This window comes from Mus caroli, chromosome 7 (assembly GCF_900094665.2).
Source record: "Mus caroli chromosome 7, CAROLI_EIJ_v1.1, whole genome shotgun sequence".
Lineage (NCBI taxonomy): Eukaryota > Metazoa > Chordata > Mammalia > Rodentia > Muridae > Mus > Mus caroli.
Genome location: NC_034576.1, coordinates 145,061,989 through 145,133,347, shown reverse-complemented (window position 1 = coordinate 145,133,347; position 71,359 = coordinate 145,061,989). Strand labels below are relative to the sequence as shown.

At 47.9% G+C, this 71,359-nt stretch overlaps 1 protein-coding gene across 2 annotated transcripts; it reads left to right on the top strand.

Annotated features, from left to right (window-relative positions):
* Window positions 1-11,029: 11,029 nt before the first annotated feature.
* Window positions 11,030-47,581, top strand: Th (tyrosine hydroxylase). 2 transcript variants are annotated; one of them, XM_021168274.2, is made up of 13 exons: window positions 40,348-40,465; window positions 42,169-42,393; window positions 43,264-43,438; window positions 43,697-43,785; window positions 43,901-43,968; window positions 44,294-44,344; window positions 44,707-44,852; window positions 44,923-45,058; window positions 45,217-45,286; window positions 45,677-45,733; window positions 45,873-45,968; window positions 46,217-46,350; window positions 47,169-47,581. In XM_021168274.2, the coding sequence occupies exons 1-13, from the start codon at window positions 40,376-40,378 to the stop codon at window positions 47,326-47,328; spliced, it is 1,497 nt and encodes a 498-aa protein (XP_021023933.1). In that variant the 5' UTR covers window positions 40,348-40,375; the 3' UTR covers window positions 47,329-47,581. The 2 variants fall into 2 exon arrangements, with proteins under 2 accessions (XP_021023934.1, XP_021023933.1); XM_021168275.2 differs by lacking the exons at window positions 40,348-40,465; window positions 42,169-42,393 and adding an exon at window positions 11,030-11,565 and having other exon boundaries at window positions 47,169-47,566.
* The last annotated feature ends 23,778 nt before the right edge of the window (window positions 47,582-71,359 follow it).

Below are 71,359 nucleotides of genomic sequence, written 5' to 3'. Positions count from 1 at the left end.
GACTTTTCCAGACATCCTTATTGTTATTTTACTTGTATTCCTTCTTTGTATTTGCCTCCCTCTGCCTTCCCTAGGGAGCCCCCCTTTCCCCATTTCCCCATCAAACCACTTGTACCCTGTTATTCACGTTTACTCTCCTCTTCTGTATTTGTCCTCTTCATCCTCCCTGAAGAGTCCCCTCTTTCCCATTTCTCTGATAAAATCACTTGTATCCTGCTATTCCCCTCTCTATTGCACGCCAAACCTTCTATTCTGACCACGCGTCCATTTTACTTTCCTGGTTTCTGTGGTTACTTCAGGCTATGTATGTACCTATATCTGAAGATTTGGAGCTAGAAGAGAGCATGCAGCATTTCTCTTTCTTTACCAGTCTGGGGTTACCTTACTCAATATGATCTGCTATAGTTTCATTCATTTACTATAAAATGCATGATCTCATTTCTCTTTACAGTAAATATCTTAGTGTGATCGATCAGTCAGAGTTTATAGTGGGCACTGAGATTAACTCTTAAAAATATTTCTTTTTATTATTTTTCAATTATCTATATGTGTGTCTATGTGTGGGTATATGCATATGAGTTCAAGTGTCCAGGAGTCCAGAAAGGGTGTTGAAACCTTTGGAATTGAATTTAGGGATAGTTGTGAGCTGCTATGTGGGTGCTGGGAACTGAACCCTGTCCCTGCAAGAGTAGTCACTGCTCTTAACTGCTGAGCCTTCTCTCTAGCTCCATGGATTCATTCTCATTTCATTTGGAATAGCAGGAGCTTTTAATATTTATAAGGTTTAATTAACTTATTATTATTATTATTATTTACAAATTGTGCTCTTTCTGTAATTTCTTTTGGCTCTTGATCAAAAGATTTTTTTCTCTCACATCTTCTGTGTCTGTTCTTTTTAGTTCTTTGTTAAGATTGCGAAGGACTAAATACTGGTGCTTCTTTGCTGTATTTGAGCCAGTGTTTTATATTGTTCTGCACATGTCTGTATCAGTTAGCAGTCTCTAGAGAAACAGAACTGAAAAGAGGTAGACTGATAAATAAGAGGATAAGAAACGTATAAATGGATGGAAGATGGATAGATGATAGATAGTCAGATGGACAATGATAAAGGATGGCTGAATAGTTAGATGATAGATAGATAAATCATAGAGAGATAGACAGAGGATAGATGATAGAAAATGATAGATGGCGGGGCATGATGGTGCACGCCTTTTATCCCAGCACTTGGGAGGCAGAGGCAGGCAGATTTCTGAGTTCGAGGCCAGCCTGGTCTACAGAGTGAGTTCCAGGACAGCCAGGGCTACACAGAAACCCTGTCTCAAAAAAACGAAAGAAAGAAAGAAAGAAAGAAAGAAAGAAAGAAAGAAAGAAAGAAAGAAAGAAGAAAGAAAGGAAGGAAGGAAAGAAAGAAAAGAAAATGATACATGGATAGATAAATGGTAGATGACAGATGATAGGTAGGCAGGTAGATAGATAGATAGATAGATAGATAGATAGATAGATAGATAGATAGATAGATGAAGATAGATGATGGATAGGTAGATAGGTGATAGGCAGACAGACAGACAGATAGACAGACAGACAACACACAGATGGTTAGAAGATAGAGACAGGTAGACCAAATATTTGTTTATAGCTTTGTTTAGAATCCATACAGCCCTCCAGTGGACTCAGGACTGTCCCTTTTTGAAATGCTATATGGATTGATGAGCAGTGGGGATGGCTGAAGGATGATCTCTTCTACCACGAAGATTAAAAATCAATTTCTCAGCAATTGTGTACTGGGTTTCTTTCTATTTTTCTTTCTTATATGTTATAAGCCTTTCTTATCCAAATTCCCTCACGTGAATTTCCAGCTCGTCCTTTACAGCTAGGGCCCAAATGCTAGGAAAGAGTCACTGGAGTCACCCTGGGAGGATGCTTTTGAGTGCTGTTGATTCCTGAGACAATGGTTCAGATGGCTGAAAGAAGGTGGGCACACTACACCCAGATAGAAAAGGATACCGACAACCAACAACACTGAGGAAATGTGCTGTCTTATCACAACTCAACATAAGCAAGGGTTGGTTATCTTGGAAGAACATTTTCAGTAGCAAATGCTTCCATAAGCTTAGCCAGTAGGCAGGACTCGGGAAGTGTTTCCTTGATTAATGATTAACGTGGGAAGGCACAGCTTCCTGTGGGCAGTGTCACCCCTTAGGCAGGTGGTCCTAGGTGGTATAAGAAAAAGGCCACCACTTTGGAAATTAATATGGCAATTTCTTAGAAAAGTTGGAATCGATCTACCTTAAGACCCAGCCAAACCATTCCTGGGCGTATACCCAAAGGACACTCCATCCTACCTGAAGGACCCTGCCCAACTATGCTCATAGCAGCTTTATTAATAATAGCCAGAAGCTGGAAACAACCTAGATGTCTCTCAATCAAAGGATGGATGAGAAAATGTGGTTCATTTACACAATGGAGCATTACCCAGATGTTAAAAAAAAATGACATCATGAAATTTGCTGGCAAATGAATGGAACTCCCACAGCCTAATCTGTCAAGGCCAGCTTGGCTTCATAGCAAGTTGCAGGACAGTTAGAGTTACATGAGGAGTTCTGCCCCCATTCTCATCCCCACCCCCCCCAAGAAAGTAAAGAACTTGTTTTTGTCTATTTATTATGAAGACAGACAATGGGAAGCTTAGTAACTGATGTAAATGAAACCATTTCTCCATTAACTGTTCAGTCTGATGTCTGATTACCTGTGAAGAATTTAAAAATTAGAGATGACAGCCGGGCGAGGTGGCGCAAGCCTTTAATCCCAGCACTTGGGAGGCAGAGGCAGGCAAATTTCTGAGTTCAATGCCAGCCTGGTCTACAAAGTGAGTTCCAGGACAGCCAGGACTATACAGAGAAACCCTGTCTCGAAAAAACAAAAACAAAAAAATTAGAGATGAAAAAAAGATCCAATGGCGTAGAAAGTAAAGATTTTAGACAGAGTAGAAGTTGAAACTGAGTGCAGAGAGATGAAAACATGATTGAATGAATCAGATATTCTCCCTGTGCAGTAGCTAAGAGCAATTGTTACACTTGTGTGGCAGGAAGGCCAGCAGTGGGAGTGGGCTCTTCATGGTACTGCAGTGACCCTAGGGATGTGCTTATGTGACCTTCCTCTTCCAGGACAAAATGGCCGTGGTGTAAGTCCTTGTCCCTTCTGTTCCTAGTCACCAAGGATCTAAAGCAAGGATCCTCTGAACTACTTCACTTTTCTCCAGGTCCAGCATTGCTCTCTTCCTGCTGCCTGTCAATTTGAACAGGGAACTCTCAGTTACTTCTCCAGCACCATGTCTGCCTGCATGCCACCATGCTCTCCACTGTGATGATAATGGGCTAAAGTAAGCCAACCCCAATGAAATGCTTGCCTTTATAAGAGTTGCTGTGGCCATGGTGTCTCTTCACAGCAGTATAGCAGTGACTAAGATTATCTCCTAATGGGAAAGATCAGAGAAGGGTTGGAATTTTTGGGAAATGTGTCTGGATGTCAGGTCTGTGTCTTTAAGAAAATTCACTGTTCTAGCCTGAGCATTGCCAGGTCAGGCATCTGCTGTCATTGTGCTGAACCATTCTATGAAACCCATGCCTTGGTCCAGTTGGCCTTCCCTTTCATTACAGCACATTGCCAAGCTATCCCAAGTGGAGCACAATTGTCTCCTATAAAAAGGGAGCTGATGACTCCAGAAGAGTCATGTGGCCTTAACGATTCCATTGGATTCCAAGGATCAGTAGGATTGGAATCAGTGCCACCTTGGTGATTTGTGTGCACTACAACCAACAAAGGTCTGTGAATTACATTAGGGACACTGATCTGTAAATCACACTAGGGACACTACACTAGGGATACTTGTCAAGGGTGAGACAGATCAGCCAATACCACTAACACAATGGGAGCAGAACTGAGCCCTAAGCACAGTGTTAGCAGGAAAAGTGGAGGTTTGTGTGATGACAGGTGGACAGTGTTGAACTTTTATTCCTAATAACACGGCTCCTGATGGCACCATTACAAAAGCTTTTCTGGTGCTATTTAATTGAATGAGCTAGCTAAAAATTCAGGAATAAATGGTTCTCTCCCCTGCCACCCTCCCAATAGGTTAGGAGTAATGGCCTAGGTTCTTTGATCTTAGTTACTTTCCTATTAAGTCACCAGGGGCAAGGCAACTTAGAGAAGTTTATTTGTGCTTATGGTTCCAGAGGGGGAGGAGTCTGTCCTGTGGAATGCTGTGTGGAAGAATGGCACAGTAGGATCAGGAGACACATTCCAACCACAAACACAAAGCAGGGGTTAGTGGTGGAGGCGGGAGACAGAGGAAGAGGGAGGGAGAGGGAGAGGGGAAGGGAGAGGGAGAGAACTGGAAGGAGTGGGAGACAGAGGGAGAGGGAGGGAGAGGGGGAGACAGAGGGAGAAGGAGGGGGAGGGGGAGGCAGAGGGAGAGGGAGGGAGAGGGGGAGGGGAAGGGAGAGGGAGAGAACTGGAAGGAGGGCATGGCTGAACACTCAAAGTCTCCCCAGGGATAGACTTCCTTCAGCAGGGCTGTACAGCCTCCCCAAAGAGCACCACCAACTCTCTGAGCCTGTAGGGGACCACAGGAGCAGCAATAATGGACACAAATGTCTGACATCTTATCATATATGTTACTGAAGAGGTCCTGAGGATAAGAAAGTCAGGCAGCGTGAATTGAGTTTGAAGAGGATAATAAATATCATAAAAGAGGGGAGACATGAAGGAATGTCAATGAATTGTACTGTCTCTTCTATCAAAGGGTTAAACAAACAAAAGAAAGACCATCCTTAAAGCAATCTGAAAAATCTCCCCCAAATCCTCTCCCAGTCAGCATTTTTTTCAAAGATCAAAGTGTGTGTTCAAGTGGCACCAGAGTGAGGTACAGGACCCCTTTGTTTTAGCCATCAAAACCCGGTGGGTGGGGTGGACTGGAGAGATGTCCCACCAGTTCAGAGCATTTGCTGTTCTTGCTGTAAGAAACTGAGTTTAGTTCTCAGCACCCACAGCAGGTAGCTCACAACCATCTGTAATGCCAGCTGCAGAAGATCTGGTGCTCTCTCTCTTTTGGCCTCCATGGATATTGCATATATGTGACATACATACCTTCTCATACACATTTCCAAAGGTTTACAAAACTTTCCCCCTTTGAGGGCTGGGGAGGGGCATAAGGCTCCTGAGTGCTAAGGTTGAGAAACTGAGCCACCATGCCTAGCCCAAGTGTGATTTTTCAATCCTATATTTCTATTGCATCTTCTTCCTGTGGGTCCCCAGCTACTCTCAGCATGTATGGCCTACCCCAAGCCCCTCTGCCCTTGCTCTCCAGTGTAGGGACAGGCATGTGCTGACCCCCACTCCCATCAGTATAAGGCAGAACAGCAACTGCAAGGTGTCACCTGCAGAGGTCCCCAAGTCACCCATCCGGAGCCCTAGCCACCCACCTCCAAAGTAGGGCCTGAAATGGAGATTCTAGCTATGGGTTTTTTGGTAGGGACCAGTGACCTCAGGGGAGAGGAGGGTCCTATAAGGGAAGGAGGATGTGTCAGGTGGACAAGACATACAGACTAGGACATACACTATCCCACACGTGGTTCCACTTGCAGGTGAGGGGCTGGCCATTGTGCCCTGGCCAGCAGGGCCTCTTATTTGCCTAGAACAAGTTGCCACAGAGGGCAGTGTGAGAAGTTAGCAGCCAACCTCAGAGCTGGTGGCTGGACCCCTGGCATGGCTAGGGTGCCAGTGGTGCCACCAAGACAGCTCTGGAGACTCCCAGCACCACATATCCCTGAGTGTGAGTTTTCTTGAGGAGTATGCATACCCTAGGAGGAGCACCTGAGGCCCTTGGCTATACTAGGCAGCCCTTCTGTCTCTTTCCTCCTAAGCTGTGAAGTGGGACAGTGGCTCAGCAAGGCTCCACCTCCCTGAACATGGCAGGTAGGTTCAGGTGGGGCATCCTCACACCCACAGTCTCCTAGTCTGGCAGGCTCTAGGCACACTTGCTGCCTGGGGTGGTGTCTGTCTGAACCTGCAGGCCTGGGTGGACACGGCTGAGGACGTACGCCTCGGCGGCTGTGGGGTTGTCACTGCCTGAGGGTACCCACTGCGGGAGTGGCTAGGTGTTGCTGGATCTGTGGGCGTGGCTGTGGGTCTGAGAGCCTGCGTGTGGCGAGGAGGGCTGGGCACGTGTCTCCATGCCTGTACATGCCTGCGTGTGGCCGCATGAGGCAGTGCATACTTGTGTGTGACTATATTTGTCTCTGTGTGGTCATGTGTACCTATGCGTGGCTGTATGCGACTGGCACTGAGTTCCTGTCTCCAGGTTAGGCAATGTCTACCTCTGTCTCCATGTGGTCACAGTGAGTGACAAGCTATGCTAAGCACTTAGAAGTCGGTGTCCCAGTCCCTGCTTGTTAGCAAGTGGCAGAAATTTGTAGCAAAGAGAGGGGAAGGAGACACAGCTCGAGAACCCCGGGAATCTTGCTGTCCACACTGGACACTTCACCAGACCCCCACCTGCTTTGGACTGCCCACTCAAAGGGCTATGAAAAGGGGTCACGGTAGCCTGTGCTGTTTTCTGGCCCAGAATGGCATCTGTGGCTTCCTCCCTTCTCTGCCTGGCTCAGGGTTTTACCTGTGAGTAGGGTACCAGCAGGCTACAACCCTGAACATTTCCTAAACTCAGCATGTTCCCCTTCAGAAGCCATTCAGATAGTTGGTTGTCTGTTGCCACCCTCCACTGATACTCACTGGGTACCTGGTCTGTAGCTGGGACACAGATGTGGGCCAGGGGTGAGTATGGTCCATAGGTGGTTTGTGACCCAAGAAGGCATCAGATACAGGTTTGATATAACCTCAAACTAACCTAAGGCCCCAGCCCCTTTCTGCCTGCTGCAAAGCAGTGTGTGGCATGTGACTGCGGAGGACTGGTGGGAAGTGCAGATTCAGAGTCTGGCTGGGACATCTGAAGAGGGCTTTCCTAAGGGGTGGTGAGGGAGGAGCTACATTGGACATTAGCAAGGGTCCAATAGTTACTCAAGGGTCAGTTAGTCACCCAGGCTGTGGTGTAAAGTCCTGTGGGCTCATCAGTGCTGGGCTCTTCAGAGACAGGGGATGGACTTGCCCTTCGTATCTAGAAGATAGGCCTAGCCAGGAGATGTTTCTGTCTTTATTCAAGGCTGGTAGGGTCTCTAAGTATGGAGGAGGTGTACATGGACATGAATGTTTGCTGCAGTCACTTGAACTTGAACTTCCAGGAAGATGGAAAAGCCCAAAGCTCACATTCATGGCTTTCCTCATGGTGAACTTGGGCCATATTCCCAGGGAGCAGCTGGCAGCAAGCCTACAGAGGTAGTAGGGGGCACCTGCTGGTGGGTAGTTGGAAAACTACAGTGTCACTCCAAGCTCTAGAATCTCCAGTAAGGGAGGACTAGGTAGGGTCCACAATGGGGGAAGCTAGCCTTTGGGGTCAGGGTCCTGGTAATTCAGAGGGGACACAACTGGGACCACAGTAGGAAGTTGTGGTCAGGAGTTCTGTGCAGTAGGTGAGGCTGCATCTCAGGGACCTGGGGAGGCACAGCTGGAGGTGGGAAGAAAATGGGAGAGGCGGAGATAAATGGTTGCAATGGCTAGGCCAGTCACCAGGGCCATTTTAGAAGTGTTGGAGGGATGGTTGGTTGATTGGCACCATGATGAAGTGACAGGGATGCAGGAGTAATTCTTCATGATCTCAGAATGTTAGGGTGAAGGAGGGTGGCTTGGTACGTGTATGGTACCTAAGGTGTTTGAGTAAAGAAACTGTTGAGCTTCAGAAAGAATAGGGACCCTTGATTCCATTGCTGAACTAGCAAGTGTGTGTGAACCCTCAATGTCATTACTTGAGCTAGGAAGCCGACATGTGGGGACCTTCTATGCCATTCCAGATCTAGGCAGCCAGTATGTGTATGGGGACTTTCAATGCCATTGCTAAGCTAAGCAGCCAGTGTTTGGGAACTCTTGATGTTATTACTGAGCTAGGTAGTCACAGCCAAAGTCACAGCCAGGCACAACTTGGGATCTGTGCCACAGCCTCCACCCACAGCTTCCCCATCTAAGTGGGCCATTGGTGTTTTATATTAAGGGGAATTCTCACCACATAAGATTGTCTCTTTTTAAAAGTGCTCAACCCATTGGCAGGCAGTTAGTGTATACAGGGAGCACAGCCATCTGCTTCTAGAACATTCTCATCCCAAAAGGATCCAGCAGACTATTATCCCTCATTCCTCAACCTGCCCTGCCCTCCAACCTCCTGGTAACTCCTGCTCTTTTTCCTGCCTCTGGGGACTTGCCTCTTTGGCATTAAGTACCATTGATAATGTGTGGCCTTTTGCGTCTGGTGGTTTTCATTGAGCCATGAGTCAGAGGCTCAGCCCCATTGTAGTATATGCCATAGCTTTAGCCTTTCTTTTTTTTAATTTTTGAGTAGTAGCCCAGGATGGCCTCAAAGCTGTGGCAACTCTCCTGATTCAGCCACCACCACCACCACCACCACCACCACCACCACCACCACCACCACCACACTCAGCTCCATCTTTTGCTGAGCAGAGTAATATTTCACTATGTGGTTCTGTCTCTCATTGGTTCATGAACACTTGGGAGCTTTTCTATTCTGTGTAATGCTGTTTTGAGCATTGCAGAAGGTGCAGCAGTCTCTGGCTTTGCTTCTTGTGACTGTACATCCAGAATGGCCCTGTTTTATGGTAACACCATGTTGTCTACCACAGAAGCTTGAATGATCTTGAGTTCTCACTGTGTATGAAATCTTCTTGCTGGTATTTTATTTTACTTTATATATATATATATATATATATATATATATATATATGAGTGTTTTCTCTGCATGTATTTATGCACATCACATGCATGCCTACTGCCCAGGGAGACTGGAAGAGGGTACCAGATATCCTGGAACTGTAGTTACACAGATGTCTGTGAGCTACCATGTAGGTGCAAGAAATGCAGTTCCTCTGGAAGAGCAGCCAGTGCTCTAACCCAGGAAGCCATATCTGTGGCTCTTCACATAACTGCTACTACTGTCTTTTGGGTTAGGGTAGCACAGCAAGTGGCTGGTCTCTAGGGTTAGAGCATCTTTCACTGCCCCAGGCTCATACAGGCTGGCAAACCTGCTTTGGGGATCACGGGTACCAGGTAGGTATCAGTATGCCCTCTTTTTAGAACACAGACACATCCCCATGTTCATGTGACTACCCATGGGGGCCCCAGTGCAAGACAGCAACACCCCGAGAGATGGGGGCTGCTATGCCTATGCCTTTTCTGGCTCCTCATTCTGGTCTCAGAGAGGGCTGTCTTCCTTGGTTTAATGGTTTAACCATTAACAGGCAGGCCTACCACTGGGTTGCAGACAATGGCCTGTTTGTTGGGAGGCCCAAGGACTTGTAGGGCCCTGGCACAGGCATCAAAGCTCCACGATTAAGTCTATTAGAGACAGGATTTGTGCAAACAGAGACAGGTGCAGGGGCCAGGTCAGCTTCTGGGCCACAAACCGCCCTGGCTTAGCTGAGCCTTCCTCTTGAGTGGCCTGCTCGCCAAAGATGGCCAACGTCAGTCTTTCTGAGCACAGAATATATGAGGAGTGGGTGTCCCAAGCTAGGGAACTGCCAACTCACACCCATTCACCTGGCCTGCCTGGAGCATGGCTGGACTGGAGAAGCAGCCCCAGGAGTGGGGCAGGGAACAGGGCACTTGATGGACATCCTCCAGGCCAGCTTTGTTTAGGAGTGGTCCTTGGGGAAAGCAATGGAGCCTCAACTAACAAGGGGTGCCTTCATTAAGCCTCTTGGACATGTATCCTGGTCCTAACCCCCAGGAGGTTTGCAGGTGCCTCATCCTGCAGTCCTGGGAATTTCTGAGCCTTCAGCCCTGCACCAAAGTCAGATGTCAGGTAGAGAAGAATACTGTGTAGCCCTGTGGGTGAGTGGCTACTCTGATAGATACATAGCCTTGTTCAACCCATGTGGAGGCACCTCAGGCAAACTTGGTACCTGGCAGCTCTTGAGGGCCTTGATGTGACAAATTGCTTTTGAGCTATGTGCAAATGCAGAGCAATGGACTTGAGCAGACAGATGGACCAGGAATTCGCTTCCCAGACCAGCCCATGTGGGCAGGGCTGGCCTCAGTGCTGGGCTATGAATGAAAGTAGGGGACATCGACAATCCTTTTATATCCCAAACTCAGAGATGATGTCATCATTTCTACTGCATCCTATTGGCTAGAAGATAGCAATACATTCTGCTGCTTTCAACATCAGAATGTTGGTGGGGTCCTTGGAGCTAGATGGACAGACAGCAAATTCAGAAGGCTCCCACAGCAAGGCGGCCCACCAGCTGATGTGGAAGGCTGTTGCTGGAAGGGAGTGGGCTAGGTGGATCTGGCATGCTTGCAGAAACCAGTGACTAGAAGGTAGCCCCTTATCTTTTGCTCCCCAGCAGAGCTGATGATGTCAGCTGTCCAGGCAGGCCACAAGATGCTAACACTTGTAAAGGCCTACATTTGGGGCCAAGTACAGTACCCCTCCCCCTGCCTGTTTATATTTTTGGTCCTGGAGATGTCTTGTCCCATGGAACCTCATTCCCATCCCATGCCAGATCCAACCTGAGGTCTTAGAGATGAGATAGAATGGAGGCATGGGATCTTCCTTGTCATGTGGGGACACTGGGAAGATGTAGGCTTGGACTCCAATCATAGCCTGACCTGGTCAGTGTGGCCTGGGGAAAGGGTGAATGAAGTGGAAACTTCCAGTTTCTTTGGAAAGTCAATTATGTCAAATGATGTTTTGCTGTGGTGCACAGGTGAAAGGATGGCTTGCTAAAGCAATCACGTGAAAGAATGTTTTCCTGAAGCAGACACAGGTGAAAGGATGGCTTGCTAAAGCAAACACGTGAGAGGACCCGGGAGGAAGGAGTATAAATATGACCCTACAGATGGTGGGGGATGAACACTGAGCATTGGTTTGGTTTGCTCCACCTCGCTCTTCTTTGCTAAAGACATGCATGTATTGAGTGGCCTTACATAGAGTTGTTGAGCTCAACTTGTGATAATGCTGACACTGAGAGAAACTCACCCAAGAGCTGCTCCGGAGGTTCATGTGGTAACTTGCTGCTTCCGTGGCCTTGCCTTAGGCCAGTTGGCGAGCCTGGGGGTTTCTTCAGGATTGAACTACATCTGCCTGGTGTCTGTCTGCTTGCTGGAAAGACTGAACTACAGTTGCTGGTTCATGTCTGATGTCTGCTTGCTGAAAGGACTGGTCTGAAGCAGCTGAATAGTATTTGGTGTTTGCTACGGGACTGAAGTGTTGAGAAAGAAGATCACGCTCAGCCCGGAAGAACAACTGCTGAACAGGTCCACTTCGCATCCTAATAACTTTCCTCTTCTATTGCCTCTGCTGGATGGTGGGCTAGAAAAGAGGTCGAACACTTATTAAAAGTCAGCCGCAAAAAATGTATGCCTACAGGTGAACATCTGGTATCCGAGGTGAGTGGATGCCAATCTGGAGTCTATTTCTGGGATAGGACTGGTGTGACTTGGCTTCCATTCCTGGCATCAGAGGTTGGCCTTTGAGGGGAAGGATGCCCATATGGGGGATACAGAAAAGAACTGGAGTTATAGGGAGAAAGAGTCTGCTACCCAGTGGTCTAGGGCTGAGCAATCTGGAGTACCTTAACTCCAGAGTACACTCTCACTAAGCCATGGCCAGGCCTTAGACCTCACAAGCTACAAGAGCTATATAGTGAAGGGCTTGTGCTTGGGGCCAAAGGGTCCCCCATCACCTTATTTCCTGAATGTGGTCTGGCTCTCACTTCTGTCTTTGCTCTGGCAGGAGAATCTTGGTGCTCCAGCAGCTGCTCCAGGTCTGCTAGGCCTTCTCTGTCCCATAACCATCTGTGCCCCAGCTCAAATGCCCAGCCTTGCCTGCTGTCCTCCCTCTGGAACCCAGTAAGGCTTTGTATTTGGGCCCATCCATGCAACCTCTGCTCCTACCTTGTTTTAGCATACCCTGTCCTCATCCCAGCCACTTCTGTGCCCTGGTAACGCTCTGTTACTTTCTCTCCAGCCTGTCCTCATTCCTTCAGGTCTCTAAGCCCTGCTGTCCCTTCGCCTCTCTGGCTATTCTTCTGGCCTTGACCCTGCCTCAGGCTGCTTGTAACCTCCAGGTGGTCTCCCCATCCTCTTCTCACTACTCTCTGTACTTCTTACTTCTCTGTCTGTGGGCAACTGCTGACCTCCACTGGGAAGAGATGAGATCAGAAGGGGGCCCTGCTGCCACAATCTATGGGCAAGCAGAGACATGCAGCCACTGGCAGCCTTCATGTCACCCACGGGGCATCCCGGGACGGGTTATTTCTGGAGTGTGAGCCAATGCCCTCAGCATCCTTGGTAGGTAGAGGTGGGGTGACCCTAGTTTCTGCTTAGCAACCAGCTTCCTGAAGGGAAGGCCCTGCTGGCAGAACTAGGCCACCACAGGGGTGCTTGGGAAATGGTGGAGCCTCAATGGTGCTTGGGCTTATGGATGCCTGTATGCTCTGGGTTGGACCACCATCTTATTACTTCCAAGCATCTCCTCCCAGAATTCTCATTTGAAGGACTGTTCCCAGACTTTCCTGGGTTCCAGGCCATGGCTCAGTCAGTCTGTCATTCTTGAGGCTGTATAGGCTCCTGGGAGAATTCCGTGTGCCTCCTCAGGCTGGCTGACTGACTGCTAGGCATACTGGGGCCCATAATCTACAGGAGTAGAGGCTGCAAGACTGCTGAGAACAGTTAGTGGGGTCTGAGGCCCTGGTGCCCCCACCTTATTTCCTACGTGGCTGAGACTCGGGCTGGTGCAAGTGTGGGTCTCGTCCCCTGAAGTCCAGAGACTTTCATCACACCTGTTTCTCGGCCTTTCTTCCCACCCCCTCAGCCACGAGCACATCTAACGGCTGCCTCAGGGTCTTTGCACTGCTCCTCCCTGTGCAGGGAGACACCTGGTGCAGTCTGATCCCAAGGAGAGTATCCTTAGGGTGGGGGAGGCTGAGCAGCTGAAAGTCTTGGGGAGCTGGGAGCTTGAGGGGCTTGGGTGTGTGGGTGCTAGGAGAAGAGTCTGAGAGCTGGAGGGGAGGCTAGGAAGTGGAGGCCAGTAGGTAGAGAGGCTGGGATGTTGGATGTTCGGAACTGAGAGGCAGGAGGCAGAGCAGCTAGAAGGGTGTGGGCTTTTCCTTGAGTCACTGGTCCCCGAGGACAGTCGGGTCAGGTGCAGCCCAAGACGCCAATTAGTGATTCCTCGCTCTCTGCCCTGGAAAAACAGAAAGCAGGCAGCCAGAGGGTTCCTGCCGCTGGCTACAACTTCCAACCTGGCCTTGTTCCTGATGCAAGAGGGTAATCTTCTGCTTAGGAAGGCCTCACATCTGGACCCCAGCCCCTTAGGCCTAGCCATTGCATGGAATCATCTGGGAGGCCTGAAGCTAGAATCCATCCTAGTGGCTGGCTATTCCATCAGGTACACTAGGAATGAGGAGCTGGACCTCCTGCACCAAAGTAGACCTGAAGCTGGAGTTTCCACTAGGTAGGTGGGTGTGGACCACCACCTGGGCCTTCTCCGTTTGACCCTGTGGGTATCATTAGCTCCCTGACCTCAAGCTCTAGAGCTAAATCAAAGGACCCTGCCTAGGGCTGTGGAGAGAAGGAACTCCATAATGGGTCAGCCCCTGGTCTGGTCCACAGTAGAGCCCTATCAAGGGGTTTCCCTAAGATGCTTCATATGGAGCCCCTGTGCTGTTGTGGGTAAGGGTACCTGGGCCTCAGACCTTGGGAGCTCTATTTCATGCTAATCAGAGGAGGCCAGTTAAGGCAGCTGATCTTTTGGTGTACTCACCTTAGAGTATATGGCCTTGTACTGGTGGAATTAAAGCTAAGAGGTCCTCTGCAGTTCAGTCTGCTGCTGCTGCTACTGCTGCTGTACCAGGGGCTTGTTGGGGACCCTTGTAGGCGCTGTGAATCCTGGGGAAGAGGCCTATGGAGGATGTGCTGCGTGGCAATAATTTTCTCCAGGGATCCCAGACTGACCCAACCTTAATCCTAACTGGTAGTCTTTTGAAGTAAGGTCGACCTGGCCCTAGGAGGCCCCTACCATACCATGCCTTTAACTCCAGCATTCCCATAGGGAACAAGGCCCTCAACTCAAGAGGCAGGCAGAACCCATCTCGAGGAGTTCCCAAGAACCCCAAGGGTGTAGCCCCAGGCCAGAGACTCAGGCATTGTGGGGGCCTCTACTGGCCTCATGGGTGGGGTTGGCCCTATGTGGGGGGGTCTATGGGCCTCATGGGTGGGATTAGTCCTATGGGGGGCCTCTGCTGGCCTCATGGGTGGGGTTGGCCCCCTGGGCCCACCCTGGCCACTCCCTCTGGGTCAGAGTTCTGGGCATCCCCTTGCTTGTCTGGGCTAGCCGCCACTTGGGGTGGGGCCCTTTAATGTCCCCGACACTTCAGGTGTGGCCCTGCGGCTTTTTCGGTCCTTTGAAGCCGGTACTAGCCTTTGGTTCATTCACAGCCGAAAAGAGCTGACGTCCACCCTAGAATATACTAGGTAGTTTGGGGTTGTGAGCACTGGGCAGCCCCCATCCCCAACCTTGTTCTCTTTCTCTATGCTAGGCTGAGCCTATGAGTGTGTGGGGATGTCATTGGGGGGAGGGCTAGAGGGCACAGTGGGACTATTCCTGATACTGCAGTGCAGCAGGTAGGACCTATCATGGGGGAGCTGCCAAGAGTCTCACTGACTCACTAATATCAGACTTTTAGGTGAAGAGGTGAAGAAACCAACTTACAGGCATGTAGAGCCAGAGCCTCTGCAAGTGGAGCCATCCAGGCCAAGGGTAGAGAGGGAAAAAGGGGAATCAGGAGGCTGTCTCCATCACAGGCTGCTTCATTTCCCAGCACCTCAAGGGTGTGGGAAACCAGGCCCAAGAGAGCCCCTAATCAGAGCTGCAGCCTGTCACCCCACCCGCTCTGGCTGAGATGGGGAGATGGCCATAAACTCTCTGTTCCCCTGAACAGAGAGGGATAAAAGCTTATGCCAATAAAATTATTGCCAATCAAAGCTGACTTATCTTTTCTTTTTGCTATAAAATTACAGAATCAAAAAAAGAAGAAAAAAAAAAAGAAGGCAGGCGGCGTCTTTATGGTTCAGGGCTTCCGGGCCAGGATGGCCCCACCAGCCCACTGCCCACACAGCAGTAGAGACGTAGATGAGGGTGTGGGGAGCCTAGAGGTGATTTGTCCAAGGCCACTTACTGGACATGTGCTCTGATGTCCTCTGGGGAGTGGACAGGATCACAGAAGAGCCTTATGAGAGGCTCAGGATGAGGCTGACAATAGGTCCCATGGCCTCCTATGCTGATGGCATGAGAACTGTTCCAGGCAGAGTGATGTCCCCCAGCATTATAGAGGTCTACTGACCTAGAGTACCCTCTAGATTCTGTAGAAAACCCTCACATCTGGGTCCCCAGAATTCTTTGATCCCTCTGGAACATGGGCCTGGAGCATATTGGGCCTCTGGTTCTGTGGCCACACCGGCCTCTGGGTAAGTTCCATGAGGTTGGTTGGGTGCTCTTCCTTCTAGCCAGTCTCTCTCCTCTTGCTTCTCAGGATCTTGCAGGTAGCCATTGCTGATGGATGGAAATAATTCTATTTCCGGCCACTCTTCAAGTTCTGGGGTCTATATCAGAGGTACTTGGCCATAAGTATGGGAGCTTGTACACAAGAGTACCCTCATCTGCTAACACATGGACGCATGAGGGCCGTGAGCAAGTACCTGAGGCTCAGACCTTTATGCAGGACCCCAACCATGTGCTATTCCCAAAATGTCCAGGGGACCCTGGACATGGGCACATGCAGGCAGCCTCTCCATGGTCTTATGCATACTTCATTGCCACTCTAACTCATATCTGAGCTTGTTAGCAAAGCTGACTGCTTCCCCCTCAGAAAAAGATGGAGTTTCACACAGAGGGCTGTGGGTGAGGTCTCCATCCCTGTCCCTGGATGTCTTTGCCCTAGAAGCCTTACAAGCATCTCTCATCTCCTACGCCTCTCATCCCCTCACCGGTGCCAGTGGGATATGGGAACAGTACAGAACAGGTACTAGGCAAAGGTGTGGTCCAGGGTTGTGAGGAGATTTTCCTGCCAGCAGCAGGGGTAAGAGGGCCTTACATTTCAGAGAAGTTTCCTAGAATGATGATTGTCCAGCAGACCCACGAGATGGGGACATGGATGAGTAGAGGATTCTCAGCATCTGAAAGTAGAGACACAGCTTCATGGGTACATTGTGAAGACAATGTGCCTCCCACTGTTTACTACTCCTCCACCCACCAATCTATCCATCTACTCACCTTTGAATCCACCATTCTTCTATCTCTCCACTCATCTATCCCTCATCCATCCATTCATCTACCCACCCTTCTACCCATTCACCACCCATCCATCAAGCCACCAATTCTCTCACCTATCAGCCCATCCATGTATCCCAATCCATATATTCACCTTTCTATCCACCTATTGATCCCTCTCATCCTCCATCCATCTGCCCATCCACTCACCAATCCATCTACTCACTTACCCTACAGGTAGTGTGTGCCTACAGCATAAATGTTTTACAGTCTACTTTTAATAATTGTCCAACCTCTCCTCTAGCCCATCACCCAGCAGAGGTAGTAGAAGAGAAATGTTATTAGGATATGGGCAATGGTTCTTTGGGGGCAAGCTTGATCTTCCTTGACAGCAGTTCAGTCCCATGGCAAACACCAAATACAACTCAGCAACTACTGTCCAGTCCTTTTGGCAGGTAGACATCAGGCACACATACCAGCAGGCCTGAGGCTAGGCCTCTGAAGTGGAAAGCTGCTGCAGGAACCTCTCAAGCAGTTCTTGGGCAAGTTTCTCTCAATGGGAGTATTACCACAAGTTGAGCCCAACAATGCTGTGTAAGGCAAACCAATACATACGTGTCATTAGGGAAGACTAGCAAGGTGGAGCAAACCAAACCAATGCTCAGTGTTCATCTCCCACTGTCTGTGGGGTCAAATTTATACTCCCTCATCACAGGTCCTTTCACATGTCTGCTATATCAAAACATTCTTTCATCTGTGTCTGCTTTAGCAAGGTATCCTGTCACCTATGTGCCCCAGCAAAACATCATTTGACAACATAATTGACTTTCCAAAGAAACTAGAGTTTCCACTTCACCTACCTACTTACCCTTCCATCCCCAGCCATTTATCCTCCATCTGTTCACTCATCTCCCCAATGATCCATCCATTCCAACCTTTTATCCACCCACCATCCATCCATCCATCACCCATCATCCATTCATCTATCCTTCCATCCATTCATCACCCATCATCCATCCATCAATCTACCCATCCATCCCTCCATCCATCATACATTCATCCATCACCCATCCATCTATCTACCATCCATGCCAACCTTCCACTCATCTAATATCCATCATCCATCCTCCATCTTTCCCTATTTTTCTCTCTCTCCATCAGTTCTCCTATGTTCACAGGTATCTATGGAATTTATTTAGGTACTGATATCTGATCTCTTCACTCTATTTATTGAGTGAGGCTATACCATTCTTGTCAGCTATGATATTTGGGGTCTGGTCCATAGACTCTGCAGCTGGTGAGGGGTGTATTACTAAGATGCTTCCAGGAGCTCTCTGCTCTGAATATGAAAACACTCTAAGGGCATTGGAGTGTCCTATTTATTCAGATTCTTTGAAAATGCTTCATTTTTTACCTATCTGGAGCACTAATTTTGGGGAACTCACATTTGCATTGCATTTGTGTGCTCTCCATACTCTGCTGGGGTGTTGCATGTGTGTGCATGAGTACCTGGCTCAGCTAAGGAAGAGGGAACAGACAGTTTCCGCTGGGCACAGGGAGAGAGGTTCTAAGCATCCTCTGGGGTCAGGATGCAGAGAGCTCAGATTTGGGATCTTTTCCCCAACCATGTGAGCTCCTGCTGTCTGCACCTGCTTTGTGGGAATAGTGTGGGATGTTAATGGGTGCAGAAGGGCAGCAGGCTTGAGGATGTCACTGAGGGAGCCTTGGAGATTAGGTTGAGGGGTATGGGTGGGTCTGTGGTACCAGAGAATTCCTGCCATTGTCAGAGGACATGCAGGCAGTGCCTTCTCTGTGGGTACACAAAGATGTATCCATGGCAGAAAGCAGCTCCTTGATTATGGAAACCCTGCTCCAGCACTAAGAGCTGAGCGAGTTCCTACAGCCCCTGCAGGGTATACGAGCAGGAGGTGGGGGGGGGAGGGTGTCTCTGTTCTGCACCCAAAGCAGGACAGGTGCTTCATTCCCAGAGGCAACAACAGTAATGAGCTGAGTCATGGTTGTTGTCATTCAGTGTCTCCCCCTCCCACAATCTGCATCTCTTCCCCCCCATCACCTCATCCCTTATCTCTTCCCTGGCCTCGAAATTTGCACAGATGGTGCTCTCTCACCTCCACACCTGCTTTCCTATCTTCATGAATCTGGCGTCATGGAGGGGAGGGTGGCGGATGGGTGGTGGGGCAGTGTCGGGGTGGGGGTGGGGGCTTTGCTCTTCACTCTTTCTAAACAAAATAGTCGCCTCATCGCGTATTTTCTGTTCTGTTCCTCATCCGGTGCTGGGGACAGTCAATGTGCCAGAATGAGGGGCTGAGAAGGGTCTCTCTGACTTCTGGATCACCTGGGAGGATCTCAGAGCCTGATTGGCTCAGTAGGGAACACTACAGGAAAAAGAAAAGCAGTTGGGGATGAGGGGGATCCTGATACGTCTTCAGGGCTCCAAGACATTGGGCAACATCGGAGTAGGAAGGGAACTAGGTGGTCTATTTGTGGCTGGGAACTTTATGGTGTGCTGACCAGTGCTGGCCCTGCTACCCTCAACGTTACATGAAGGTTCATGCAGGAAAAAGTCCTGTAGCTAGAGGTTCCTGTCTGGTGGTCCCTGTCAGCATTAGTACCTCAGGGAGGAGTCCCTGGGGTCTGGAAAGTACAGTTTCCACACTCAGTCATGGAGACCCCTGCTAAGGGCCAGGAAACCAGAGGCTCTAACAAGAGGGTCCCTTCCATACAAAGACCTGGTCAAAGAAGGGACAGGTGGCCTTTGGATCTCCAATGGTAAAGAGTAAGGCCCTGGGGCCTCACACGCCAGATGGGGAGCACCTGTGCTTAGGCAAGTTTTAGGAGGTGGGTCTCCTGTTTCCAGGTATGAACTTTGACCAGATCCAGTCCCTAGACACTCCAGGTATGCCCTATCTACTGCCCTTTGTGTCCCTGAGATCAGAGGTCAGCCCCTTGAGTGGGCGACTACCGCAGCAGAGACATGTTGGTCCTCAGAGGCCAGCCGCCATAGAACAGCAGAGGCCTTGCTGCCTTCCATACTTTCTCTTGTTCTGGCTTTGCTTTGGGAGAAAGGAGGGAGCAAGGGCTCTGAGTAGGGCTGCATGGAGCTGGAGCCTAGAGGAGTATGGAGTACTGGAGCCATCCCTGGAGATAGTCCAACCTTGCAGACACAGGGTTGAGGCACCCTGTCCTACTCCGTCCAGTTCTGGGCCCAGGAACAATCCCTCTGCCATGTGTGAGAGAAAGGCTATGTTAGTGTCCCCTTGTCTTACCGTATGTGGGAGCATGGGTGTTGCTGTGTACATACACATGTGAGCTGGCAAGTGTGTACTTGTGGCCATTTGCAGCAGTTGAGGGAGGCCTTGGTGCTGAGGATTTCATATGTAGCTAGTGTGAGAGTGAATGCATATGGGGAGTGCTGGCCTGTGCACATGTCTGGGACACTTTGTCCTAGGCCAGGCCTTATCCATCTGCCATACCCAAGTTAGAACTGCAAAGGAACACTGGAGACACTGTGATGCACTGCCTGTGACACCCCAGACGATACTCCTTTTTGGCATTTTTTTTCATTTCTGGGGACCACTGCCTGACCCTAAGTTTGGCCTGGCTTCCTTTTACCTACTCTAGCTAGATAACCATAGCATTAGTGTGGGGCCTTCTAGAATGCTCTTTTCCTCTCTCTGAGGTCCTGTGGACCAGTATAGGTTCCCAAGGGCATCCTGATGGAGCCAGGTTTCCCACTGTAGCTGGATTCTCTGATATCTCTTAAGACCCCCTTTTCTGGGCTCTTACCTTAAATTGGAGCCAGGGTACCATCATGTGACCACATGGTTATACCCTATCTCTTATTGTGTGCTTGAGACAGAGACAGAGACAGAGACAAAGAAAGAGGCCTAATGGGCACAGACACGGACAGATGCAGACAGGCACAGAGATGGAGAGACAGAGCCACACTGACAGCAATCAAGAGAGACAGAATTATATAGACAGAGAAGAAGACAGACAAACAACGAGAAAGGTGGAGACATGGGTGAAACAGAGACTGGCCATGCTTACATCTTGCAGCTCCGGGATGCCACAGAAGCCTGTATATCACACGTTTCTGAATGCAGTTTGGGAACATAGGTCTAGAGCTCTGGTCTTCCTGCCCTGCCATGTCCTTAGCTCCAGTGTATCCCTGAACGATGGGATAATGGTGGAAATCTTGGCCATGTGATCCACAGGGCTATATCACTAGGCTAGAGCTGAGCACCCCATCGCCAGAGCAGACTCAGCTTCAGGCCTTAAGACTCTAAATCAGCTCGGCCCCAGTCCACCTGGCCAGGGAAGCCCCAAGGATACAGCTCTAATGACTGTGTTCCGAAGCAATGTGGGTGGAACCTCTCTATCTCCCTCTTTAAGAAATCCTTATCTAGATTGCAGCCCCTAAGGGGATAGGAACTCTGCAGGAATCCCAATGGAGTCAACTATCCTGGACCCTTGGGGCTCTCAGATTGAATCACCAACCAAAACCACACCAGCTGGACCTAGACCTCCCCCCACTTATGGAACAGATGCACGTGCAGCTTGGCCTTCCTGTGGGTCCTGAACAAGTGGAGAAGGGGCTATTCAAAAAGCTGTTGCCTGTATATGGGATATGTTCTTCTAGCTGGGCTGCCTTGTCTGGCCTCAATGGGAGAGGAAACTCCTAGTCTTGCAGAGACTTGAGGTGACAGGGTGTGGGGGGAAACCAGGGGACCCCATCTGATCAAAGGAGAAGGGGATGGGGGTGATGTAAGGATTGTGAGAGGCGGTGACTAGGGGGGAGGGCATCGAGCGGGATGTGAAGTGAATAAATTAAAAAAAAAAAAAAAGTCCTTCTCCTAAGCTAGCAGAGGCAGCCTGGACCAAAAGTCTAGGTCCTCCAACCATGGCTTCCTAAGCTTCTGTCCTGTCTCCTCTTCAGGCAAATGAAGAGGAGTGCTGACAGAGTCCCCCAAATGCTGGGGCCACTGCACCACATGAACTGCTGGGATAGCCATCATAACGGGCCTGCCTCCGTGGGACAAGGCAGGGACATGGCATTGCCGAGGAGGCTTGGAGCCTGGGCAGACACATAGTCTTTCTAGGCAATTCTGTGTGTGTGTGTGGCTAGTCTCCAGAGACCTCAAGGTCAGAAATCCTCCCACTTCTTGGCATTTATTGCCAATGGCTTCTTTGAAGTTCTGACTTACATGGCCCTAGAAATGCACAGCCCCCACCCCCCCCTCCTCACTTCCTTGCCAACAAGGTCAGGGCCTTCGAGGGACCTGAGTGGACCCTGAAGTCTGGGATATTGAAATCTTTGGTGTTTGTCTTCGTCTATCAAATGTCAGTAACCCCGAGTTCTTCAGAGGTACATTCTCTCAACACCCAGCAGCTTATTGATTGAGCCTCACAGTCTCTGTACTGACAGCCCTCACCTATTGAAGGTTATACTACAGTTGGCCACAGGGGGGCACTTGTGGGGCAGATGTTATACCTCAGTCGGCCACGCGAGGGAGCCAACCAACAGGCAAATGTAGGGTCTCTACAGGTCCTGGGCAAAGAAGAGCCCTGCCACAGAGAGGAAGAGGTAAATTGGCCAGTGCTGGGAAAGGGGTCCACTAAGCAGAGACACTGTATGGCCTGCTCCAAATGCTGATTTTGCCTGGAGACCTGAGAGCTGTGACCTCACGTTGCTCCTTGGTCTGATGCAAAGGCACTAAGACCTGAGTGACAGGGGTCCCAACAGAGCTATCTTCAATGTCCCACCTATCCACACTCTGTGACCCCCATCCTGGCTCTGAGTACCCATTAAGTCTCACTACCCCTATCCTTCACCCTTGCCTTCATCTGAGCCCCTGCTGTGCCCACTGGACCCTCATTCAACCTAGACACTTGTCCCTCTCCCAGGTCCCCAAGCTGCTTAACCACTGTTGTCCCTTACTCTGTCTCCCAACCCAGCTGAGCCTCTGCCTGTCCCCAGTGGAGTAGTTGTTTCCTCCTGTCAGAGTGACACAGACCAGACTACCAGGCAGGAAGCTGAGCTTGGTGCTTCTGTGGTGCCCTGGGGAGAACACTGTGTGCTGTAGCCTTGGTATAGCCTAAGGCCTGACAACCACCTGACTATGCCAGGCCCATCACTCACCCCACCCTGGGCACCCTGCCAGTTCTCACCATTGCCTGCAGGTTCGATCCCAGATTAGCTACTGCACAGGTTGGGACACCAGCTCATTGAGAAGTGGTCATGTGGACCCTGGACTTGAGCATGGCTCATGGGCCGGAGGGGCAGAGCCAGGTTCCTTTGTGGGACCCTGTGATAGCCCCACAGAGCCTGGCAGCACTTGGCCCAGTGTAGAGAGGGCACCAACCATCATTCTCTAGGAAGAAAGAGGGTGGGCAGCAGTGGCTCCCAAGCCCCTTCCATGCAGCATCAACAGGTTCTGGGTTCTGCTCTCTGGGGCTCCGAAGATTGCCACCTTTAGTGATATTTTTCTTTTCTTGGTCATAAACTCCTTAGCCTCACACTTCAATAAATCTGACTCTCTGGGTAGGAGGTAGAACTCCCAGGAGGATAGAGAAGGAGGCCTGGGTAGGGGATTCCTTACCACCTAAAAGGACATGGGGGCACACAGACTGGTGGCTTACATAAATGCACACATTCAGCTAAGGATGCCTGAGTGCCTGTGGGGAAGCCGAGGACTTCAGGAGTCTGACTTGAAGTTTTACTGACCACCCCCCCCCCAGAAGCTTCTCTCTCCTGTCACATGAGCATGCAGACCTGAATGTGAACTCCTAGAACCCATGTAAAGCTGGGCACAGAAGTGTCAGGTGTGTGTGTGTGTGTGTGTGTGTGTGTGTATGTATGTACGTACGTACGTGTGTATCTGTGTACGTGCATGTGCTTGTAAAACCTTGGCCACTCTGGGGCTTGGTGCCTCCTGAAACTCGGACCCAGTTGATGGCAACTGTCCAATCTAAAGGGTCATTTACGAAGCGTATCTCTGCTTTGTGAGGAAGGCCCTTCAGTGTGTGTTCCAGGGATAGGGATGTAGAGACTGGATGCAGCAGCCGTGTCTCATCCACCATGCAGCCTGGCAGCCCTTGCCTTAGAGGATCAGAACATAGACGCTACATCCCTGGCCCAATGTCCTCCTCATTTCATCCCTGAGCGTGGCCTCCACCTTGAATCTGGGGTGTTCACTGGTATTGCTGCCTTGTTTTCCGGGGCCTCTGAGCTCTGTGTGATGCTCTGGGATGCTTAGAGACCATTTTCTCCTCCTTGTGCCTCCTACGCTTTCTGCCTTCAGATGAGCAAAGGTTACTTTTATAATCAGATTTTTTTTTCCCTAGCTACAAAGCTGTTACTTCAATAATAAGTACAAAGCCGTAGACATCCTATCCACTCATTCCAAAAGGTCATCGTGTGCCTGGTGACAAAGTCAACAGTCAAAGAAGAAGTGGGGAAGCTAAATCCCTGTCCTCTGTGTGCCCTGAACCTCTCCCCAGACATACAGAGCCTATGTGTCACCTCAAAGAGCTTAGAGACCTCCTTACTAATGGGTAGGCTACAGCTCCTTCCCCCCTTTCCTTCTTTCCCTTCCTTCCCACTTCTATTACCCCATCCTTTCATCTCTCCATCCAACCCTTTTGCTATCCTCCCTCCATCCACCCCTTCATCCACCCCTTTTGCTATCTCTCCCCCTCCATCCCTACCCTTTCCACCCCTCTATCACTTCTTTTTTCTTTCCTCTCTCCCTCAATCATTTCCTCCATCCTTCTAATCCCCTTCATCCATTCCTCTACCAACTCCTCTCTCCCTCCCCCATCCTCTCCTTTATCCATCCTTTTATCCATCGATTCACCATCCATACCTCCCTCTATCCTCTTCCTTTTCCCTCCCCTTCTCTTCCTCCCTCCCTCTCCCATCCTCTCTCTTTTCCCTTCTCCCTCTCTCTTTCCCCCATCATCTCCCTTATCCATCCTTCCATCCCTTCCTCCCCCTATCTCTTCCCTTTTCCCTCCCCCTCTCCCTTCCTCCTTTATATTCTCCCTTAGCCATCCTTTCCTCCCCATCCCCTCAATTTTCCCTCCCCCTCTCCCTCCCCCTTCTCTCCCCATCCTCTCTCTTTTCTCTCCCCCTTTCTCCCTCCTTTCCTCCCCCATCCTCTTCCTTATCCATCCTTCCATCCCAGTGCTTTCATCCTTCTACTCATCCCTCCCTCCCTTCCTCCCTCCCTACATATATCCATCATTTCTTCTATCCCCCTCCATATATTTTTCTACCCATTGCTCTATCCGCTCATCCTTCATTTTCCCCTTTTGTTCCCTCCCTCCACCTCCCTCTATGGCTTCCTCTACCTCCTCTCTCCATCTATCTCTCTACCCATCTTTCCTCTCATCCACTCTCCATCTATCTCTCCATCCATTTCCCTTCCTATTTTGCTCCTGTCCTTCCTGTCCCTGAGGCACTGGCAGCCAGGGCAAGCTGCGCCACACAGCTGTCACACGGGGCTCTGGATTCTGTGTTCCAGCAATTAGCCCTCTCATGCGTGCAAGGAGTCAGCAGGCTTTAGTTCCACGTGGCCCTGTGCCGATGGTGGACAGATAAAGGACCCAGCAAAGGTGGCGTCTGAGCATTAATGCTTGCTGTTCCTGCAGCTATCAGATGAGGTTCACGGGGAGACAGGCAGGCGCCTTCCAGACTTGCAGGGCCTGGGCTTCATTGCCCTTCTCAGAGGCTTCACTCCTGCTCCTTCTCACTGAGGAGTTGAAGAGAGGGAAGAGAATGTTTCTAAGGTACCTTTGTACCACAGAGCAGCATTGTCTGTAGAGGTGATTAAGCCAGGAGAACGTAGGGGAAAGATGGTCCCAGAGGCTAAGAGCAGTGCCTGAGACCAGGTAGCTGCTGCCCGCGCCTCTGTTTTCTCCACTTGGCTATGTAATGGGAGATAACATGTCTTAATACAAAAATCAATAAGTGGTTCTGAGGCCTTCAAAGGAGGAGAAATAAATAGCAACTGAGCCTGACTGTAGGGTGGAGCCGTTGCTGTCCACCTCACCACACTGTTCAGGTTATGGTTGCCCTGGAGGGCTCCAAGCCTATTAATGTCTAAGGGCTGGATAGCTGAGGGGAGCATCCTGTGTGTCAGGACTGGTCTTTTGTAAATTTTGCATCTGATTTGGAGTTTCCCCGAGGAGGGATGGACATGGGGTGAGGGTGGATGGGGCCTACCAGAGTAGTCGTGGGCTGGCCTCAAGCCTCAGGCTCTGCAAGCCTTGCTGACCTAGATGTAACCCCAGGTTGGGAGGAGGCCAGGGTACCCCCCCTGTCTCTGGGCTTAGTTAGTTCCTCCACTTCTCATGGCTGAAGAAGGGGTCCTTAAGTGCGGGTTTTACTGTCTCCTGCTGCCCTGCCTGGCTGGTGACTCTGTTTGTCTAGTGGCTGCCAGGGTTAAGGCTGCTTTCTCTGCTTCATGTAACAGACAGCCTTGGTCCTGCATGGACTTCCTTCTAGTCCAGTTCCTGGTGCAATGTGGACCACACATGAAAACTGTTAAGGAAAAGAAAGGGTAATTCTGTTCCCTTCTCTGCCAGAGCATTCCTTCTGTGGCCTCTTACACACACACACACACACACACACACACACACACAAAAAAAAAAAAAAAAACCTTTCTCCTTTACAAATCATTGTGTGTGTTTGTGAGGATGGACACACGTGTGCCACAGCACATGTGTGGAGGTCAGAAGGCCGCCTCAGCAATTGTCCTTGGCCTTCCATCTTGTTTAAGAGAACGTTCTTATTGTTTGCTACTGAGTTATAGATATGTGCTACCACACCCAAATTTATGTGGGTCCTGGGGATTTGAACTCAGGTCTTCACACTCCCATGACAAGCACTTTAGACACTGGGCTATCCCCAGCCCTGGAGTCTGTTGGAATAAATATTGTAGTGGCTAGAGATTGAACCTAGGACCTCACACATGCGGGGCAGCAGCATATCCTTGAGCTACATATGGATAAATTAATTTCTCACCTTGCCCATGTCTCAGTGACTGCTCAGCCACACGAAACCTGATCATGGTATCATGCAGACCTCCCCATCACCCACCTCTAAAAAGTTCCAACTTCCTAATTGGAACTCTGTTCCCATGAAATACTGACTTTCCACCCCACCCCCGGGGCTGGCTTTCTGTGTCTGGGTTTGGTGACTCCAGGGACCTCCTTCCTCGTGTGTTCTTTTGAGTCTGGCTTCTTTTCACTTAATGCCGTGGCTTCAAGATCAATTCTTGTAGTAAGTGTCAGAATGCATTTCCTCCTTATGGCTGGATAGTATCCCACTGTGTAGGTGGCCACAGCTTGCTCTGTTCAGTCATTGGTCAGTAGACATTTGAATTGCCGTTTGAGGGCTACAGAGCACAGTTGGAACGTTTTGAGCAATGGTTTACATGTTTTGGTGAGGTCAAATTACTATCTTTGGGTTCACCCCTGGATAAAAACAATCACATCATATAGAGATTCTAGGTTTAACATTCAAGAACTGACCAGACTGGTTTGTTTTATAGGCTATGTTTTGAGGTTTTGATTGAAATAGGCGCTCTCTATGTAGACAAAGCTGGCTTTTAACTGTAACCCTCCCCTGCCTCAGTCTTCTCAGTGCTGGATTGACAGGCAAGCACTGCTATTCCTCTAGAAACTCATCTCCAAATAGTCCCCACCAAGAAGACTTCGGTTCTCTATGTCCTGGCTCACACTCATTCTTCCTGACCTGGATGATGGTTTCCTGGTGGCACCTCCCTGGTAGGGGATGACTTCCTCATGGCACCTCCCTGGTAGCGGATGGTCCCTCACAGGTTGGCGGTCTGCATGTTCTTGGTCTATTCAAGTCCTTTGCCCACTTTAAAATCACTCCCAACAAAAGGTTTTCATTTCTTTAGAGTTATCCACCAATCCTGTATCAGTTACGGGCTTTGAAGATATTCTTTCCCTATACTGGCTGAGAAACAAAGACTCTCACATCATAAAAATGAGTGCTGGAGACTCTGCATTGGGAAGGCAAAGTTGTTTGTCTTATGACTTCGCAAAATGGGACTTTGACCTAGAACTGCGAGCGTGCTGATCTGCCCTTACGCAGTGGTTTTAAATTTCACATGTATGTATTGCATTTACATCATTTCCCTCTCTCTCCTCCTTCCACTACCTTTCCTGCCTCTTTTCCTTTAATTACTGTTGTTATACGGGGGGGGGGGGAAGAAGGGGAGGGGCAAATAACCATATGAACATAATCTGCCGAGTCCATTTGTGTTGCTCAGATGTACACGTGTTCAGGGATGACCACTTGGAATTAGATAACCAACCTATCAGGGGCCTTGTCTCTAAGGAAGACTGATTCTTCCTCTCTCGGCAGCCATTACTTGCCTGTATCTCTTCATCTGGGGTGGGGCCTTGTGACATTTTCCCTAGCCATGCTGGCATGTCATTTCTAGGGCTTGTTTAGGCAACCGTGTTGTTTTGAGCTTGTGACTGCAGCTTCTATGACACATCTAGAAGACACAATCTCACAGCAGACTCCTTGGTCTTCTGGCTCTTGTAGTCTTCCCACGCCCTTTTTCTCCATGTACCCAAAGCCTTAGGTATAGGAGTTGCGTTGTGGATTTACTGAGACTGAGAGCACCCCATGGTGAATTATTCTCTGCATTTTGACCAGTTGTAGCTTTCTCTGCTAGTCTGATTGCTGCAAAAAAGGGAACTTATTTGATGAGGGATGTGGTGATTTAAAAAAAAAAAGGTTCATATATTTGAATGCTTGGTCATCATGGAATGGCAATACTTGACAGGGATTAGGAGGCATGGCCTTGTTGGAAGAGGTGTGTCACTGGAAGTGGCCAGGCCCAGAGTCTGTCTGTCTGTCTGTCTGTCTGTCTGTCTCTCTCTCTCTCCTGCCTGCTGATCTGGATGCAGAATTCCCAGCTACCTCACCAGCACCATGTCTGCCTGCATGTCGCCATGCTTCCTGCCATGATGCTAGTGGACTAACCCTCTGAATGAAAGCAAGCACTCTCTTATAAGAGTTGCCAGGTCATGACATCTCTTTAGAGCAATAGAACACTAAGCCAGGGTGTGAGAGCTTCAACTGTCTGTGTGTATAAGGATGGGTACTTAGGATGTAATTAGAACTGATGCTGGCTTGAGAAAGTGGCAGTGGCAGATTCTCCTCTAGAGTCCATGGCTTAACCAGCTATGCATAGTTAGCTAGATTTACCTAGTTACCCCAGCCAACGTGGCTGGAGAGCATGTCACAGACATTGATTCCCTCCTGCTGATGGGACCTAAAGTCCAATTAGACAGCTGTTTTCATGAACTGACTACAAACGAGTCCTGCCCTCTGTCCTGATATGGCTAGTCTCAATAGCCAGCTTGTTCTGTTGATCCTGTCTCCAGGATAAAGTGTTTGCACATCAAGCATGAGGATCTGAGTTCAGATCCCCAGAATTCACTCAAGCAAATGTTGGCTAGGGTTGAAAACCCCCATGTAACTCCAGCCTCACAAGGGACCCGTGAGCTCCCCTGGCTCCTGCCCTCGCCAGTGCTACTTCCTGTCTAAAGTGACCTACCTGCCTGGGGCTGCCACCATAACCTTTTGAGTTGACATTTTGCATGGAGGGGATGCAGGTGTGATCTCTAGCCTAGCGTGTGCATGTGCGGGCTTTGGGTGAGTAATGCCAGAGGCTCTCCCGTGAGCTTCCTGATGATGATCCTAAAGTCTCACCTGCCTGCAAAGACTTTTGCTCTGGCTGTTTGTAAAGTAAGCTCCCTGCATCTAAATCAGGACAGGATCAATACCCTCACACACCCTAATGTCTACATATGTCTGGGAGCTTGGCTTAAGAGGTTGAAGGAGGCCCCAGTGTGGGCTCTGCAGTTGACAAAAGGAAGTGGATGAGGTGGGCAAGGCAGGGTCTCTGGATCAACAGGCCCCGGAGCCCTGCTGTCACAGTCAGGCAGCAGGAGCCAGTAAAGGTTCTGGAGTGAGTGACCAAGGGTGCATGGGCTTGCTGAGATCAAGGAAGTGTTAGTCCTTGGAGATGATGGCCTGCAGAATTGGGCTAACCTGGAGGAGCCCAGGGGACTGCAGAGCTTTCGAGATTATCAGTGACGATGTGGAGAATGGTGTGCTGCTAGGATGACACTGCAGAGGGGGCCAGCAGAGGCCAGAAAGAGGAAGGAGTGACAAGCCTCAAACTACAGTGATCTCTACTTGAGCCGCACAATGTGAGTGCACCAGGAAGAGCTGCGACATATCCTTGAACTAGGACTGTGGGTGATGCCACCTAATGATATATCTGCTCTATGCTACCTGATGTGTCTCCATTCAAGGCTGAATCTGGCTTTGGGAACCCCCAAGCCCCATTCCGCATGTACTTCAGGCCAATTCTCCTCTTACCTGGAGTCTCTGACCCCTCTAGCGATAGCAAAGGTGGCTGGAATGTTCACACTTCCTTTCGTAAAGCTGGGCAAGAGTTCCAACAGCATCGGGGATGTCTTTAACAGCCTGAACTCCTGGTGTCCTTACTAAGTCCAAGTGGAGGCTACCTGGACCCAGCATATCACAACCCCTGCTGGACGGCCCCACTCAGCCATTTGTCATGGAGGACTCTGATAATCAGGAGCTCTCTGCAACTACTAGGAGGTGGATGAACCATAAAGGAAGGTTCACGAGCTCCCCTTTCTGACTCCACCCCATGCCCCTGAGGTCACACAAAGCCAACTGTATTCAGTGCCCAAAGGCTCCAAGGGAGCCAGGAGAAAGGTTTGTTCTGCAAGAGGGTTCACAAGACAAGCAGATGACACCTCTCATCTGTGGAAAACTCAGATCACTCAGATGTTAGGTTTAGACTAGAAGTTCAAAAGATCATGGATGTATTACTGGTAAGAGTCATTCAAACAGTTCTTAATGCCATGGACAGACAGAAAGACAGACAGAGAGGTGTCTGCATCAGAGCCAGCATCAGAGGCAGGCAGCATGGTGAATCTCTGAAGAGAGAAATCAGAGCCCATAAATGAGAATCTCTTGTGATGGTTTCTGAGGAGGGGGCAGGTTCACAGTGAGAACCAATGTCACTTGTAATGCAAAACTCACTTTTCATAGGAGAGAACCTGGCCTTGAGAGCCTGCTAGCTAGGAGCCCCAGACAATGTCTCAGCAGGTACCCGTCAGAGTCAGCGAGTGGCTGCTGCAGATACTGTGGCTTGGGCAGAGCTGGATTCTAACATTACTTTCTTATATGAGGGTGCGGGGAGGCAGAGGGTTGCAGGTGCAGAGCCAAATAGAGAAGCTTAAAGTCTTTCTACCCCTGTCACTTGTATCAGAGTTTGGGTGACTATGGAGGGGTGGGATTCTGATGTATGCCTGAGTCGTGTCTCAGTTCCTTGTGGGGGTCATGCTGGATTCAGGTTAGTAGGCAGAGTATAGTAGCAGAATATATGCATTTTGTTCCTGTGTGTGAATATGTGTGTTCCAAGGGGAACCTTGCATAAGTGAGTTTAATAATGTAGAGGCAGAATGGGTTCTTGGTGCACTGTGGTTTGAATATAAAATGGCCCAGCCCTCGGGAAAACAGAATAGCAGCCCCTCAGAGTTCTGCAAACAACATCTATAACCCAGCAATCCCACTCCCACTCATGTCCCTGAAGGACAGGAAGTAGGTCTCAAACAGGTGTTTGCACACCTCATCCAAGCACCAAAAGGGGGAAACCACACAAGTTCCTGTGGCAGGCATGGTGAAATAGTACTCAGCTTCAAAAAGGAAGAGTGTCCTTGGTGACAGGAACCAACCTTGAGGCCACTACTCTGAGCAAGACAAGCCAGTCACAAGAGGACACACACCATAGAATTCCACTCACAGAAAGTCCCTAGATTTAGTTCCACAGAGAGTGAAAACAAGATGGGAAATGGATGGCTGGGAAGCGGGTGACAGTCAGTGCTTCACAGGTACAGACGTTCAGTCTGGGACGATAGAGAGATGAATGGTTGGGTGGCTGCATGTCACTCAAACATGGCTAAGACAGCACATTTTGTATATGGTCTATCGTCATAATCATTGCAACGCATCTTAGTTTTCTTTGGCCATTGTGGGGAGAGTTGAGGTGTCTGGTCATATCCAGTGAAGAGCAGAAGGAATAAAAACATGCACTGCTAACTGCTCAGTTCATTTTCTCCACTCATTTTGGATTGTCCAGGATCCAAACCCAGGGAATGGCGCCACCCACCGTAGGGAAAGGTGTACTGCCTCAATCCGGATAATCAAGATAATCCCCTACAAACCTGCTCACAGGCCACACTGATCTAGAGAGTTTCTCACTGAGACTGTCTTTGCAAGTGTCTCTAGGTTGTGTCAAATTGACAGTTAATCCTAACCATCATAGCAAAGACAAGGAGCACTTGGAGAGGAAGGGGCAGGGTTGGGTAAGAGCTGAGGAACACGTCAGCCTCTTAGATGCCTCAAGACCCTGTGAGAAAACAGCCTGGGTGGGAAAGGGGCATAATTAGAACCATGGAGGGTACTTGCCATGCTTCAAATCCCCTGGATACCAGGTTCCTGGACGCCCTACTTGGCTCTGGGTAGAAGAGGGCTTTAGGCAGAGACTGCTGGTTCCTATTTCCAAACTTGCCACCTCTGAGTCAAATTCCTCACCCAATTGTGTATGAAGCAGGGAGGTGCAGACACTTGGGACCCTCAAAATGGTGAGCCCCAGGAAGGGTGAAGCAAAGGCCCTGAGGTAGGAGGCAGAGTCCTGACCATGCTCCTGCTGTACCCGTCTACCCATATCTGACCAGTGTGCCTGCACTGGGAGACCCTGCTGCAGGTAACCTGTAACTTCTCTTAATCCTTGCTGACAGGGTAGCTCAGCAGGGGCAACCCAGCCATAGCCCTTGTCCTCTCTAGCCCTCCTACTAGATCCCAGCATGCATCATAGTGTTAGCCTGTAGAAGGCCTGAGAGAGCCACAGGAGTTCCCAGGAGGCCACAGTGGACAAGATGTCTCTCCAAACCTGTGGCCATCACATACTGACCTCATGACACATGTCTGTCTTTTTTTTTTTTTTTTTTTTGGTTTTTCGAGACAGGGTTTCTCTGTGTAGCCCTGGCTGTCCTGGCACTCACTTTGTAGACCAGGCTGGCCTCGAACTCAGAAATCCGCCTGCCTCTGCCTCCCGAGTGCTGGGATTAAAGGCGTGCGCCACCACACCCGGCTGACACATGTCTGTCTTAGCTGCTCATCAGATGACATGTTCTTCAGCCCAGAGGTCCTCCTTATTTCTCCTGGACCTTGGGGAATGCTGTGGCACCGGGCCTAGCTCTCACCTGCTGTGAAGGGCTTGGAGACATCTCTGGGACTCAATTTTCTTGTGGCCACAAGTTTTGGGCTGTTGATCCTCCCCTCGAAACAGCTGTGGCGGGGTGAGACTTGAGGTCTACCAAGAAACTGGAACCCTCTTTCAATAGGAAGTCAGACCCAAGTGTGACCCTCTTTCTCCACGCAATCATCCAGTCCCGCTGACCACTGACCACTCCTCAGAGAGCAGTGTGTTGCCTTGGGACCCCAAAGACATACTCAGTGACAGTAGTGGGGCACCATTAGGTTGGGCTTCAGTCACCTCTGAAAGGAATAAGGGATTCACTTCCCAAAGATGACATCTACACAGAAGAGGAGCCCTGTCCGTGAGCTATTGCTCCCCTAGATGCCAGAGTTACAAAGGCTGACCCTGGTAGTTTCCCAAAGGAATACTCCAGAAAGGCATTCTGGGAAAGGGAGGTAGAGAAGGAGGGAGGGAAGACAGATGTTTTGAATGAATGAACGAATGAATGAATGGTCTCATTCACAGCCTCCCAGTGAGAGTCCAGCCATCTTCTGTCCTTTAGTTCTTTACTTCCAGGTAGGACTCAGAGTCTGCAGTTGGCCAGACTGAGTGAAGCAGGGCAAGAGATGATTTTAAAGGTCCATGAGAACACAGGCCAGCTCCAGTGTCAGGCGCCTTCATTCCAACTCCAAAGTAATCGCCTGGCAAACAAGCACTGTCTAAATATCACAGTGTATGGGTCAGACACACTGCAGCCTGGAAATGTCAGTGGTGGGGGCCTCCTCAGAGCTCCAGGATTAGCCCAGGCACCTGAGCCACGTGTGCTTGCCTTCAGCCTGGCCCTAGCCCTGCACTTGGGCTGCTCCGAGCATCCGGAGAGGCCTCAGGTGTGTACCCGTGGACAGATCATGGGGTTGGGCCTCCTGGGGGAAGGATGTTGCCTGTGGGGTCAGACTGAGCCATAAGTGACTGTAGCTTGTTCTCACTAGGAACCAAGAGTAGGGGCAGCCCCACAGAGAAAGCCTGGCTGTCCCAGGCCCTCACTGTGACATCACTCACCCTGTGTCCTCCCTTGTTCTCTTTCCTCACTTCTACAAAACCTGATGGCTTGCTCAAATGGTAGTTTGAGGCTGCTGGGTGGGAACCACTGCTACCATCTGGATAGGTGCTGGGAATGAGGCGGCCATAGCAGCAGCTGTCATGACATTTAGATACAAAGTGCCTATGAAATGTAGCCCTTCCCTAAGACACCAAGGCCAAGTGTAATTAGGACAGACTCACATACAACTTGTGGGGAGGAAGAACTGAGTTTTCTGGGTCCCATGACTCTACCTCCTCTGTCTATGCTGGGCAGTCATCATCAGTCAACAGGCCCAGCTGTGAAATCTTCAGGCTTAACTCAAGTGAATGCATGAAGATAGCAGTTGTTTAGCTTGGAGAATAGTGCTACACAAGAGGCGAGTTCACCTTGCTCCCTGAGACCGTATCTCACACTGGCCTGGAGCTTGCTGGAGCCACTGAAACTCTGCTAACACAGCCTTGGGCCATGCTGTGGGGAGCAGAAGCCACCTTGTAGATGAGAAGAGAGGAATACACAGCAGCACAAACTGCAAGAAAGAGATCACTCCCATTCAGAGTGGGAACCACTGCCCCTCCCTACCACATGATGGGAGGGTGACCACCACCCACAGGCTCCAATGCTTCCGTGGGGCTGGGGTAGGCAGGCAGCCGTCTTGCAATTAGACATGATTGCTGTCACATCGCCACTGTGGTCCTTGTGAGTGACTAATGGGAACTGAATGCCACTCTTATTGCTTTTACTGGCTAATTTGTCAAACTGTCAAATACGCTGGGAGGTGGTGTGGAGGGTTATGTGACTCACTGGTGCACGGGTTGGGGGAGGCAAGGGCTTTAGAGTCGGGTGGGAGGGAACCAGGAATACCTGGAAAGGCTAGAGATCTGACCCATGACATTTTATGAAAGTCTGAGGGGCATGGGAGCTGAGGTCACCCCACCTGTCACATATCCATGGCTGCTGAGTTGTTCAGGCCCTACTGTGTACACACATGCTTACACAAAGGCTTGGGGATGTAGAATACATGCCCTGCCCTTTCATGCACATATAGATACAATGGCATGTGCATAAGGCATATACATGTGTATTGCATGCAGACCAAATATGGTTAGATATAGATCATGGGTCCCTGGCCTGGACACTCATGTAGCCAGCCACCAGTGAATTTGGCATGATACATCTCTATCATCTCAGGGTTGGTGTGTGGGTTGCCAGGTGACATAGGTACAGCTGTGAGCCTCTGCTAATGTGAGGCTAGTGTTGGACTCTTCAGAGAAGGCCTGGTGAGTTCAATGGTGACTTCCTGTTTTCTAGGACTAGCAGATGGACACTTGGCTCTATAACCTGTCCTCTGTTCATCCCTCTACCTCCCTGTCTTAGTTGCTCTCTGGCTATTGGTCCTCCCTCACCCTGATCTAGGCCCCTGGGTCTTTGAGAATGCTACAGACATGTGACTAAAGCCATCTCCCACTGGAAGCTCAGAGAAGGGCCAGCCATCTCTCAGCAGAAGCAGGGCTCTTTGGAAGGACCAGAGCAACTGAGAGCTGCCATGGGTCACTCCCAGGAATCCACTGTGAAGATAGAGAAACTGAGGCCCAAGGTATGAGAGGCTGAGCTGAGCTGGGGCTCTCTCACCTGTAGACAGTGGATCTCCAGGAATAAGGCAGGCAGAGAAACAGTGTTGGTCTTCTTACTAGCCAAAGATGGAAGTCAGGAGGGTGGGCTGTCTGGAAGATACTCTGGCCCTTGAAGGCTTGGTGAAAGTGGGGAGGCAGGGTGGTGGGAGCAGACAGGAAGGGGCTCCTTGGGGAGAGACTTTAGGGCCCAGAGCCAGGGTTGAGACACAGGGGCTGATCAGCAGCTCTTGCCTCTGGTCTGACTTTCAGCTGCCCAATTATCCCTAAGTGTCTCCTATCGACCGCAGCTGGTGCTGTCTAGTACATATTCTGTGCCTACAGCCCCGAGGCTGCTGCTCCATCCGATGGCCTTGTTAGGGCTAATTGCTCTGGCATTTGGTTCTGATGAGGACAACAATGGCTGAATCCTGTGAGATGTCAGAGAGCTTCATTCTCTTTCCAGTCAGGTCAGTGAGTGGTATTGGGGACACCTCCTCAGACTTCCATCCACAGGGCCTTGCAGTCTCGAGACCACAAAGCCCAGGCTGAGCATCAGGTCCCTGCTTCACAACCCATCTCGGTCTCCTGGGTGGCAGGGAAATGCAACCTCATTCTCCCTTCTGTCTTGGGTTCACTCTGCATAGCGCTCAGACAGCCTGTCATGATATCCTGACTGACTTAAATCCCAGAGAGGGTTCTACTGCCTTTTTCCGGGCCTGTCAGTTAGTGATTCCAGGGACCTGCATCTTTGTGAGCAGGAACACTGGCCCCAGAGCCCATCTAGTGACAGGCTTCTTGAGACCCTGACATCATGTATTTCTGTAGAGAGTGATTTGGGTGGACTGGTCAAAGTGGGTGGGGTATGTGTTTGTGTATGTGTGTATCTATGTGTATAGCATGTGTATGAATGCATGAACAAAATATTATACATGTATGCTTATGTGATCCTGTTTATATGTGTGGACCTGTATGTGCCTGCCTCTCTGCACATGTGTATATCTGTGATCATGTGTGTTTGTGTGTGCATGTGACTGCTCCTGCGTATGCATCTGTATATGTGCCTGTCTCTCTGCATCTAAGTGTATTTGTATGTCTATGTGTCTCTGCATATTAGCACTGCGAGTCTGTATATTTGTGCGTGCATATGTTTGTGCATGCATAGGTATGTCTATATGTCTCTACCACAGTTGTTTGTACCATCTCTCTCTGAATGTATCTGCATATGGTCATATGTATACATGTATGTCTTTATACATGTGTGTATGCCTATGTATGTCCTCATAAAGATATGTATGTGCTCATGCGTCTCTGTGTGCGCGTGCTTCTGTCTGTCTATGATGGAAGACTATGATGCTGGTTGAAGGTGACCTTTGACCCTAGGTTGTGAGAGCATGTATTCTAAAATGCACACAGGTTTCCATAATGCCCAAAGCTATGGGGTAGATCTGCAGTGATTGGTATGGCTGGGGTCCTTGCTCCAGGACCAAGGATCAGGACACCCACACACACACACACACTAGTCCTCTACCTCTTTAGTTCCCTGATGTCCTGGGCAGGGAGACCCCACATCAGTAGGGTGCATACAGGATAAGGCAGCAGCCTCCACACCAGCCGTACTGATGCCAGTGAGTGGGTGTGCTGTCATTATGGGCAATTAAACACCGTGCTGAAAGAGGCTGTGGAAAGAGAAAGGCCCCTTCTGCTGCCTGCTCCGCAGGCCTAATCACTGTGGTGACAGAGGAGGATAATTATCAGGATGACTGTGAATGGCACAGGCATTACAGGGGTGCAAAGGACTCGAGAAGGGGGGGCATACTGTGCCCCCAGCACCCATCTGAACCCAGAGCAGGCAGGGCCTACTGCACTGGTCTTGTGCTTCAGCTCGGTCTCCTTTCTTTACTGCTAGGGGCTGCTTCCCAGCTACTCCTCTTGGCTCTGTGGCTTGCCTTCCAGCCTGTGTGCTGTCCGGAGAGCCTTTAAAGCCTCACTTCCACCAACTAGAAGTCTCTCTCCAGCCCTGCCCTCAAGTGCATCTCTTCAAAGTAAGGTTTAGCAGCTGCAGCTGGGGGCCCTGAACCCCACCCCTGCTGTCTTCCTTGAAGACAGAAGTGTTGGGAGCTGAGGATCTGGGGTAGAGACTGGCTGTATGATCCAGAGAAGTAGTGTGCTTCTGGGCCTCAGATCTCCCTTCTGTAGAATGGGCTTGTCTGAAATGGAGAGGCTGGTGCTCCTCTGCAGGACCTAGTGGGAGTCACCATGAGTGGTTAAAAGATCCAGCTTGTCTTTTAGTGGGCTTTGAGAGGAGGTAACAGGGCTGAGTTCTGGAAGCCTGACCAAGGGCAGACTTAAGGGGCCTCTTGGAGTCGTTCCCATCAAATAGGGGACGGGACACAGCTAAAGTGCCCAGGGCTTCTCTGTGCCCACAGATGCTTTAGATCTTGGCACAGTGTGGTCTTCCAGCTGTCTCTGTGTGTATGTATGTATCTCACAGACAGTGTACAGTGGCCTGGGTGTGCTATCAGGCTGGATATGGACAGAGGCAAGAGTTTGTGACAGCAGTTATCTCCCAAGAGAGTCCAAAGACATCATGTTTTCAAGTTTAGGCCAGGTGCTACTTGAGAAAGCTCAGACACAGACAAAGGTCTGGAGAGCACATGTCCTCCACCCCCACCTAGCTTCTGTTGCAAGCACCTCCTGCGGAGACAAGAGAACGAATTAAAAAGCAATATTTGTGTCAGTGTAAGACATTTGCCGAAAGGTTAAATCCACATTCGTGGTGCTGCAGAGCAGCCCCCTATGCAGGATTTGTTAGATACAGCTCCCTCCTACCCTGTGCCAGCTGAGCAAACGCCAGGCTGGGTGGGGTGGAACCCAGCTTGGGTTTGCCTCACCCTGGAATCCCCAGCACCCTCCAAAGGAGGACCCTGGGGTGGGCATGCAGACCTGGGGACTGGGCATAGATAACCTTTGGGTTTGGGCAACAGCCCCCACTCCTCAGGATTGAAGGTTAAGGTGCAGCCAGCTCTGCCTTCATGGTGGAAATGTCTCCACGTGACCCCTTCCTGGGACGCCAGGCAGGCCAGGGATGTGCTGGGCATGTTGAGACAGGAGTGGGCTAAGCCAGCAGAGTTGCTGACCCAGGAAGAGTTCAGAGAGGGGCATGGAACATGGGGAGGGGTCCATAGTGAGAGAGAGCAGGCAGTGCAGAGTAAATAGTCCCTGAGCTGGGGTTTATGGGATTTGCAGGATCTTGCTCAGAGAAGGCAGATGAGAGATGCTGCGCCAAGCTGGGTATCACAGAGCCTCAGACTCCTGGAACAGGAACTGTGGGGGTCAGGTCAGCAAGGGGAGGTTAGGGAGTGTTCCCTTTGTACTGACTTAGCATTTATCCTGCTTTTAGGGGGGAGGGGGGCCAGTGGGGGATGCACAGTAAGGCAGTGATGTGACAGGCAGCCTGCGGCGAGTTCCTGGTTCCTGGTGTGAAAGAGCTGGGAAGGAAGAGGGCTGGGTCTGGTAAGTACAGCAGGCAGTTGGTTCCTGAGAGTCCAAGCCCTGTCTAGGGGGTGGAGTGAGACTTCAGAGGGGGAGCTAAACGGGGTGGGGGCTGGGGAGTCCAGGCTTCTGGCTCCTGCTAATACTCAGTGTGCTGGGTCCTCAGAACCTCAGGGTAGCCATTTGCAGGGTGAGAGCTCTGTCCTTTGGCACTTCTGCAGACTCCAGTATCCAGAGGAATAAAGATGGTACTCTTCCTCAGTTCCCTTAGTGAGAGGACACCTTTCTCTGAAGGGCTTGGGCAGTTGTCCTGAACCATTACCTGAAGGAAAGACTTGACTCCAGGGACATAGAATGGGCTCAGCATAACTCCCCTGCAGTAGAGAAAGGTCCCCTCTCTGGTCTCCTTAGAGATCCTGTTTCCTTGGCTGAGGAAGCTAGGGTGGATCTTTGTGTAAGTGGGTGTGGATGCTCACTGGAAATCAAAAGGCCCCTTAGTGTTAGACCTTGGGGTGCCATGGAGAGTTGATCACTGAGTGCATCCTTACATGGGGGCCAGCTGAGAATGGGGCTGCCTCTAGCTCGAGACCATGATGCAGGGAGTGAGTGGGGGAGCTCAGGATACTCTTAACTAAAGCAGAGGTCTGTTCCCCCAGGGAGGTGAGGTCAGAAGACCCTAGGGAGGTGCCAAAGGCTAGGGTTGGCACCATCTTGCCGGCTGTGTCTTCAAGGAGATGTTAATCAGAGGAATAGAACCTGCAAAAGTGGGCCAGTCTTAGATACACTATAGAGGAATAACCTTCTGAAACATTCTGTGTCTCATAGGACCTGCCTGAGGACCCAGCCCCAGTACCAGCACATACACTGGGGCAGTGAGTAGATAGTACACGTTGTTACATGGGCTGGGGGAACATGGCCTGTGCCCTGGAGAGGACTTGAAGACATCCAAAAAGCCAGTGAGAGGGCTCCTAGATTTATTTGTCTCCAAGGGCTATAGTCTTCCTAACATGAACCCTTGGGTAATCCAGCATGGGCGCTCCCGTGGCTTGGTTAGAGAGCTCTAGATGTCTCCTGTCCCAGAACACCAGCCAGCCCCTGTCTTCATGTCGTGTCTAGGGCTGAGGGTGATTCAGAGGCAGGTGCCTGCGACAGTGGATGCAATTAGATCTAATGGGACGGAGGCCTCTCTTGCCCGTCGCCCTCGCTCTGTGCCCACCCCCGCCTCCCTCAGGCACAGCAGGCGTGGAGAGGATGCGCAGGAGGTAGGAGGTGGGGGACCCAGAGGGGCTTTGACGTCAGCCTGGCCTTTAAGAGGCCGCCTGCCTGGCAAGGGCTGTGGAGACAGAACTCGGGACCACCAGCTTGCACTATGCCCACCCCCAGCGCCTCCTCGCCACAGCCCAAGGGCTTCAGAAGAGCCGTCTCAGAGCAGGATACCAAGCAGGCTGAGGCTGTCACGGTGAGGATGACATGCTGTCACCCAGGGGTATCTGGAGCAACTTCTGCACCTATAGATGGGTGGATACCCCAGGCTGGGAGTCTATCCAGTGTCTGGTACCTAGGGTTGGAGTGGGTCTTAGTTCTATCCTGTCTCAGGGTTAGTTTGGGTCCTAGCTCTGGTCCTGTGCTTGGGTAAATGCTTCTGTTGTGTCCTGCTGGACTCCAAGAGGGACAGCCAGTACCTGTTTCACTGTGCCAGGCTTCTGTGGGTTCTATTGTGTGAAGTAAGGGAAAATCCCCCCTGGGTGGTCTTGGGAGAGAGCCCCATGATCCAAGTCCCCCCAGTAGCCCTCCCTACTTATCTGCTCCCTTGGGTTCTCTAGCCTTGCCTGTCATAGAGTGTGGTGTTCCAGTAATGCACACTTCTGAGCACACCTGGTCAGCAAATGGCTGGTCTGCCTGTTGCTGTCCTGTGCAAACGGAGCCCATGTTCTACGGTACCTCTTCAGCCCCCAAACTCTGGGACAACCTCTGTGTCTCCTCCTTTTTCCCTTCTCACCTTCTACCAGTCTGCTTCTGTGTTCCCTATGAGCAGGGCTTAGGAAGCCACAGGGACCAAGGGGAGGTGCTACCAAGACATCAAACAGTCCCTTTTGCCGGGGGTGGGGGGAGAATCAGCTCATAAGAAGAGCTTTCAGATTATCTTTGGGACCCCATCTAACTATTGCCCTGGGTTGACAGAGACCTTAATGAGACCAGTGTGACCTTTAGAAATTTAATTTGTAGGTACTTCTCAGGGGACAACTGTGGGGTCAAAAATGCCCCTTCATACTTCTTAGCTGCATGACTCTCTTCTCAGCTCCCTGGGAACCACCCTGTCTCATGTTCTTCCCAGCGAGCCGGGGGCTCTGGCTGTATTCACAGTGTCCTGCTGGAGGTCCGGAGGGGGCTCCAGAGGGCATGCTTCTCCCCATGACTAGGACATCCCTAAAACCCAGGACGACCCAGAACCTTTTGGGGAGTTGAACTCCCAGATTAGAGTTCAGGCTTCTCCTCTCTGAAGTCTAGGTAGTTCTGAGTGTTGGGGGATTAGGAATACTGGTTCACAGCTGTGGCAGACACAGAGCCAGTGGAGTCCATACAGAGGTACTCAGACAAGAGAGGATAAGGTAACCAGGAGGAGGGGGAGACATTTTGAGGGGGCTATTTCCAGGTAGGAGGACAGCCTAGACAGGACACCTGGCTAAGAACCACTTTCTTTTCCCCAATGATGATGTGTCCACAGGGCTCAGCCTCTCAGAGAGTCGGGAGGGAAAGGATGCTTGTTTAAGCTGTGTACAGTACTTTCTACCTGAATGGACCACCCAAGCTATTCACTCCCCAGGATGTCTGAGGCTTTGCGCTCCTACAGTCTCTGGGCGCTGCTCACGTACATCAGAAAACAACCTGAGTCACAGTCCTCTATCACTAATTCAGTTAGGTCTAAGCCTGGGAGGTAGGTGACAGGGCACCTCTATCTTGGGAAGATGGCAGCTAGGAGCCCCTGATTTCCAGTTCTGCCATGGCTCTCCAGCCCTAGCTGCCCACCATGCCCTGTCAGAACACTGATTAGCATGTTCTGTCCTCCACTCCTGCATGGCACCCAGTGGTTTGACCAGAGCCCTGGAGGCGGGATCAGCAGAGGCAGCAGTATGGAGATACAGGCATGTCTCTGACTCTCAGTCCCCAAGGTTCATTGGACGGCGGCAGAGTCTCATCGAGGATGCCCGCAAGGAGCGGGAGGCGGCAGCAGCTGCAGCAGCGGCTGCGGTAGCCTCCACGGAACCTGGGAACCCGTTGGAGGCTGTGGTATTCGAGGAGAGGGATGGAAATGCTGTTCTCAACCTGCTCTTCTCCTTGAGGGGTACAAAACCCTCCTCACTGTCTCGAGCTGTGAAAGTGTTTGAGGTGGGTTGGCTTGGCTTGCTGGGGTAGCACGCATAAGATATGTAAGAATGGCTGTGTCCTCCCCCCACCCCCAGGGCTGAAATATAGCTGCTCAGGCCAACAGAGGCTGGGTCTCAGGGACTATCTTTCAGCTCCTCCAGTTAACCTCAGCTCCCTGACTCCCACTACTATATATACACAGCCTCTTACCTACCTGCCCAGGGGTCAATGAAGCAGCTGATTACATTGTTGCTTTGGCTAATGACCTGCCCCCCCTTCCCCTGCTCCAGAAAAACTCTCAAATGACATTAAAGCCAGAACCCTGTGAGCTCCCAGAATTGACAGCCTGGCCTAAGTGTTTTGTTGCTGGGCAACAGAAGGTGAAGATGAAGTTGACCCCTGTCCACCAGTCCTGAGTTTCCTATTTACCCTGTCATGGCCTGAGACTTGTGTCCTTGATATGGTGGAGTGTGATCCAGGCCTTTGGGCGTGGCCAGTAAGTCAAATGAGACCATTAGGGGATAGCCCCTTCTGTCAGCAGGGGAATCAGGCTATCTGCTATGCTTTCTAGACATACAGAACTGTCCAGAAAGGGGACCAAAGGCACAGCTGTGATGATTCCTGGCTGGATACACAAGACAAAATCCAATCTATTGGTGACACCTTCCAAAATTCATAGGCAAGGGTAAAAACAAAATGAACAAAAACCAAACGAACAAACAAACAACTGACTGTGCCTACCAGGGTCCTCTGTCTCCCTTATTCCCACTATTATGTCTCTCCATCTCTCCCTACCTGTCATCATCTCTCTTCATCTTCTCCATCATCTCTCCATTGCTCCTTCCCCATCTGTCTCTCTCCTTCTCTCTCTTCCTGCTTTTGCTCCCGAAGACATTTGAAGCCAAAATCCACCACTTAGAGACCCGGCCTGCCCAGAGGCCACTGGCGGGAAGCCCCCACCTGGAGTACTTTGTGCGCTTTGAGGTGCCCAGTGGCGATCTGGCTGCCCTCCTCAGTTCTGTGCGTCGGGTGTCTGACGATGTGCGCAGTGCCAGAGAGGACAAGGGTGAGGATGGATTTCTGTCCCTGAGTGCAATCAAATAATCTTCTGGCCTGGGGGTGGGAGGCAGAGTATCCTGCCAGGGGGGACTCTGAAGTGTCCACAGAGTTGGACCACCATGCTGGCTCTACCTTCTACTTTTTTTCATGAATCCTAGTAAACTCTGCCCTCTAGGAGGTCCCTAGGGGAGGCTGGACCCAGCATGGCCAAACCTTATTATGGACCCATGCTTACCTGGGCCCTTTGCCTCTCTTGCTTGCGAAGTTCCCTGGTTCCCAAGGAAAGTGTCAGAGTTGGATAAGTGTCACCACCTGGTCACCAAGTTTGACCCTGACCTGGACCTGGACCATCCGGTGAGCTTGTGTCCCAGAGCTGAGTCCTGTGGGGTGGGCACAGGTAGGGACTGACCCTGGTCTTTGGAGCAGGGAATGGCCAACTTCCTCCTGATGTGTGTTCCTTGGTCATCAGGGCTTCTCTGACCAGGTGTATCGCCAGCGCCGGAAGCTGATTGCAGAGATTGCCTTCCAATACAAGCAGTAAGGAGCCTGCCTGTGGGGCAGAGTCCCCAGACTATAGAGAGAGGAGGGAGGAGGTGACTGGTTAGCTGTCACACAGCTTTACATGTTAGCTTATCTGTCTCTGCTCTATGCTTGGCATTATTCTTAGTCACAGCTAAGGAGACTGGGGCAGAGAGGCTAAGCAGCTGGTTTGGGTCAGTGTACCCCAACCAGTCCACTCCATACTCCAAAGGCCTCTGAACAGCTGATACAGCTTCAAATGAAGCCCCTCACCCCATCTTTCCTACTCTCTGAGATGCCGGGAGGGGGGCGGCGCCCTATTGACCACTGATCCCCTCCACAGGGGTGAACCAATTCCCCACGTGGAATACACAAAGGAGGAAATTGCTACCTGGTAAGACCCTACTGATGGTTGGATTGGAGCAGGGGAGGGCTGGGCGTGAAAAGAACCAGGGAGACGGTTCCCAGAATCCCTGTCTGTGAGGGCCATCTCTGGAAACTTTGGTACAATAGAAGAAGAGACTAAAGCCAGTTAGAAGAGGGGCTTCCAGTGGTCCAAAATAATCAGGTCATTCAGAGATGTCGCTATCAGCCCATTCCCAGCCTCTGGGTTCCCTCAAACCACAGGAATGCCCTATGTATTGATGGGGGCCCACAGTTCAGGAGGATGGTGGAAGCAGGCAAAGCATCCATGGGGTGGTCATGGGGAGAAGAACCCCAGCAGCTAGTAATCCCCTAAGCCCCTATGGCCTACAGGAAGGAGGTATACACCACGCTGAAGGGCCTCTATGCTACCCACGCCTGCCGGGAGCACCTGGAGGCTTTCCAGCTTCTGGAACGGTATTGTGGCTACCGAGAGGACAGCATTCCACAGCTGGAGGATGTGTCCCGCTTCTTGAAGGGTGAGATGCAGAGGAAGTAGGTAAGGGAGGGGCATCCCCTCTGCTATTTCTGATGCGAGGTACCTTACAGAGAGGACTGGCTTCCAGCTGCGACCTGTGGCCGGTCTACTGTCTGCCCGTGATTTTCTGGCCAGTCTGGCCTTCCGTGTGTTTCAATGCACACAGTACATCCGTCATGCCTCCTCACCTATGCATTCACCTGAGCCGTGAGTATGCTGCCTAGGGCAGAGGACCCTGAACTTGTTGCCCAGTAATATCCGTGTGCAATGATGGCAGAGGTGTGGAGGTGCTAAAGCTTCCTTGTCTCCGGGGAAGGACAGAGAGCCTTCCCATTCCATCTTCCTTTTCTCATGGCCTCACACAGAGACTGCTGCCACGAGCTGCTGGGACACGTACCCATGTTGGCTGACCGCACATTTGCCCAGTTCTCCCAGGTATGTTTAGGGCCTCAACGCAGAAACCAGGGGTTATTTGGTTGAGTCAGAGATTCAAAAGTTTTACTTGTTGGGGTACTCCTCCAGCTAGACAGTGTGTCTTCATGGATCCATGGGACTTACAGGTAGCCAAACACTGAAGCAGAGACTGTTTCCTTAACAGGGAGGGACTAGCTAGGAACACAAGTCCCAGGGGAAAGGGATTTTGTGGGGTTTGATGTCACCTGGTGGTACTTCTGGGAACTGCAGGCCCTGAGCTCTTGGCTGCCTTGGCATGTGGTGAAGTGTATGTTGCAGGGTCCCCTGGAGAGGTAGCATCCAGTGCCCTTACCTCAAGCACAATGTCAGAGCAGCGTCTTTTCCTACTTTAGCCTCTTTCTCTACCCACAGGACATTGGACTTGCATCTCTGGGGGCTTCAGATGAAGAAATTGAGAAACTCTCCACGGTTCGTTTTCAGAGCCCTGGGGGGAGTTCAGACGTTTTTTTCTGTCCCCAAGAACAGCCTTACCTGTTATGGATGCTGCACACAGAGGGGCTATGCTTGGAACCAGGCATTTTAGGTGATTCTTATGACTATCTGGCAGGTGTACTGGTTCACTGTGGAGTTTGGGCTGTGTAAACAGAACGGGGAGCTGAAGGCTTACGGTGCGGGGCTGCTGTCTTCCTATGGAGAGCTCCTGGTGAGATTACCCTGCTCCCAGCCCCCAGCAAAGGAGACCAGGGCTGGAGGATCAGGGTGTGGAGGACTCTGCTCTCATCAGAAGGGTCCTTGGCTCAGGTCTGAGATTCAGGATGTTCTAGAGAGTGTGTGCCTCCGGCCAGACCCCACTGTACAGTAGCCCAGAGCCCTGCGGGAGGGGGGAGCCCCACACCCACAGCACCCATTTGCCTTGAGCGCTTGGGTGTGATACCTGTGGCCTCTTTCTAGCACTCCCTGTCAGAGGAGCCCGAGGTCCGGGCCTTTGACCCAGACACAGCGGCCGTGCAGCCCTACCAAGATCAAACCTACCAGCCGGTGTACTTTGTGTCAGAGAGCTTCAGTGATGCCAAGGACAAGCTCAGGTGGGTGGAGCCATCAGGAGTCAGCCCCGCCCAGCCTCACCAGTGCAAGCCAGGCCTTGTCTTCACTTGAGAGCCCATTTAGTACACTCAGCAACACCCCCTTGTACAAGAGTTCATGCTTGAGATTACTCTGCTCCTGGCCCCGCAGCAAAGGAGACCAGGGCTGGGGGGTGAGGGTATGGAGTGCCCTGCTCCCATCAGAAAGTCCGAGGAGAGACCAGTAGCATAGGGTCAAGGCAAAGTCAAGGTCAGGTCCAGGCCAGCTGTCTGTGCCTCAGCAGAGCCTGAGTCTCTCATTCTCAGCAGCACGGGCTGGAGTGGGATAGGGACAGATAAGAGAGAAAAAGAGGCAGAGTGGCAGGTAAGAGCTGCCACGAGGGCAAAGATTATAGAGGGAGTAGGCAGGCCAAAGGCAGGAGACACAGTTATACAGGGGTCTGCAGAGGGGAGAGGAGACTGGTAGGTTGGTACTTATCACTTCTCCCAGCCTGCTGTGCTCATCTGGCATGTCCACTCCAGTTTAGGGACTCTCTAGGGCACACAGTCAAGGGGAGCTTCCCGAAGGAAGAAGCCCAGCTGAGAAACAGAGTGCTTTGCAGAGGCCTACCCGCAAGAATCGCTGGGGCTTTAGTCTCCTGAGTGTCTAGAATGGGCTTTAGGGGTCTGGGAAACTCAGAAAAGCCATTTCCCCATTGCCCCTGGAGGTTGCAGATCCTATCTGGAGCTACCTAACTCTAGCCTGCTTTCTCATGCCCATATCCAATCTCCTGTGATTGAAGGATTCATACTGGCTTCTCCCCCCCTCCCCCGCCCCACAGGAACTATGCCTCTCGTATCCAGCGCCCATTCTCCGTGAAGTTTGACCCGTACACCCTGGCCATTGATGTACTGGACAGTCCTCACACCATCCGGCGCTCCTTGGAGGGGGTCCAGGATGAGCTGCACACCCTGACCCAAGCACTGAGTGCCATTAGCTAAATGCATAGGGTACCACCCACAGGTGCCAGGGGCCTTTCCCAAAGTTCCCAGCCCCTTCTCCAACCTTTCCTGGCCCAGAGGCTTTCCCATGTGTGTGGCTGGACCCTTTGATGGGCTGCTCTTGCCCCCCCCTCACCAACTGCTTCTCAACCACATCTTACTACTGCATGCGTTTCAGGATGGTCCTGCATTCCTCCTGCCCTTCATGCTGTATTCTACCCTGATTATTATCTCAATAAAGGAAGGAAAGGTCTCCAGGAGTGCTCCTGGCCTCTGTGTCACCACAAAGATAGTTCCTAGCACTTGTATATGCCCTGGCTTCATTTGGAGGCTTCTCTCCCACTTCTTTTGTCCAATTCAGCCTCCTGGACAACTCCAGACCAGACAGAAGGTACTGGTCTTATCTCCCTGCCAATTCTGAGCTCTCATACAGTGCTGGAGGGTTGAACAAGGTCCCAGATGAGCTGTCCCAGAAGCATGGACTAACAACACAAAGGTGGAGACCAGGGCAAGGAGTGACAATCACAGAGTATAGCCTCTGACAAGGCCTATAGACCAGACCCTCTCTCTGTGCCCAGGAGTCTTAGGCACCTAGCAAGTAGGCAGAGGGATGAAGAAGGCTGGCAAAACACAAGAGCTGTAGCCCACCCACATTACACCTAATGAGTCCCAGGTGAAAGCTTATGTCCTAGTAAACCCCGTGAAATGTCTTGGGAATCATTGAAGATCTTTGACTTAAGTGAGACCCCGAGGAAGGCCATGGGCCCCAGAGAGACCTTGGGAAAGCCTTAGACTCCAAAGAGACCCTTGGAAGGTCTTAGGTCCCATTAAGAAGCTGGGGAAGGTCTTGGGTCATAATGAAACCCAGAGAAGACCTTAATTTGTTACAGTAGGGAGGGCTTTTGTGCCATTGAAACTCTGTCAAGGTTTTAGTTTCCAGTGAGGTCCAGGGTCAGGCCATAATCCACAGTGAGATCCTATGGAAGGCCTTTTGCCTTCTCAAAGATATGGGGGAAGATTGTAGGCCAGAGTAGGATCTTGGGAAATCCTTGAGACACTCGAAAGGCCTTAGTCCCCAGTGAGGTCCTTGGAACACCTTAGGCCCCAGTGAGATCCTGAGAAAAGTTATTGGCTTATACCAGGCTCCTAGGACGACTTAAGAATCCAGTGAGACCTTAAGTAAGGGTTCAATAAAGAATCTAGTGAGACCTTTAGTACGGGTTCAGTGAGAACCTAGAGAGATATGGTAGAAGACCTTTGACCTTAGTAAGACCATGGAAGAAAGCTTTAGGACTCAGGGAAACTCTAGAAAGCCCTTACCCACAGTGAGACCCTGAGAAAAGACTTAGGCTCCCGTGACATCTAGAGAATGACCTAGGTCCCACTGAGACTCTGAGAAATGTCTTTGTCTCACTAAGAATGAAGGATGGTCTGAGGCCCTTATTAACCCAGAGAAGACTTTAGGCTCCAATGAGACATTGAAGGTTTCATGTTCTGGTAAAATTCTAGGAAGGCTTTAGGCTCCATTGAGAAAATCTGTAAAGCCTTGAGACTCAGTACACCACTGCTCAAAGGGCAGCTGATTTCAAACCTGTGGGCTGCAACCCTTTTTTTGGTCAAATGATCCTTTCATCGGGGTTACCTATGACCATTGGAAAACATAGATATTTACATTGTGATTAATAACAGTAGTAAAATTAGTTATGAAGTAGAAATGAAAATGATTTTATGGTTGCGGGTCACCACAAGATGAGGAACTGTATTAAAGGGTCACAGCGTTAGGAAGGTTGAGAACCATTGCCTTAGGAGAAGGCCTTAGCCCACAATAAGGTCTTGAAGAAGGCCTTAGGCCCCAGTGGAAATTTGGCCTTAGGCAGTCGTGGGATTGTCTGGGGAAGATGCTAGACCTCAATGGAACTCTAAAGATGTCTTTAGGTCACAGTGGGACCCTTGAGGCCCTTGGTTAGGCCTTAGGTCCTAGTTAGAACCTGAGGAAAGTATCAGGTTCCAGTGAGAACTTGAGAAAGATCTTTGGCCTCCCTGAATGCCTAAGAAAGACCTAAAGCCCTAGTATGACTCTGGAACAGGTACAAGTGAAACCAAATGGAAGGCCTTAGGCCATAGCAAGATGCTAAGAAAGATAGTAGACCTCTGTGAGACCCTGGGGAAACCTTAGGCTCCCAAAAGACTCTGGGGAAGGCCTTAGGCACCAGAGAGATCCTGCAAAGCCTCAGGTCATAGTGAAACTCAGCGAAGGCCATACACTTTGCTGATATCCAAGGAGGATCTTAGTTCCCTGTGAGACCCTGGAGGAGGATACAGGTTCTAATAAGACTCCAGGGAAGAAGCCCTTAGGACTCGGTGAGAGTGAGGATGGGAAGTCCACTTTCAGAGCCTTCCATGATTTTAGGCCACAGTGAGTCTGGGAAAGGTCTAAGGCTCTCGAAGATCTAGGAAGTGCCTCAGGCCACAAAGAGGAAGGCTATCGATCACAATGAAACTCCATGGAAGACTTGAGGCCCCAGTGATACCCTGGGAATGATCTTTGGCTTTGGTGAGTGTGTGGAGGTTTAAATGAGGAATGTTCTCCACAGATGAGGCATTTGAATACTTGGTACCTAGTTGGTTGTGCTATTTGGGAAGGTTTGGGAGTTTGGCCTTGTTAAAGAAAGTATGTTACTGAGACAGGCTCTGAGAGTAAAAAGCCTTTCCTACTTCCAGTTCATGCTCTCTACATTTGCTTATGTTTGAGGCTGTGAGCTCTCAGCTCCCTGCTCCACCTGCCATTCTTATCTTCTACCATGCTTTCCCAGTGTGATGGACTCATCTCTTTGGAGCCTGTCTTAGGGTTTGTATTCCTGCATAAAACATCATGACCAAGAAGCAAGTTGGGAAGGAAAGATAGGGTTTATTCAGCTTACACTTTCCACATTGCTGTTCATCACCAAAGAAGTCAGGACTGGAACTCAAGCAGGTCAGAAAGCAGGGGCTGATGCAGAGGCCATGGAGGGGTGTTCCTTACTGGCTTGCTTCCCCTGGCTTGCTCAGCTTACTTTCTTATAGAACCCAAGAGTACCAGCCCAGGGATGGCACCACCCACAATGGGCCCTCCCACCCTTGATCACTAATCAAGAAAATGCATTATAACTGGATCTCATGGAGACATTACCTCAAGGGAGGCTTCTTTCTCTGTGATAACTCCAGCTTGTGTCAAGTTGACACACAAAACCAGCTGGTACAGAGCCAAAGCCCAAATAAATTTTTCTATAAGTAGCCTTGGTCATAGGTGTTTTATTATACCACAGGAAAAGTAACCAATACAGCCTCACTTCCATTTGAGAACATATCTCCTGAAGAAGGCCACTGGACTCAGTAGGAATGGGGGCAAATCTTTAAGCCAGAGTGGAATCCAAATAAGGACAGAAGCCACAATGGGTTCTTGGGAAGGACATAAGCCACAGAGGAACACTATAGATGGTTTTAGGCCTAGTGAAACCCTGAAAAAATTTCACTCCTAAGGAAGACTACAGGAAGACCATAGACCTCCTTAGGACACTGGATAAGACCTTAAGACCAAGTAAAATTTTAAAGAAAGTCTTAAGACCTAGTGAGAACCCAGGGAAGATGGTAGGTCCCAGTGAGGGGAGAAAGCCTTAGGCCCCAGTAAGATCCTCGGGAAAGTCCTCAGGCCCCAGAGAGCATCTGGGAAGGCCTGAGGAACCAGTGAGAAACTCTGGAAACTATACACCCTAGGGAGAAGTTGGAAAGGCCTTAGACTACAGTGAGAACCTAGGAAAACTTTTAAGTGCCAGTGGGAACCTAATGAAGGCCTTAGGCCCCAATGAGAAGCTTAGGGAGGCCTTAAGACACGGTGAGGACATAGGAAAGCCCTTGGGCCCAAAGAAGACCTACAGAAGGCCTTAGGCCTTAGAACCTAAAGAAGGTGTTAGGCCCCAGTGAGGATGTAGAAAATATCTTAGGCATGTGTGAGACTCAGGAGACCACCTTAGGTCCCAGTGAATCCCAGGGAAAGTCTTACTAGTGAGAAACTGGGGGAGGCCTTAAAGCCCAGTGAGAACCTAAGATCAAGCCTTATATCCCTGTGAGAATCTAGACAAGGCCTTGAACCCAGTGAGATCGTGGGAAAACCTTAGACGCCATTGAGAACCTGGGTAGCTTTAGACATAGTGAAAACTTGGAAAAGCCTTTGACTCAGTGAGAACCTGTGGAATGCTGTAGGCTCCAGTGAGAACCTGTGGAATGCAGTAGGCTCCAGTGAGAACCTGTGGAATGCAGTAGGCTCCAGTGAGAACCAAGAAAAACTTGAGCCCCATGAGAATTTGGGGAATGCATTTGGCACTAGAAAGCTTTAGGCCCCAGGGAGAATTTGGAAAATAACTTAAAACCCAGCAACAACCTAAGGAAAGCCTTAGGCTTCAGTGAGAACCTGAGGAAGGTCTTAGGCCCTAGTGAGACTTGGGGGAAAGTCCTAGGCTCCAGAGAGACCCTGGGAAATGCCTTGGGTCTCAGTTAGAATCTGTGCAAAGTTTTGGGCCACAGTAAGAACTGGGGAAGTTCTTAGGCTCCAGTGAGATTTTTGGAAAGACCTTAAGACTAATTGAGACTCTGTGTAAGCCCTAAGGCCTCAGTGAGAATCTTGTGAAGGCCTTTGGCCACAGTGAGAATCTGGGGGAAAGCCTTCAGCCCCAATGAAAAGCCAAGGAAGGTCCTATGCCCCAGTGAGAAACTGTGAAAGGCCTTAAGACATATTAAGATCCAATGGAAAATCTTAAGACCAAATGAGAACCTGGAAAGATCTTAGGCCATAGTGAGAACCTGGAAAATGCCTTAGACCACAGTGAGAATGTGGTAACGCCTTATGATCTAGTTAGAACATGGCAAAAGTCTTGGGTCCCAGTGAGACCATAAGAATACTTTAGGCCAGTGAGATCCTGAGAAAATCTTAGGCCCTATGAGATTTTTTGGATTTCCTCAGTTTGTGCTGTTATATCTCCCTTTTCATTTCTGATTTTGTTAATTTGGGCATTAAGACACCAGTGAAAACCAGGAAAGGTCTTAGGCACCTAGAAGGAAAGGCCTAGAACCCGAGGAAGGTCTTAGGTTCCAGTGTGACCCTGAGAAGAACTTAGGCCCCAGTGAGATCCCAGGTGCTATGAAGTATAATGCTGTGTGAGTGGGTACCTGGAGGGCCCACACCAAGGCGTTTGTGCTCCTGAGTAATTATGCCATGTAACAGATCTGGTAAGAAGGGGGCTTATTGGGGGAAGGGGAGAAAAGTGGACATATAGTGAGGCAGACAGATGGGAGCAATGCCATGAGGGCAGAAAAGGTAGGTATGGACAGAGAAGGACAGAAAGGGGGGGGGGAGAAACCAGCTGGGAGCATAGAGAAAGAAAGCTGTAGTGGCAGGCAGTCCTTTTAAATGCAGCCCACACCTGGTGCAACTGGTAATGGCAGCAGATGATGACATAAGCCATTTCGAGGTCCCCGGAAGAAGCCTAGTCAAAACAACTGTGATTTGTTCCATTTTTGTTAAATTAAAAACTAGGAAGGGTGATAGTAGGGCCAGAGTGAGGGCATTGTGTTCTGCTGATTAGGGGTGATGTCCTCTTTGGGGATGCTAAGAAAATTGGGATGCTACTCAAGTCCTGGGAGGGCTGGCTGATTCACTACTGTCCAGGATCTGGGGTGGGGAGTGAGCATCTTGGGGTAGGAATGTGCAGGTCAAGTTACAGCATTCTGTGAGGTTGGGCTGGAGCACCTGTGGGGAGCTGCTTTGAAGTTGTTCTGGATGAAGATTTTGCGAAAACACCTGAACTTGGCAGGATGCTGGAACGTGTGTTTGTGTTCTATATTATATGTATTAGGAGCAGAAGATAGTTACGTAGGTTAGGGAGAATTCTTTCTCTTGGGTGTATATTTGAAACTTGAGTCCGAAAACCAGAGAAAGGGGAAGGAATCCCACCCTCTGGAATAGGCAATAGGTGAGAAACTTAGGCCATTGATTGACAGGGATACTTATCTGACCCATTTGACCCATGAGAGGTGGATCTGAGTGGATTTCCTGAAGCTTACAAGAATCCTTTTTAAGTTTACAAAGAGAGAAATTTTAGGCGTGACATTATTTGTAATCTACACTGAAATCCACAGTGTAGAGACGGCAGTAGACATACATCTTTGTGTCATAGTAGAGGCTTGGGAAACAGTTTTGGGTTAAAAGCATGAACTCTCTTTAAGGTGAGCTCAGAAAAGACAGAAGCCTTTTGTGGAGCAGAAGGGGCAAACGCTCACCAGATCTTGATTTTCCGTCTGACCACAGATTGTGAAAGAGGGGCTTTCCCCACTATCCAGAAGATCGGATGTTTATAAATTTAGCACAATGAGAGAAACACTTTTAAGTCTATTCTTAAAAGACAGCCAGAGGAAATTTAAAATCTTGAACTTGTGATTTTGATAGTAAATCATATAGTGGAAGGCTTTATCAGAATTAGACTAATAACTTATCAGGATTTCATTGATTAATGTTAAATCTCTGGGCTATTGGAGTCCTAATACAATAGTCAGATAATGGGGGGAGGGATCTGAAAGGTTTCTTATTCTTTTTATGTACATTGCATTTATGAACCTTAAGACACCTTCTTCTACCCTAACACACTTCCTTAGATCCTCATAACTTAAGCTTATATAACCTTTACATCTTTTTCATATCCAATTGTTTACCATAAGACACAGGTTGGGAATAGTCACTGTAAAGTGAGTTCCTTTAGATAAAGGAATAGTAAAAAGTTACATCTGAAATCTCTTTTAACATGAATCCCATGAGCAAGGCAAACCTGTTTTTCTTCTAAAAATAAGAGACCTAGTATTTTCTTTCTTTCTTTTTCTCTTTCTTTCTTTCTTTCTTTCTTTCTTTCTTTCTTTCTTTCTTTCTTTCTTTCTTTCTTTCTGAAAGGCATTTTATTTATTTATTTATTTATTTATTTTGGTTTCTTTCTTTCTTTTATTATTATTATTAGGTATTTATTTCATTTACATTTCCAATGCTATCCCAAAAGTCCCCCACACCCACTCCCCCACCCACCCACTTCCACCTCTTGGCCCTGGCGTTCCCCTGTACTGAGGCATATAAGGTCTGCACGACCAATGGGCCTTTCTTTCCGCTGATGGCCGACCAGGCCATCTTCTGATACATATGCAGCTAGAGACACGAGCTCTGGGGGGGGGGGGTGTACTGGTTAGTTCATATTGTTGTTCCACCTATAGGGTTGCAGATCCCTTTAGCTCCTTGATTATTTTCTCTAGCTCCTCCATTGGGGGCCCTGTGATCCATCCAATAGCTGACTGTGAGCATCCACTTCTGTGTTTGCTAGGCCTTGGCATAGTCTCACAAGAGACAGCTATATCAGGGTCCTTTCAGCAAAATCTTGCTGGTGTATGCAATGGTGTCAGCGTAGACCTAGTATTTTCAACTAACCAATGACTTGACTAATGAACTAGCACTAGTGGTGGATTACCTTGCAGGTAAAGAGTAGTTGCCTGTTCTCTAACTGTCAAGTTACAGTCAGATAAATTGTCAATGTGGTCAGAGACTTGAGAAGGATAAGATATAATCTAAATGACCTATGTATTAATTAAAGTTTAATTAAAAATTATTAATTAAAACAATTAAAAGGTAAAATATCCATTACCTAAACAGTTGTCCCAAGTTCCTGTGGTCTCTATGGCACTGAAGGCAGAGACATCTTTGGCCTCAGGGAGGAGGAACTTGGGAGAGAATGACCTCACCTTGTCTTAAGCAATGTGGACAATTAACTCTCCGAGTGTCCTGTTTGTTCATTTTTCAGGCCAGACCCCAGCAGGGGGCGAGGCAATGGGACAATCCTTTCCAGTGGTTAGCGTACCACAATCCATGTACAGTCCTTTGTTGTTGTGCCCATATTTCCTTGGAGACCTTGGGGAAAGTCACTGCTAGGATTTTGAAGTCTCTGTCATGGTAAGTTTAAGCATATTAAATGCCATATTCAGAAGGTCTCTGACAGGCTTGAGAGCTAGAACCTATCAAGCATATCTGAGTTAAACAATCTTTGTCTGTTTTTAGTTATCTGCTCTAAACTGTACCTGAAAACATAAAATAGGAGGTTAAGTAAAGCTTAATCTTGTAATTAACTGCACTAATTCTTAGCATGCCCAAGTTAAAACTGACAATGCTCCCAAATACGTATCTCATATGATGAAGCAATTCTTTGCATATTACAATATAAAGCATGTTACTGGTATATCACACAATCTCACAGGACAAGCAGTTACAGAGAGAGCCAATCAAACCTTAAACGAGATGCTTATTAAACAAAAAGAGAAAGTAAAAGCCCAGAGGGACAGACTAAATAATGCTTTGTTAACTCTAAATTTCTCTTAATGTTGGTAAAAAAGGAACAACAGCAGCTGAAAGACACTGGGTTATCAAAAATAAATAAATAAATAAAAATAAAACTAAGGAACGGCATCAACCAATATACCATAAAAATATATTGATATTAGAATGAAAACCTGCAATAGTTTTAAGATGGGAGATGTGGTTATGCTTATGTATCTACAGAGAATGAAAAAAATATGGTTACCAACAAAACTTATAAAGATTAGATCTGAGTAGGGAAAACCTCTTATCACTGAGACATGAATGTCTTCACAAAGCAAATAGCCCCGGTGATTCATTCTTGCAGACTGTCTTAGTGATTTTTTTTCTCCTGAAATATGCATGCAAAACAACTTCATAAGGGCTAGCCCTAGTGATCAATCACACAGAGGCTGGACAACACATAGACTGGACAGATAATGCAAAGACTGGATAAATAACACAGAAATTGGATAAACACAGAGACTTGGCAACAAATGCTGTAGCTAGCTTTTTGCAGACTAAGCATTTTGGGGGGAATCTCAGATAGAAATTCTTTGCCCCAATTCAGCACAAAGCAATTATAAGAAGACTGTTGTCCTGGTCCCTTAAGTTGGGGTGATAGTTTTGGCCATTTGATATTATGATTATTATCATCTGGGGTGGTAGGTTGTTATCAGTTATGATCAGGGATTGATAGAAATTTAAGATTATTTTGTTTGATTATTGTATATTGATAGAAATTTAAAGTTGCTTAGTTTAATTAATGTATCTTGATAGAAATTTAAGGTTGTTTTGTTTAATTGTTGAATATTGATTGAAGTGTAAAGTTTTTAATGATAGACTATTGTTTGACTATCTTGTATATAAGCCATTTATTTAAGGTGTGATGTGAAGTTCTAGTTTTGTGGTTCTTACAATTGTTCCTATTGTATGTAAATTGTTAGTGTTAGAGAAAAGGACAATTGTTTAAGAGAAAGGGGGATATGAAGTGGACATTACTGGTTTCTTTGGAGACTCAGTTAAATCATGTGATGTTTTGCTGAAGCAGACATGTGAGAGGACATGTCATGTTTAGAAAGAATATAACTATAACTTCACAGAGAGTGTGACAAAGCTCTGGCATTGGTTCACCTTGCATTGTATTGGATCTTTGCTTGTCATGACTTTGAAGAGAGTAATTAAAAATGAACTTCTCATGATATTCCAGCTGCCGACCAGCAGAGCCTCTAGATTTCTTCTGAGATGAGCCATTCTATCGATTCAGTTTTGATATTTGCCAATTAGACTGGACTGCCACTACTGATTCGTGTTTGATGTTTTAGATTGGACTGGATTGGGATCTCCCTAAAGAATTACTTCTAGAGAGATGCACAACCCCTGTTTCCTATTAACCTTTCATTTCCACTACCTCTGGTGGATGGTGGCCTAGAAGGGAGGTTGAAGCAATAAAGAACCCTTAAGAAAGTAGGTTTTAAAAAACCTAAGCTTACAGACATCACTTACTACCAATAACCAGACACGTGACTGCATAAGCAGAGATCAGGAGCAATGCATAGCCTATTGCCCCTTCAGGTCTGCTGGAGACAATGGAAGGACACCAACTTGATCTGTCCTGTAGCTGGAGAGTCTCCCCTGGGATCCTTACTCTTGAGCTGTAGCCTACCAAGACAGACTGGGCCTGAGGTTTGGCTAAGATACCTCATGCAGATGAGCAGGTTGGAGAGATAGGGTTAATTTAAGACAGTAGTTAGGAACTTGGGGTATAAACCTTATATAAAGACCCTCAACATAAGAAAATACAGCTTTCGTTATACAAACTGCATTCCTGCCTTCTAGCTCACAAGTTTAACATTAGGGACAGTTTTAGATCCTAGAGCTGGAAAAAGTCCTTAGGACCCAGCAGGTATTCCTAAAGGCCTTGGTCCAGGCGAGGCACTTAAGAAAACTTTGGGCCCTACTAAGTACCTGGGATGACATTAGACCCAAGTGAGATAATGGGAAAAGCTTTAAAACACAGCCTTCCTTTGATCACGGAAAGGTTTTATGCCCAGTAATAAACTAGGTAAGGCTTTAGGTGCCAATTAGAACTTTAGAATGTCCTTAGACACAAGTGAGATGAAGGGGAAGGTCTTAGGTCCCAGTGAGAGGATAAAAAGACCTTATGAGACAGAACCAGGGGAAAGCCTTAGGCCCCAATGTGAATCTGGTTAAGACCTCAGGCCCAGTGAGTACTCAAGAAGACATTGCACCCCAAAGAAATCCTGGGGAAAAGTTTATACACCAATGAGAATATTAAAAAAAAAAAACCTTAGATTCAAGTTAGAATCTTAGGAAGGACATTAGACCAGTGTCATGAGCAAGAAGGTAGGTTCTTGTACTTGTTCCAAAAGTTGTTGTGCTGAGGTTCTTCACACTCTTAAGTTTACTCTAAGTTCCTAACCACAGTCCTAGGCCTACCTCTTCAAGGCTGATCAGCTTTGTGGGGCAGTCCCAAGTTTTCACTGTGGCCTACATACTGATTCTCACTGAAGCCTAAGGCCTTCCTCATAATAAAAAGAATTCCTTTAAACATGAGATAAATGGCTTAGTTAGAAAGGCTGCTCCTGATAAACAAAAACCAATGACATCACTTACTGAAGATAACTAGACATGTGACTACATGGACACATAATGCCACCCTGCCCAGGTGACAGTATATAAGCAGAGACCAAGAGCAATACATATCATGTTGCCTCTACAGGTCTGCTGAAGACATTGGAGTAGAACCATGTTCATCTTCCCTTTGTCTGGAGAGTGTCCCCTGGGATCTTGACCCTTGAACTGGAGCCTACCATGAGAAAATGGAGCTGAGCTTTCACTAAGATACCTCATGAAGCTGAGCAGCTTGGGGAGATAGGGTTAGGACCTTAGTTAGGAACTTGGGGTATAATCCTTAGGTGAAGACCCTCAGCAGAAGAAAATATGACTTTTCTTATACCAACTGTGCATGACTACCTTCTAGATCACAATACATAGTGAATTACTGGGGAAGGCTTTAGGTCTCAGTGAGATCCTTGGGATGGCCTGAGGTCACAGTGAGACACAGGGAGGTCCTTAGAACCTACTTCAAACCTGGGGAGGTCACTAGACTCTAGTGAGACTGTGAGAGAGCATTAATTCCCAGTTAATTCTGGAGACCACCTTATACCTCAGTGAGAACCTGGGTAAGGTATTTGGCCCCTGTACATACCTGGGAAAAGCGTTCTACCCTAATAAAATCTTGGATAGGCAATAGGTCCCAGTAAGATACCAGAGGACTTCAGCCCAGGTGAGAATCAAGAAAAACATACCTTTGGGAGATCCTAAGGAAGGCTTTAAGTCTTGGTGAGAACCTGTGGAAAGCCATTAGATCCCAGACAAAACCTCAGTAAAGACATGGACATGAGTCAGAACCAGAGGAAGGCCTTAGTCCCCAGTGAGAATATAGAGACAGCCTTAGGGCCATTGAAAAACTGAGGAAGCCTTGGGACCTCCCCTTGAGCTGGATCCCACCCAGAGAATTTAGAGGTCAGGTGAGGTAGGGGGTGGGGACATCCATGTGGTAACAGGGACATGGGGAGGAGGTATGGGATGTGGAACAGTCGGAGGGTGGATGGAGGGGGGGGCGATAAAATATGGAGTGTAAGAAAAAAGGTGTAGATGGCAAGAAATAAACTCAGGACATAAATGAATAAAACAAAATTTAAAGCCCGAAGGGGGGGGGAGAAAAAAAGAAAAACTGGGGAAGCCATTAAACCTCAATGAGAGCTTAGGAAATGTCTTATATCTCAGTGAGTAGCCTAGGAAGGCCTTTGGTGTCAGTAAGAACCTGGCAAGGGTTTAGATCCCATGGCGGTGCTGGAGAAGGTGTAAGATGCAGTGAGATCCTAGGGAAAGCTTTAGACCTCACTGAGTATCTAGGGAAAACCTTAGGCCCAGTGAATACTCATGGGGAGCACTTGGAGCCCAGTGTGAGTCTAGCAAAATTTTTGTACAACTGAGTTAGTGCAGAAGGTCTTGGGCCCCTGTGAGTATGTAGTAAAGGCTTTATGTCCCAGTCAGAACATAGGTCCTTCGGCACCACTGGGAAACTTTAGAAAATCTTAGTCCCCATGAGAACCTAGAGAAAGCCTTAGGTTCTAGTGAGATACTGGGGAAGGTCTTGGGCCCCATATTAACCTGCAGAATGCCTCAGAATACAGTGGAAACCATGGAAGGCCTTTAGTTTCTATATGAACCTGGGGAAGCCCTTAAGACTTAGTCAGAACGTGAGTAAAATAAAGTTTTAGTCCTAGTGATAACCTGGGGGAAGGCCTTACCATAGTGATATTCTGAGAATGGCCTTACACACCATTGACAATATGGGGAAAATATAGGTTTCATTGATAATCTGGAGAAGGGCACAGGTCCCAGTAATTACCTGCAAAGTTCTGAGGCTCCAATGAGATCCAGGGAAAGACTTAGAATAGTGAGACATAGAGGGAAGTCTTAGGGTCCAGTGAAACTCAAGAAGACCTTAAGACCCAGTGGTATTTTGAAGATGGTCTTAGACCCCAGTGAGAATTTGGGGAAGGCCATAGGCCCCATGAGTATCTTCAGAAAGCTTTAAGTCACTGTGAGAATTTTGGAAGAACAGACTCTAGTGAAACACAGGGAAGGCCTTAGATCCTAGTGAGATTTTGGAGAAAGTCTTGTGTCCCAGTGAAGCCATGAGAAGGCTTTAGGTGCCAGTTCCATGCTGGGACAACCTTAAATTTTACTGGGGACGGCTTCAGATCCCAGTGATGGAAAGACATTAGGTACCAGTGAGATCCTGGGGAAGTCCTTAGGATTCAGTGCAATTTGGAAAAGGGATTAGGTCACAGTTAGAACCTGGAGAAGGGTACTGTAAATTTAACTATTTACAGTAGTTAAATATCCTATAACAAGGTATTACCCTTTAAAAGCCTTAAGCTTCAGTGAACATCTTTAGTAGGTTTTAAGCTACAGTAAGAATTGGGAAAGGACAGAAGTGCTCAAGGACACTTTGTAGAAGGCCTCACAGCCCAGTGAGAACCTAGAGAAGGTCTCGGGTCTGAATGCGAACCTGTGAAAAGTTTTAGTCCCCAAGAAGAAGGGGAAGTCTTCAGAGTCCAGGAAAAAGTGGTAATGGCCTTATTGATGCTGTGAGAAGTTGGGAATATTTTTAGGCTTAACAAATCCCACAGTTTAGCCTTAGGCTACAGTGAAAACCTTGGACAGGATCTAAGAGGAGTGACAAACTTGGAAGGCCTTAGGTCCCAATAAGGACCTACAGAAGGCCTTGGATACCATTACAATCTGAGAAAGCCTAAGGAAGACCCAGGGATAGCTTTGGAAAGGTCTTAGGCTTCAATAAACTTTGGGGATGAACCAAGATCACAATGTGCACTTGAAGAAGGCTTTAATCAGGAAGACATACTTCATGGGCTCATGCCAAGGTATGCCCCTGAGTACTCATGACATGCAAAAGATCTGGTACAAAGGGGGTTTATTTATAGGGACAACCTAGACCCAGTGAATACTTGTGAAAGCCCGGGAGCCCAGTGTAAACCTTGCAAAAACTTTTTGTACAACTGAGATACTGGAAAAGGTCTTGTGTCCCTGTGAATATGCAATAACGGCTTTATGTCTCAGACAGAATGGCAGTAAATCCTTAGGCACCAGTGAGAACCTGGAGAAAGCCTTAGACTCGAATGAGAACCTGGAAAAAGCTTTAGGTGCTGTTGAGATACTGTAGAAAGCCATAGGCCCCTGGAGAAATGCTTAGGTTCCACTGAGATCATTGGGAAGTCTTTGGGCCTCAGTATAAATCCGGAGAAGGCCTCAGAGTACAGTGAAAACCTTGGAAGGCCTTTATCCCCTTTAAGCACCTGAGGAAGGCCTTAAAACCTTCCCCAGGTCAGAACCTATTGAAACTCTATATTCCCTAGCATATATTATATCACCAGAATGAAGACGCTAAATAGTAGCTTTAATGTCAGGAAAGTGGGTCCAGATGCCACCAATCCAACAGAGAACAAATGGCTTGGAACAAAGAATAATGCCAAAAGGAAAGCTGGGTATAAGGATGTGAGACTGAGGTCTCTCTAACAAATCCACAAGTAGTAGAGCCACTGCTAGAGCACACAGCTAGTAAAGAAGTTCCAAAATAATGATGAAAACTGTAGTGGCCATAAAGAGACAGTCTAATGTGAAAAAGGCTAGCCACTAATGTAAGAAAGAAATGGGGGAGGGAGGAAACACTCTAAAGGTGATGTTGTGACCCAGGGCCCCTGGCAAGACAGCCTTATCCCTCCCAGTGGCATCTTCCAAGGTTAATACACTGAGAAGATATACAGTATTTAGTAACAGTGAGAAGGAGCAGCTCGAGCAACAAATAGAAATTAGAGCATACACTCTTCAAGAAATAAGTCAGTTGAGACAAGAATATGCCCAGAATGGAATGAAGGATGCATTCTATATAATAAAGCTCTGGGGAAAGGGGGGCAGACACAGTAATGCTGTCAGAATTAGAGATGAGGAAAATTAAGAATATAGTAGAAAACCTAGCAGTGTATGAAGCCTTAGAGTAAATCCTAGATACTGCTCGAGGCAATGTACACCCTGTCTTGGACTGGATAACTACTGCCTGGAGATAAGTATTTCCATCTTTATACCTTATACAATTTAAAGCAGCTTCAAAATGGAACAGTTTCTAAGAGTCCATTAAGCTTACAAAAAAATTAAGAGTACTGTGGTTTACATATAACAAAGTGGCGACACCACAGGATGCTCCAGAGGACATCACCACACATGAGAATTAAGTTGACAAGACCACTTCAAAACTGCAGAACAGTTTCTGAGGTAATTGATTTCTTTAAAGGATACAGGGAGTTAAACCAAGAACCCAACTATACCACTCCTGGGCATATACCCAGAAGATGCTCCAACATGTAATAAGGACACATGCTCTACTATGTTCATAACTGCCTTATTTATAATAGCCAGAAGCTGGAAAGAACCTAGATATCCTTCAACAGAGGAATGGATACAGAAAATGTGGTACATTTACACAATGGAGTACTACTCAGCTATTAAAAAGAATGAATTCATGAATTTCTCAGGCAAATGGATGGAACTGGAAACTATCATGCTGAGTGAGGAAACCCAATCACAAAAGAACGCACATGATATGCACTCACTGATAAGTGAATATTGGCTTAGAAGTTTGGAATACCCAAGATACAATTCACAGACTACATGAAGCTCAAGAAGGAAGACCACAGTGTGGATTCTTCAGTCCTTCTTAGAAGGGGGAACAAAAGACTCATTGGAGGAAATACAGAGACAAAGTTTGGGGCAGAAACTGAAAGAAAGGCCATCCAGTAATTGTCCCACCTGGGGATCCATCCCATATACAGTTACCAAACACAGACACTATTGTGGATGCCAATAAGATCTTGCTGACAGGAGCCTGATATAGCATTCTCCTGAGAGACTCTGCCAGTGCCTGACAAATAAAGAAGTGGAGGCTCACAGCCATCCATTGGACTGAGCACAGGGTCCCCAATGGAGGAGCTAGAGAAAAAACACAGGAGCTGAAGGGGTCTGCAGCCCCATAAGAGGAACAACAATATAAACCAACCAGAGCTCCCAGGGACTAAACCACCATCCAAATGGTACACATGGAGGGATCCATGTCTCTAGCCACATATGTAGCAGAGGATGGCCTTGTGAGACATCAATGAGAGGAGAGGCCCTCAGTCTTGTGAAGGCTCAATGTCCCAGTGTAGGGGAATGCCAGGACAGGGAAGCGGGAATGGGTAGGTTAGTGAACAAGGGGAGTGGGGAGGAGATGGGGATTTTCAGAGGGGAAATGAGGAAAGGGGATAAAATTTGCAATGTAAATAAAGAAAACATCTAATAAAAATAAAAAAGAATAAAAGAAAAAACATTAACATTAAATATGAGAAAGAAGCCATTTAAGGAGAACACCCAGATTTTTCAGACTATTCACAAATAAAACCCTTTGACAGAAATCCTGGAATGCTATTTGCAAATAGAACCCCACAGAATCCCACAGAGGGATGCATCCATTAGAATTTGGAAGAAATAAATGTGAGTGAGTCTTTTTCTAGGGAACAGAAGGTTACCATGAAGGTGACCACCAGTATGAAGGGACAATCAGTGCCCATCTATGAGAAGGCAAACACATATACCTTTCAACAGGACTCAGGTTAGGTGCCTATACAACCAGGTTGCCCCTAAAAATTAATAATAAGGAGATAAATGTTAAATGGCTAATTGACACAGGCAGTGATGTTAATATATACACAGGACTACCAGACCCTATACCAAATAAGGAAAAATCATTATACAAGGAGTGGCAAGAAAATTCATAGTACTCACATGTAAATGAGAATTAATGGTATATGGTAAAATAATTTCTTTGGATATTGCATGTTGCAGAGCACTAGAAAATATTTTAGGCTTCCTAATGATCTTAAAATTTCCCCCAAATTTCCTAAATTTTAAAAAGATTGTCAAAGTAAAATGTTTTTTTTAGCAAAAGTAAAAATAGAACCTAGAAGGCTCTCAACAACTAAACCCTCATTTATGCCACAATACCCAGTTAAAGGAGGAAGTGAAGAGATACCTGAACCATTAAACCCTACTAAGGAAGGAGTAATTGAACTAACTCAAAGCTTTCATTTCGGCAGTCCAATTGGCCAGTTTTAAAACCAAATAGTACATGGCAAATTACAGTAGATTATAGGAGAATGAATTGTCCCCTAAACTGCCAGCACAATTACCAGATGTAAAAGATATTTTTATGAGGATTAAGAAAACAGCATCAAAAAGAGCTGGCAACTATAGATTTGTCAGACATGTTCTTTGTCATGCCACTGCACCCAATACACCACATTCACATGGCAAAGAAGACAGTACCAATTTTCAAGACTACCACAAGGATACACAGACAGTCCAATCATTGCTCACAACATTCTTAGATGGTCACTGATAAGTTCACTCCAGGACCTAATTCTGGCATATGTTGATGGCCTTTTGAAATAGGACAAGGAAATTAAAATGTAAGGAAACCATACAAGTATTGAGATGATAATCATGTAGAACGAATATATGTGAATATTGAAAGGAAATAAAACTTGAGACCTGTGATTCATGTAATGTATGTCAAATAGCCCAAAGAGTTGTTTGTGAGCTTTGAAACCTGGGGCTGAGAACATAGCAGAACAGACCAGGACATGCCCGGGCAGGCCCATCGCCTCCCTATCTCCCACCCCTCTGACCTAAGCTAAATGTTAACAGGCTGCTGATGTTTAAATGGACCAATCATGTGAAACCGCGCCAATTCCTCCCCCAGCCCCACTCCTTTTCTATAAAAACCCCTAGCTTCCAAGCCTCGTGGTCGAATCCACTGTCTCCTGAGTGAGATACGTTTCGACCCTGAGCTCCGCCATTAAAATAGCTCGTGTTGTTACATCAAGGTGTTGTGTTCTATTCGTGATTCTTGGGTGCACGCTGAATCGGGAGTTGAGTGGGGGGTTTCCCCACTAGGTTCTTTCAATATATGTAGAATATATCTAGAGGATGCTATCTCATACATAGTTGTTCACAGATGGTAGTACACAGTCAGACAAGAATAACCACAGTACACTACCAACAAAAATATTACTTCTTGTCTGACATACAATTTGATTTCGAATTGGAGAAAAACCACATGGATAAGTTTGTTAAAGCCTTAGAGAAATCAATGAGACAGCAGAGTACAATGAGAAACAACTATGGAGCATACATCAAACGCTCCTGAACCAAGAAAAACCATTGGTGCATAAGACAGCAGAATTACATACTATGGTAGGCCTACTCAGAGCAAACACCTACATTCCTAAGGACTGGAATAAAGAAATGAAAAATGTGGCATATGGGACCCATTGGCTAGATTTGCTCAGTTTGATTTTGTGTGTTACCCTGTGTATAATTTGTTTGATTGGTTGAAAGAAGTATTTTGTTTTGTGATGTTTTTGCATTCTTCTTGTACTAACCATAAGAAAAAGTTTGCAGGCCCAGAGCAGCCTGCCATGCCAGGAGACTTCCATTCTCCCTCTGCCTCTCCTCCACCTCCATCAGACTCCAGAACCATACGTGCAAGCTCCCTTCCCCCACCCAGTTTCTGGACCCCACGTGGCTGTCTTCTCAGCTGCCTGAGCCCTCTGGGCCAAGCAAAGCTGCTCTAAGCAGCCTATAATGTGAGGGGTACCTTCATTCTTCTGCTGCCTCCCCTCAACCTCTGGCTGCTCTCCTTTCCGGTTCTCTCTTGAAGGTAGCCTATGGGGAAGAGCAGAGGCAATACAAGACTTGGTCTTGCAAGATATTTCGGGTTGCCTTTTCTCTAATAAAACGTTTACCTATCTAAGTTACTTTGCAGTGGTAGCTGAGCTGCCTGGATTCTTTGGAGGACAGAAAATGCAGTCTCTGGCATTTAGCACCTCATAGTAAAACAGTTGGGGGGATTAAGTAAAAGGATTTATGGCTGGTGCTTCTTTCCCGAATGAATCAGCAAGAAGCCTTTCTGGCTAAGCTGGTTAACTCTTTGTGTACCAGAGAGGAAGGAAGAGAAAAGAATTAAGATGCTTTATACAGGCAAAAAATGCACAGACACATATACATTCATACACCCACATTCTAGCCAGTCAGACTCTCACAATCAACTTAAGTATTCATGCATGCTTACATATATACATTTACCCACAAACACAGATATATAGACAAACAGACATATACATTTGGATGGATGGATGGATGGTTGAATAGGACAGAGTTCCCAACCATTCAACCAACAACTTTATTTCTTTTCTCTGGTCTTCTTATATCTTCTTAGACAAAAAGTTCTTTAGAAAATTACCTCAGAGATAAAATGTTACATAGAATGGGGGCTACAGAGGGTGTTGATATTAAATTCAAAGCAGTGTTTCATTCTATAAGCTCATTATAAATTCAAAGCAAGTTTTTTTCATGACCTTGCCTTACCATAGAGCACACCTGTGACTTTATCCTTGGACCTAAATGTTTTTCCTTGAACACAAATTTGTCCCAAGCCTATTTCAATTTTTAGCGTAATTTATGAAAGCTCATTGTATTTCTTATTATGCAGCCCTTGGTTACTATTATGAGGAGTGGGCACATTCTATTCATTATTCTAACTTTATCACATCTTTCTGGCAAAGCAACTAAGACCATTTAAAAAAAAAAAAAACTTTCTCCCTAAAATGATTGGAATCAAATCAGGAATTCTTTAGAATCATTATCTATTTGTCTATATAACATCACTACAAGATAGTACATCTTCCTAGGTGTGCAGAAATCTGCTCAAAGGGTGGGTCAGTACCTAGTGAGTGTTATTTATTTAATAACGGGAAAAGGGCATTACTAGCAGGAATCTTTCCTCAAATGTAATCTCCCTGGCCTTACCTAAGGAAGCAAATTCATCATAGCTTTACAGTCTATGGCAGAATCATCAATGCTTTCTCCTAGATGGCTTCTGGAAACCTCCATAAGACTCTTCTCCCCCTCCCCCATCTTCCTTGTCTGAGCCCTCTGAACCAAGACAAACTGCCCTGAACATGGGAAAACCTTAAGACTCAGCAAAAACCTCCTGAAAACTTTACCAAACCTGGAAGAACATGAGAAAGACTATAGGTTCCAGGGAGACCTTGGGTTATAACTCTTAGTCTCCAGTGAGAACCTGTGCAAGGCGTTAAGACCCAAGAGAACACAGAATAGGCCTTAGTGACAACACTGGAAGTCTGTAGTCCCCAGTGAGTACTTGCCAAAGGCCTGACCTGGCCTTTAGGTTTGAATGGTTCTGGCTAGGACACAGGTTGAACCCTGCTGGGTGGGATGAAACATTGGACAAAGACCAAAGACTTAATTAAGATCACTGGCCTTATAATCTTACTATTTGTGCTTTAAAAATCTCTGTTTTTTTTTCTCTTACTGTTTTGTGCTTTAATAAGCACTGAGTTCTTTTCTCTTTTGCTCAAGATCCTCTCAGTGACCAGGCAAGAGGCTTAAAATTTATTAACTATTTGTGAACTAGAGAGAAGAAAGTTAAAAAATTTAAATCCTCTATACAGACAATGTGCCTCCCCCCACACACACACTTTCTGGTCCAGCCAAAACTGTTATGCATACTTGGACACATACCCATATACCTAAACAGGTATGTATAGACATAAATATAGATAAATACTCATATACATACATATATATTTGTTAAATGGGGCAGAGCCCCAAATGCTACACTTTATTCCTTCTCTCTGGCCTTCTTATACCTTTTAAGACAAAAGTTCTTTAGAAAATTACCATATGGATAAAATGTTACACAAAAGTGGAGTTATAGAAGGATGCTGGCAGTTAAGTTCAAAGTAGGGTTTCATTCTATAAGCTCATAAGTTCAAGGCAACTGTTTCACATGACAACCATTTATCATAGTACACACTCATGGCTTCATCCTTGCATTTACCCTAGAATGAATGGTTTCCTTGATTACAAATTTGCCCCAAGCCTGTTTCTCTTTTTAGTATAATTGTGAAAGCTCATTGTATTCCTTATTTTGCAGCTTTTAATTACCATCCTATGATCAGTGGAGACATTCTATTCTTGGTTGTATTATATCTTTCTGGCAAAACAAGTAAAACCATCTTTTAAAACTTTCTTCATAAAATAATTTTAATAAAATTAAATCATCAGGAATTATGAAATCACCAATGTATCTACACAGCATTGCTACATGAGAGTACATCTACATTGATCTGCAGAAAAATCTGCCCAATAGGGTGGGCTAATTCCCAGGAATCATTAGACAGTATAATAGAGCATATTGGTAGCAAGAAGCAATCCTGAGATGAAATCTCTGAAGGCCCTGTGATTCAAAGTTTACCCATCACAGCCATGCAAAACAATGGGGCACCTCCAGAAAACTCACTTGCATGCCTTTAGCTATTCTTAGCTCCTGACAAGGAATCATGGGGGTTTCAGCCCCAAGAGGACTCATGGAAGGTCTCAAACCCCAGTGAGAACCTATAGAAGATTAGTAGGCCACAATGAGAAAATTGGCAAGGCCTGCAGACCTAGTGAAAACCTGTAGAAGACCTTATGGATCCTGTGAGCACTTGTGTAAATGTCACTTTTCCTTCCTCAGATGAAGAGATAAGATGAGAGCCATACCCAAGCTGTGTGAATCTATGGTTCGGGTTTTGTTGTAACTCTCCCTAGGTCTAGGGTGGAAGCTTCTACCCTCTGTAAAATCTCATTTTCCAAGCTGACTGATTCAATCCAGCTTCTCTCAGCTTTAAACTGAATTGCTCTGTTTGGCCTCATACTAACTTTGGCAATATGTTTTTAATATTCTGCTTCCTTCTCATTCTCTGAGTTGTTTGTCTTCGCCTGCATCTAGCTTGTTCTTTCTGTAATCTGTCTCTTTAAAACTGTCTTGGTAAAACTGTCACACATACACCACACCACCCTTCTGTGCTTGTGCTACTCTCAAGTACCCTCTCTGTCCTGTGCTGTTCTCAAGAGTGTTGGGCATATCTTATCTTTGACTCATCCTGTCAAATATTTCTGTTTGTTACTTTTTCTGTCCCTCAGATGTCACTTTCTTTTCCTTTCTTTTATTATCTTATTGATTTACATTTCAAATGTTATCCCCCTTCCTAGTTAAACCCCTTATTCCCCTCCCACTCCCCCCCACCATTCTATGATGGTGCTCCCACACCCATCCACCCGCTCCTGACTCAGCAACCAGCATTCCCCTATGCTGGGTCATCCAGCCTCCACAGGACCAAGGGGCTCCCCTCCCATTGATGCCAGATGAGGTAATCCTCTGTCACATATGCAGCTGGAGGCATGGGTCCCTCCATGTGTACTCTTTTTTTATTGGTGGTTTGGTCCCTGGAAGCTTTGAGGGGTCTAGTTGGTTGATATTATTGTTCTTCCTGTGGGGTTGCTAACCCATTCAGCTCCCTTAGTCCTTCCCCTAACTGCTCCATTGGGGTCCCTGAACTTAGTCAGATGGTATTGGTATAGGGACAGGCAGGTAGATCAATGGAATAGAATTGAAGACCCAGAAATGAACCCACATACTTACGGTCACTTGATCTTTGACAAAGAAGCCAAAACCATCCAGTGGAAAAAAAAAAAGACAACATTTTCAATACTTGGTGCTGGTTCAACTGGAGGTCAGCATGTAGAAGAACACAAATTGATCCATTCTTATCTTCTACAAAGCTAGAGTTCAAGTGGATCAAGGACCTCCACATAAAACCAAATACGCTGAATCTAATAGACAAGAAAGTGGGAAAGAATCTTGAACACATTGGCACGGGGAAATTTTTCCTGAACAGAACACCAGTGGCTCATGCTCTAAGACCAGCAATTGACAAATGGAACCTCATAAAATTGCAAACCTTCTGTAAGGCAAAGGACACTGTCAATAGGACAAAATAGCAACTCACTGACTGGGAAAAGATCTTTAACACCCTTACATCCTATAGAGGACTAAAATCCAAAATATACACAGAGCTCAAGTTAGACTCCAGAAACCAAATAACCCTATTTAAAGTGAGGTACAGAAGGCGGGGCATGGTGGCACACGCCTTTAATCCCAGCACTTGGGAGGCAGAGGCAGGCAGATTTCTGAGCTCGAGGCCAGCCTGGACTACAAAGTGGGTTCCAGGACAGCCAGGGCTATACAGAGAAACCCTGTCTTGAAAAAAAAAAAAAAAACAAACAAAAAAGGGGGGGGGTACAGAGCTAAACAAAGAATTCTCAACTGAGGAATCTCAAAGACTGAGAGAACACCTAAAGAAATGTTCAACATCCTTAGTCATCAGGGAATAGCAAATCAAAATGACCTGAGATCCCATCTCACACCAGTCAGAATGGCTAAGATCAAAAACTCAGGTGACAGCAGAGGCTGGCAAGGATGTGTAGAAAGAGGAAAGAGGAACACTCACTCCTCCATTGCTGATGGGATTGCAAGCTGGTACAACCACTCTGGAAATCAGTCTGGTGGTTCCTCAGAAAACTGGACATAGTATTAACAGAGGACCCAGCTATACCACTCTTGGGCATATACCCAGAAGGTGCTCCAACATATAACAAGGACATATGCTCCACTATGTTCATAGCAGCCTTATTTATAATAGCCAGAAGCTGGAAAGAACCCAGATGGTCCTCAACAGAGGAATGGGTACAGAAAATGTGGTACATTTACACATTGGAGTACTATTTACCTATTAAAAACAATGACTTCATGAAATTCACAAGCAAATGCATGGAACTAGAAAATATCATCCTGAGTGTGGTAACCTAGCCACAAAAGAACATACATATATACTCACTGATAAGTGGATATTAACAACAACAACAACAAACCCTTGAATACCCACGATACAATTCACAGACCATATGAAACCCAAGAAGGAAGACCAAAGTGTAGATGCTTCAGTACTACTTAGAAGGGGAAACAAAATAATCACAAGAGGTAGAGTGACAGAGGAGTCTAGGAGG

Bases quoted from the DNA above. Each gene is read 5' to 3' on its own strand.
- Th (XM_021168274.2), top strand. From the start codon at position 40,376: ATGCCCACCCCCAGCGCCTCCTCGCCACAGCCCAAGGGCTTCAGAAGA. The intron at 45,059-45,216 runs GTGAGTATGCTG...GGCCTCACACAG, and splicing joins CCTATGCATTCACCTGAGCC to AGACTGCTGCCACGAGCTGC. The intron at 45,969-46,216 runs GTGAGATTACCC...GCCTCTTTCTAG, and splicing joins CTTCCTATGGAGAGCTCCTG to CACTCCCTGTCAGAGGAGCC.